The sequence below is a fragment of the Mustelus asterias genome, chromosome 23 (genome assembly GCF_964213995.1).
Source record: "Mustelus asterias chromosome 23, sMusAst1.hap1.1, whole genome shotgun sequence".
Classification (NCBI taxonomy): domain Eukaryota; kingdom Metazoa; phylum Chordata; class Chondrichthyes; order Carcharhiniformes; family Triakidae; genus Mustelus; species Mustelus asterias.
Window position 1 is genome coordinate 22,936,080 of NC_135823.1, and position 72,089 is coordinate 23,008,168.

The 72,089-nt window shown below is 46.4% G+C and overlaps 1 protein-coding gene across 2 annotated transcripts; it reads right to left on the reverse strand.

The window, feature by feature from the left end:
• Positions 1-233: 233 nt before the first annotated feature.
• On the reverse strand, positions 234-15,971 carry atp5mf (ATP synthase membrane subunit f). 2 transcript variants are annotated; one of them, XM_078239801.1, is made up of 5 exons: positions 15,934-15,971; positions 7,575-7,637; positions 5,404-5,511; positions 4,084-4,200; positions 254-592 (listed from the first exon to the last, which is right to left on the reverse strand). In XM_078239801.1, exons 1-5 carry the CDS (start codon positions 15,947-15,949, stop codon positions 564-566), a joined length of 333 nt encoding a protein of 110 aa, XP_078095927.1. In that variant the 5' UTR covers positions 15,950-15,971; the 3' UTR covers positions 254-563. The 2 variants fall into 2 exon arrangements, with proteins under 2 accessions (XP_078095928.1, XP_078095927.1); XM_078239802.1 differs by lacking the exon at positions 7,575-7,637 and having other exon boundaries at positions 234-592; positions 15,934-15,970.
• Between the last annotated feature and the right edge of the window lie 56,118 nt (positions 15,972-72,089).

The following is a 72,089-nucleotide window of genomic DNA, read 5'->3' on the forward strand; positions in this document are numbered from 1 at the left end:
TGGCCATGATGAATTGCCCCTTAGTGTCAGGGGGATTAGGAGGGTAAATATGTGGGGTCCCAGGATAGGACAGGACCTGGGTGGGATTGTTGTTGGTGCAGGCTTGATGGGCCAAATGGCCTCCTTCTGCACTGCAGATTCTATGATTCATTATTTTGAAACTCGATAGAAAGTCAGTAGGAGCAGAAAATGGAGAAAAAAATACAGAAAGAAGAAAATACAAATTAAGATTTGCATAAGAACATTGTGATTTGATTTTTATTCAAGACTGTGATGAGAATCCTCCCTAGAGTGTTTTATATTCCTTTAATAATTAAATCTCTACAGAAGCCAAATTCAGCAAAGCGTCACATTTAACTCTTAAAACAGAGAACTGGGGTGTGTCGGTTCATACTTCACTCCAGGACGAACGAAACGGTCATTAACAATGAGTTTTACTTGTCACTAACTCGTGCTTTTAAAAAACAATGTAAACATTCAATAACAATAGTTGTAATTAACTGGTCCAGGTGATTTTGTCACCATCTGCCGTTACTTTGAGCTGTGCTGTACTAGCAGACCATTTAATGGTACTTCCTCCAGCGGTCATGCTCTGCAATACAATGGAATAGAATCTACAGTTATATATCTGTCCTCAGAGTAAACTTAATCCCAACTGTGTGAACTGCATTGAAGCACCCTGAGTGCAACATGACCGATGTATATAGTTTGAAAAGAATTGTACTTTCATAAAAATCAAAGAAACTCTACAGTGCAGAAGGAGGCCATTCGGCCCATCAAGTCCAACGACAACAATCCCACCCAGGCCCTATCCCCGCAAACCCAAATATTTACCCTGCTAACCCCTCTAACCTACGCATCCCAGGACACTAAGGGGCGATTTAGCATAGCCAGTGGACCTAACCCACACATCTTTGTACTGTGGGAGGAAACCAGAGCACCCGGAGGAAACCTACACAGACACGGGAAGAACATGCAAACTCCACACAGACAGTGACCCAAGCCGGGAATTGAACCCAGGTCCCTGGTGCTGTGAGGCAGCAGTGCCAGCCACCGTGCCTCTCTGTAATGAAAATATTGAAATGTTTATAATGTTCTCATTACTGAACTGAAGCACCTCAGAGTGCATCTTAATCGCTGTACAGAATGTGAATATAATTGCACTTTACTGTTGTAACAATTTGAACTGTTTTGCGATGTGTCTTTCAGGTTTTATATGAATAAAATATATTACTGCAAAAAAAATTGTCCTCAATTTTCTATTGCAAGAATGGATTGATTTATTTTCACTGTCTCTCTGGCACACCGAAAGGTGCAAAACCATTAATGTGTTGGAGCAGTGTCGATTGTGTTTGGAATTTTCAGATGAGACTGGCCCTTCTGCTCTGCTGCACCATGGTGTGAGTATTTCAGGAGTGGTGAGGGAAGATTGCCATTTATAATCCGACCTTTGCAACAGAAATCAGTTTCAAAATGATCCACTGAGAGATCTTCGTACCAAATTGCATGTGATTCAACTAAATCAAAGATGCAATTGCAAGATTAAATCCTGCCACACCAAACGATCTCCACATTCTTTTACTCCTCTCCAATAGCAGCTGTGAATGTTCTTTTGTCTGACTAAAGTTATAAGGAGAAAAATCAATGCTCAACTGAATTAAAATTATAATTGAATTTCTTATGAAACAAAAAAAATTAGAATAAAATTTGAGATTAATAAAATGGTGCAACTGTATTACATATGAACAATGAGTCGGCTCTGCCATTTAGTAAGATCAAGATTGATCTGATGTTATCTCAAATCTCCATCCTGCCTACCCCTGATAACCTTTCACCCCCTTGTTTACCAAGAATCTATCCAGCTCTACCTTAAAAAAATTCAAAGACTTTGCTTCCACCACCTTTTCGATAAGAGAGTTCCAAAGACTCATGACCCTCTGAGGGAACACATTTTGCCCCATATCTGTTTTAAACAGGCAATACCTTATTTTTAAACAGCAACCTCTAGTTCTAGATTCTCCAAGAGGAAACATACTCTCCACATCCACAGATTATTCAAATTCCAGATTATAGATCTTCTGGCCGTTGAGATCCTCGTGGCCAAGAACCATAGAACCCCTACAGTGCAGAAAGAGGCCATTCGGCCCATCGAGTCTGCACCGACAACAATCCCACCCAGGCCCTATCCCCATATCCCTACATATTTACCTGCTAATCCCTCTAACCCCCATATTTACCCGCTAATCCCCGCATCCCGGGACACTAAGGGGCAATTTAGTTTAGCCAATCAACCTAACTCGCACATCTTTGGACTGTGGGAGGAAACCGGAGCACCCGGAGGAAACCCACGCAGACACGGGGAGAATGTGCAAACTCCGCACAGACAGTGACCCGAGCCGGGAATCGAACCCAGGTCCCTGGAGCTGTGAAGCAGCAATGCTAACCACTACGCTACCGTGCCGCCTTCTCAAGGTAAGAAGCCCAGCAGCACCTGCACCAGGACAGACCAGTGAGCCAGCTGGGGAGGTAGGCAAAATGAACGAGAAGTGGGAAGCATTTTTAACTGGGTCCCTGCATGTTCCCATTGCCAAACCCACACCACCCTGATGGCTATGAGCTGGAGAATGTTTTGCTGCACATCAGTGGTGTTATGAACTGCCAAGGCTATAGTATCATGCATCCTGTTCCAGGTGGATTGATGCGTGAGCAGGCCATTGGTGCTTGTGGTGTTGGATGCTGCATGCAGTTGGCACTCTATCCGTGAAGGAAGACATCATCACAAAGACCTGTGACATTATGCTACTTAATCCTGAGAGGGATTCGTCCAATCTCCCTGCAAGCATACATAGTGCAGCTGGAAGGCAGGGCTGTACATCGCACAATCTCTTTGTCAGATATCCTTCCCTAAAGAACATTTGTGAACCAGATGGGTTTTTCCAACAATCGATAATGGTTTCATGGTCATCAGTAGATTCTCAATTCCAGATATTTCTTATTGAATTCAAATTCCGCCATCTGCCGTGGCGGGATTCGAACCTGGGTCCCCATAACATCAGCTGAGTTTTTGGATTAATAGTCTAGTGATAATACCACTAGGCCATCGCCTAGTGAGAGTGTCGGAGTAAAAAGCACATCATGATGTAGGTGAAGGTATTACTGTACTCACCTTTCCTGCTCTGCTTAGGTCATTAAGTTGCTTTCACCACTATATTTACTAATGTGGCACCATGCTCCTGCTGCTGACCTCGTGGAAAACCTTCAGCTACTCCTTTCTTTTACTAGCATGTCTCTCATCAGCTGGGAAGAGATGCTCTCAGGGGGTCCTTGTAGCTCCCCAGCCTCACATCCAGGGACTTATCACTAAATTGAATGTGTGTACTCCAATCTACCAATTGCAAAATTGCTCAAATTGCATGTTTGGAGTGTCCTGTTAAATACTGGAGTTGAAATCAACTCATGGGTTGTCATCATGGCAGCTCACGCTAACTTGTCAGGAAATAATATGCTAATACAGTCCCTGGGTTACAAAACTACCGACAGCCGTGATGCACACACCTATGGGTTTCCCACGTGTTACTGGACCCTTCAGTTTCCAATGCATTGGCAACTTAAAATTCAGTCCTTAGTTTCCAGTTATGCCTTACTTCAGTATTTCTCAACAGGGACTTAACTCATCTTGCTTCAATTTCCAAAATTTGTTCCGAATGACTTTATGGGCGGGATTTTATGGCCTCGTTCGAGCGAAACCGGAAATTCCCACCCGAGGTCAACGGACATTTCCGTTGTCTGCCCCTCACCCGCTCCGATTCCGTGGTGGGAGCCCAGGTAGAGTTCCAGCGAATGAGTTTTGTGCAAAAAAAAGTAACACATTATTTAAAAAATCCCTAAAGTTCTGTGACTAATTTAAATTCACGACAATTGAAAATTGTCTCTGTTAACCAAAAGGCAACAAGGACTGAGGGTCACTTGATGAATGTGCATGTCCCTTATTTTATAGTATTGTGAATTATAACACAAATTTAGTGAAATATAAGTAAATTAAATACAATTCAAGCCTGGGGCAGTCTGTTCAGGTTTACTTACTAATGTGGCTGAAATCCCAAATGTAGCTGAGGATGACATAGCCCATCAGGAACATTGAAATGCCACCAATGCCGCCCTTCTTCACATCGATATACTTCTTGTAGTATGCATCATGGCCTGCATGACAGAATACAGAGAATCGGGTGGAACACCGGCTACACTGTAGGGAAACTTTACTCAAGTACTAATCCATCTAATCCATGCTATACCTCTAATAAATGTTCACAGTGACACAGGGTGGAATTTTCTCAGAACAACCGAAGTGTCATAACTGCGGGAATACTGGAGCGATCTGGACCACAATCGTCCCACACTTTCTGGGAGAGGGGGGAGTTGCACACCGGTTCTGGGAGGGATGGGGGCCAAACTCGCCGATGAGCCCAGCTGCAAAGTGCTTGGGTACTATTTTAACAGGGTGGCCCGATCTTGCAATGCACTTTGAGGCCTCCTCCCATCCCCCATGGACATTGGGACCCCCCCCCTCATTGGCGGCATATTTCCCCACCCCCTCTCTGACATGGATTGCTGGCATCGAGCATTGGGGCCCTCCCAATGGGTCCCCCTTCATAACCCCTGACATGCCCCGCCCCTGCATGACCCCCCCCATTGTTTCCCCCACCCCTTTGACACTGCCCTTAGAACAGTGGCAGTGCCCAACTGGCACTGCCAGGATACCAAGTGGGCACACGCAGATGGGCATGGCCATATGGCACTGCCCAGCCATTTCCCTGACCATCCAGGGGCTTCAATGGCCTCCGAGCCCGCTGGTGTGGCCATTGCTCCCGGTCTCCGTTAGTGGAGACCAGTAGTGATTCCCACTGCTCTCACACCTCGCCCGATGGTCGTAACGTCCCGGGAGCTGGGAGAATCCAGTGTCGAACAGGCTAAGCATATTTAATTGCTTTTTCTTGTAGGATGCATCATGGCCTGCGGAATGCAGCAGAATCGGGTGGAACACTGCTACACTGAAGAGAAGCTTTACTCAAGTACTAATCCATCCAATCCATGCTATACCTGACTAGTAAGTGTTCACAGTGATACAGGGTGGAATTTTCTCAAAACAACCTAAGTGTCATAAAGGCGAGAATGCTGGAGCGATCCGGACCACAATCGTCCCACACTTTCTGGGCGCAGTCCGGTTTGTGCCATTGGAAAGGGACCAGGACTACTGCAAACCATTTGGTGTTAGGTGCGGAACCGATTTTTAGGCCACACGCTATTTTATGGGATCAGCGTGATCTGCGCCAGGCATGGTAAGGTTGGAAAATCTCCCCCGCTGAGCACTAATGTGTAGAATTACATTACCTCGATCACACTTACTTCTGCATATAGCACGAATGATCGAAGTTGGAGATAGGAGTCGTCGTACAGTCCAGCTAGAAACCTCTGTTAACTTCAAATCCAGCAGGTTCCTATCGACAAATGGCACTACAAAACAATCACAAGTTGCTCAATAGGTATGCATGTCGCCAAACTACAAGATGGAAAAGGAAGATGGGTATACTAAAATACTTCACCTCTGATCCAACAAAGGATCATCTCTGAATACTAATCGTTCTTCACTGATCTCAAGTTTAATTCTGTCTGAAAGCTAAGAAAGATCTGCGCTGACAGGCTGGTGAGAAGAATGCTATCTGGTACAGGTACTGGGACTTACAAACCAGAGAGTTTACAGGTTTGATTCCTTGGTCCCTCTTACTCTCCTGTATTAGCCAAACTTTGGCTAAATATCCAGTGGTAACTGATGGAGAATGTATGCATAGTGGTTGAGATTAGGAGTAAGATTGGTTAATTAACCTCTGTTGATGACACCTCACTGTTAGGTTCACATAGGGAAAAATGCCATGTTATATTGGCAATGCCAGAATGTGAGGTTTGCCTATGGGACTACTCCAATTCCAATTCTCTTTCTGAACCTATGGGACTATACCCAACATGAATTAGTATCTGCAGGGGAGTGCTGAAACAGAAAGAAAAGCTTTAATTTCTCTCAGTGTATTACCACATCAAAAGAATTGAGTCAATAGTGTCTAAAGTCTAAGTTTGTACAAACTGAATACTGATTCACTGGTGAAATAGTACTAGGTTGTTCATGTTTATTACAAATAAATAAAGTTTACCCATGAAAGTGAAGGATGTCAATGCTGGGAGAGGAATAATGATCATTTTTTAAACTAAAATGTAAGAATTCCTGAGTCAGCCATAGCACGGAATGCAAAGGAGGAATGGCTACTGTATTGTGTGCTTGTCCCTGACCATAACACCACTACCACTTATTGGGTTATTGTGTAATCTAATGGCGTTGGATGAATAATGTGTCTGTCACGGTGGAGCAGTGTACAACAAAATGTCTGTCATGGGTCTATACCATCTTTCAGATGGGATGTTAAACTGAGGGCCTTCTCTGCCCTTCTCAGTCATAAAAGATCCCACGGCACTATTTCATAGAAGCGCAGGAGAGTTATTCCTGGTGTCACGGCTGGTTTTTATACCTCAATCAGCATCACTAATAAGTTGATTTCGCTGACACTCAGCTGGGAAAGGTTTAGGATGATCCAGGTCTCAGAATAAAACAAGCCAATTAGAAGTTATCTCTGGGTCAATGGAAGAGGCAGCAAGATGGAGTAGGGTTAAATCAGCACACAGATGAAAGCTGATTCAGCTGTTTGGAATCATGGGGAGTAGGATTTGGCCAAGCAAGAGCAGAGGGACAAAGATGGACCAGTGGACGATAACAGAGAGAGCCGCTTGGGCAGAGGGAAAGCTAGTCCTCAAGGAGAAATGATCCCATCATTCTAGATTACAAATGAGCGAATTACCATCATGCTACTATAAATAGAAATTAAAGGTATATCTAGATCAAAAACAGTTTTATCCTTCATAATTCAATGTTATAAATTAATACAATGTGTATATGTCAAGTATTAATATATTCATGGAACCAACTGCTCTTTAATCATTTCACCTTTTTTTAATGATAATGGAAATGGAGTGTAAGCAATGAGATTTCAAACAGATACAATGCAATGGATATCCTTTTGCAGCAACCAAACTGACTGAATTTCAAGTGGTTTGTAATCGTTGTGTTAACAATTAGGGAGAATGCAATTCTTCCGAAATCTTTCTAAGTGTTGTCTCCGGTGGGAAACACGGTGAAATTCCAGGTGGGTCGGTCAGTGCCATCCAGATCGCAATCCACCCATACTTAGTGTAATAAATGATCCTCCACTGAATCACGCTGAGCCAGAGCCCTCAGGCATCTGATTCGCCCAACTCAGGGCTCAGCTGTTCATTGCTAACAAGTGGGAGCTGTATTTAAATGGTCCCTCAGCACTCGCTCCCAGTCAAGACAGGAGGATGGCTGCCAGGGGACCTGCTCCATGATTCTCTGAGTGGGACCTTACCACACTTCTGGACGCAGCAGAGGAGAGGTGAGTCACACTTTACCCCCGAGTTGGCAGGAGACCACAGAGTAAAGTGGCCAATCCTACCTGGAGAGCGGTGGCAAATGCCACCAGTGCCAGAGGCAAGACCAGGAGGCCTGGCATCCAAAGCTGAAAGAAATGGAATGCCGTCATATGAGTTTCAAGGGTGAGTACCCACCTGTCTGCTCCTGGCATCAGCCCTGCTTGTCACCCCTGGCAAGTCATCCTTAATCCCTCACTGCCATCTCTCACCCTCCCGATATCCGACTTCCCAACATCTTCTTCAGAGCCCCTGGCACACCCCATCACGACCCCACTCTGCCTAGGCATGCTGCCCGCTCATGCCACCTGCTTTAAACCCCCTGACCTGCCAGGCGTCTGATTCACAATGTCCTCTGTGTCCCCGCAGGAAACGTAGTCCATAATAAAGCAGAGAGGGAGAAGATGGGTGGGGGATGCCCAAGTTGCGAGTCCTCATCCCTATGAGGAAAGGGTGTTGGAGATTGCGGGGGAAGGCCAGGAGCGAGCAGCGGCTGATAACGAGGTTGGTCTGCGCCAGAGAAGTGAGGATCCACTGCAACTTACCCCAGATGACCCGTCTCAGACCCTTGTCCTTCGCATTCACTCAACCCATGCCCCTTGACGTGCAGAATCTCCATCAGATTGGTTAGCACTGCTGCCTCACAGACCAGGGAGCCTGGACCGATTCCTGGCTTGGGTCACTGTCTGTGCGGAGTGTCCACATTCTCCCTACGTCTGCATGGGTTTCCTCCGGGTGTTCCAGTTTCCACCCAGTTTGAAAGACGTGCTGATTAGGTACATTGGCCATGCTAAATTCTCCCTCAGTGTACCCGAACAGGCGCCAGAGTGTGGAGACTAGGGGATTTTCACAGTAACTACATTGTAAGCCTACCTGTGACACTCATAAATAAACTTTAACTTTAGATGAGGCTGGGCCATCCAGAGTCGCTGGCCCCTGCAACCCAAGAGAACACCTTGGAGGAGAGCTCTGAGGAGGACGCTGAAGAGTATCACAGCTTTTACCTTTTTTTATCCATTTGTGGGACATGGGCATCGCTGGCTGGCCAGCATTGATTGTCCAGCCCTAGTTGCCCTTGAGAAGGTGGTGGTGAGCTGCCTTCTTGAATCGCTGCAGTCCACATTCTGTGGATTGACCCTCAATGCCGTTAGGGAGGGAAATCCAGGATTTTGACTCAGTGACTGTGAAGGAACGGCGATATATTTCCAAGTCAGGATGGTGAGTGGCTTGGAGGGGAACTTGCAGGTGGTGGTGTTCCCATATATCTGCTGCCCTTGTCCTACTAGATGGAAGTGGTCGTGGGTTTTGGAAGGTGCTGTCTAAGGATCTTTGGTGAATTGCTGCAGTGCATCTTGTAGATAGTACACACTGCTGCTACTGAACGTCAATGGTGGAGGGATTGAATGTTTGTAGAGGTGGTGCCAATCAAGCAGGCTGCTTTGTCCTGGATGGTGTTGAGCTTCTTAAGTGTTGTTGGAGCTGCACCCATTCAGGCAAGTGGGGAGTATTCCATCACACTCCTGACTTGTGCCTTGTAGGTGGTGGATAGGCTTTGGGGAGTCAAGAGGTGAGTTATTCGCTGCAGTATTCCTTGCCTCTGACCTGCTCTTGTAGCCACTGTGTTTATGTGGTGAGTCCAGTTGAGTTTCGGTTCAATGGTAACCCTAAGGATGCTGACAGTGGGGGATTCAGTGATGGTAACACCAGTGAATGTCAAGGGGCGGTGGTTAGAGTGTCTCTTGTTGGCAATGGTCATTGCCTGGCATTTGTGTGGCACGAATGTTACTTGCCACTTGTCAGCCCAAGCCTGGATATTGTCCGGATCTTGTTGCATTTGAACATGGACTGCTTCAGTATCTGAGGAGTTGCGAATGGTGCTGAACATTGTGCAATCATTGGCGAACATCCCCACTTCTGACCTTATGACAGAGAGAAGGTCATTAATGAAGCAGGTAAAGATTGTTGGGCCTAGGACACTACCCTGAGGGACTCCTGCAGAGATGTTCTGGAGCTGAGATGACCGACCCTCCACACCACAACCATCTTCCTAAGTGCCAGGTATGACTCCAACCAGCGGAGAGTTTGCCCCCTGATAACCATTGATTCCAGCTAGGGCTCCTTGATGCCATACCATTACCTCAGTGCACCATCCACTCAGCGTAGAGACACACACCTCGGCGGGAGATATTAGCAGACAGGCTTCTGGGTCACTATCTGGTGAGCACTCCGCAGCTGTTGATGCACATCAGGCAGAGGAAGGGAGGTTTGTTTTGGAGGGCTTTCAAAAATTCAAAAAATTTCAGGTTCTTCAAAGAAAATGAATTCCTACGGGTGAATTTTCCTAAAGAACTTTGGAAATCTTTTTTAAGCTACTGTGTGCCATTCAGATCCAGCGGAGACACAAAAGTGGCAGCTAATACCAAGACAAAGAAAGCTTCATAGGATAGGATTGACGTAGAAGAATGGAAATAAAAGCAAGTGGACTGGGAGCCTACATGCCGTGTACAATCATTGCACCGTGTTGCTGAAAGTTATAAACTATTTGTGCGGCGATAAACAATGTTACATAGTTATTGGATTTTTCCTTTGTGAATTGACAGCAACACTGCTAACATAAAATATGAGACATTGAAATAAAGCAGAGAGAGTAGGTTTGCCTCCCGTCTGTGGTAGAATATAACATCACATATAGTTCACACTTTCTTTAGTGTCCTTTGCCTTTTGTACATACACACGGAAAGTGATTAACTCATGTCATTAGACTAATCAATAATTGAGGATAAAAACACTAGGATGTGGGATTGTGAATTTATTACAACCTCGACACTAGCCTTTGTCTCGTTGTTAAAATGGAAGACTTACATTTACTAAGTGTTTCTCAGAAATGTTTCACACACAATTGAAGGCAATCATTCTTGTTACGTAGGGAAATATAGCTTTCATTTTGTGTGCAGCACGATCCCACAATAGCAGTGAGATGAATGACCAAGTCATCTGTTTTTGGCGCTGCTCCACTCAGCACTGCACTGGCTGTCAAACCCATTTATCATATGCTTGGCTATTCCGCTCCCATTGTATTGAAGAGTTTCATTCTATTTTTTCACTTGCTTGTCTACGAGTTGCTGATGATGTGCCGCTGATGATGTTACCGAGAGAGATAAACAACGAACAGCGTTTGAACGGGATGATCAAGGAAATCAAATGTCAGTGATTAATATCCTGCCTGTTGTAAACTCCAGAAAATGAGGAAATGTTTCAGTTAAGGTCTGCAATGTGATCAAGTATTTGTTTTAAGCCAGATTGGACAGCATCCACAATAAACTGGCAGATTTACGTCGTTTAGGCAAGATTTTAACACACAGAAATTGTTGGGAGTGTTTGTCAGGGTGATTTTCAAGTTCATTTACAGGGAGCGGCAGGAAGGCTGCACCTGGGGGATGCTCCATTCACTTTGAGAGCAGCTTGGGAGGCAATGGAGGGCACTCGACCTTGACAACCACATGACTGGTAGAGTCAATTGCTGCAGATATTGTCATGATTGGCTGCTTCCTGGCGCAAAGGGAACTTACGAGGCATCAAATTCACAGATACTTTATGACATAAATAACTTGCATTTTATCATCATCCATTGTGGCAATATGTTGAATAAGTTCCGTCTGTACATTACGTCCTCTTAAAGTTAAAATTTATTTATTGGTCATAAGTAAGGCTTCCATTAACACTGCAATGAAGTTACTGTGAAATTCCCCTAATCACCACACTTCAGCGCCTGTTCGGGTCAATGCACCTAACCAGCACATCTTTCAGACTGTGGGAGAAAACCGGAGCACCTGGAGGAAACCCACGCAGACACGAGGAGAACATGCAGACTCCACACAGACAGTGACCCAAGCTGGGAACTGAACCCGGGTCCCTGGCGCTGTGAGGCAGCAGTGCTGACCACTGTGCCACCATCCTCTTTGACAGCATGATTAGCCACCTACAAGAGTCATCGAAGATGAATCGATGGTCCAGCACATTTAAGCTGTGCTGAGTTCCTGATTGCAGCTGTACAGTCACAGAGCTTAGGAAGCTCCTGGGTATTTCCCCCTCAGGGGATTGCTTCTTGGCTTTTTGCCTAAGATCCAGCGTTGTTATATTTAGAGTGGGGAGGCTTGGTTTTCCTCATTAGTTAGGTGGCTTTGGTCTAACACAAATCACAGCAGAAGAGTCAAACATGTAAACACAGTGAGTACTGAGTCAGAGTGACACTGTCAAACTGAATGGTCACCTTGTGTTTGTGAACCATTCTGTGATTGTCAGAATTTCTGGAACACCAGGAACAGCGATATTCCAACATACATCTGCTGTGGGAAGCCAGGAGCGGGAAAATCACATTAGATTGGAGAAACTGTGATTGTTACCCTTGGAGCAAAGGAGATTGAGGGGAGGTTTGATAGAGGTGTGCAAAATTCTTGGTATGGATCATTACGCTGAATGAGTCCGAGAGCTGGACCCTCAATAAAACTGACGAGAAGAGGCTTACAGCTTTTAAAAAGTGGATCCAGCAAAAGGTCCTTCGAATCAGTTGGACAGAGCGAAGACCTCAATGGATTTATCCATTGGAACATTGAGAGTGGGGCGGCACGGTGGCACAGGGAGGCATGGTGGCACAGTGGTTAGCACTGCTGCCTCACAGTACCAGGGACCTGTGTTTACTTCTAGCCTCAGGTGACTGTTTGTGTGGAGTTTGCACATTCTCCCCGTGTCTGTGTGGGTTTCCTCCGGGTGCTCCGGTTTCCTCCCACAGTCCAGGTTAGGTTGATTGGTCATGCTAAATTGACCCTTAGTGTCAGGGGGATTAGCAGGTAAATGCGTGGGGTTACGGGGATAGGGCCTGGGTGGGATTGTTATTAGTGCAGACTTGATGGGTCGAATGGCCTCCTTCTGCATTGCAGGGATTCTATGACAGTCTGAGCATCTCAGGAGCTTTGGGCTGAAGTGAAGAAGTGGAAATGGAGAAAGTCCAACCACTGGAAAAGGTGGGATGAGTGTGCTGTTTGCAACAATAGAAGGTGAAACATCAGGAAAGAACAGGCCAGGTTGGAGAAGGACTGGGTGGGTGAACAACATCAGAAACCAGATGAATGGAGGAATGACAATGATGCACAGAATTGCACTGAACAGGGATGTCTATCATTCCACGTGAACTATGGCTAATTATGGCTGGTACAAGATTATGATAGGTTTAGATGGGGCAGACAAAGTTGTTCCCATTAGCTGATGGTACAAGGACTGTGGCACATAGATTTGGGGCAAGAGATCCAGGAAAGATGTGAGGGAGAACTCTTTTAGGTATTGAATGGTAATGGCCTGGAACTTGCCACCAATGAAGGAAGCAGAGACAATCAATGATTTCTAAAGGAAATTGGATGGACACTTGATGGAATTAACCTTGCAGGGTTACAGGAGAAACTGGGGGAGAGACACTGACTAGATTTCTGTACAGAGAGCTAGTAGGGACTTGCTGGGAAGAATGGCCTTCTCGTGCACTGTAATGACTAACACTCTTATGGAGGACAGAGGGAAAAGACAGCACTGATGGTGGACACTCAAGCTTTTCCCCTTACACAACACTGCTGCTGAGACCCTGGTGGAAGTACACCACTGTGTAAAAGCTGGAGTGGTCCTTCACCCTATTGTTAGTCTGGAGTTCACACAGTGAGATTTAGCAAGGCCAGTGAAAAGATAGCGGTGAGCCCCCTTCTGAAACAATTGCAGTCCAACTGGTTTAGGTAAACCCACAAGTCAAGATGGTGTGCAGCTCAGAGGAGAATTTGCAGGTGCGATATGCAAGAACAGAACAAAGGGCTGGGACCAGAATAAATGACCATTTTGACGGGACTTTGAACCATATATATGTGTATTTTAAAGGTGCTTTCTGCAAAAACCACTACATGATGTGCTTTGTCCTCAGGGCAATTTGCCAAGGTCAAGACCAAACAACTGCTCTTTTAGGTGGTCATGAGTGAATCCACAGGCCGCTGGTCTGGCTAAGGGACAATGGTTGCTGTTCGTTAGGCCTGGGTATTCTGCTGATGGAGGTGCTTTACCATCACTGAACTAAAGGAGGCAATGGGTGGTGGTCTCATTGCAGTGGTTCAACCGCATCATCAGTGAGGCTAGATGAGCCAGCAGATATGCCAACAAAATGGATGCCACTTCCAGTCTCCTAACGGAAACAGCAGAAGGTGCCAAGCTGTGCGAGGTCTTCGACAATCTGCAGATCTAGTGTTACCTGCTTGAGACCCAAAAAAAATCAGTAAACATCTGAGGAAGTCAAAAAGGGATTACAAAGGTTGGAGAATCCTGAAACTCCTCTTTGAGCAATGCTCCCTCTCAACTGTTTGTGAGAACCTGGTCATCAGGTGCAAAGTGTTTTCAGTGTCGTTGTACATGATGCAGGTCTGGCCCATACCCCAATCCAGCACGTGACAATCAAATACACCATCCTCCATTTTATCTGGAGATTGAAAATGGACTATATCTGCACAAATATTTAAACCTTCAGATAAAAGGGGGAAAACACCCTCACAATGGCTTCATCCTCATTGGCACATTGTGTGTGGCTGCATCAAGCTCTGCAGAGATGCTCAGTTAACCAACACGAGTGTCACTACATGCTGGGTTCTATCTGCCCCCGGTGTTCTGAAAGATGGATCTGGCCAGTTCCCCACAAAACTCTCCATTCAGTTGGACTGCACCATACCACCTGTCATTGGTAGAAATGTTTGTGCATAAAAACACCTCATTTCAATGAGGCAGTGGTCTCTATATTCGACATCTTGAAAACCCTAAGGAGAAAGGAGATGCTGGATCCTATCAGATGGTTTACTGAGCAGACTGTTAGAGTCATTTGGTAGAACGCTTCATCATGAGAACTTTCAACCAAGCACTTGAATGAGGACACTCCGCATCAGATCCTTCACGCACACCCAGAGTCTCAGCGCCATCACACCGTGTCCTTTAGATGGCTGAAATAGGGTAGAGTTCATTTGCAAAGGATGCTTGGAAAGTAGTTTTTTGTCACGATTCATCCTTAGCAGGATTCTGTCCTCGGTGTCATGTTCTCAAGGGTGTACACTGAGATAAACATCAACTGATGCTAAAACACCATCAACTTGGTGAACAATACTTTTTGGAATACTCAAAACCTCTTGGTCTTCGAATGCAAGGAGCTAACCACAACTGAGTCTTGCAGACCTACATATTCTAAGGTCCAGGACTATGTGCTGAGGGATGTATTGAAGCTTGTGGCAGCCGCCACAAAGGCTCCATGGAGATTGGCCATATTTTAAGGCCCTCTCAGTATAGTACACTGAAAGTCTGGAACTAGTGTAAAACCTGTATATATCAGGAGATGTTCAATGTAAGAGTTAGCAATTAGGGTGGCAGATGGCATGTTTGGCTTAATCGCAAGTGGGTTGGAGGTCTTGTTGAAACCACACCTGAAGTATCTGAACAATAGTGGTCTCCATACTTAAGGAAGGGTACACTTACTTTTGAGGCAGTGGAATGAAAGCTCAGTAGATCCATTTTTGACTTGAGAGGATTCTCCGATGAGCACAGATTGAGTAGAATGTGCTTATTTTTTCTGGTGTTTGGAAAAATGTTGAGAGATTGTTTCTCCTGGCTGGAGAGTTGAGAAGTAACAGACATAGTCCAGGGTAAGGCAATAGCCATTTCAGAGTGAGATGAGGAGAAATTTCTTCACTCGTGAGAGTCGAGAATCTTTTCAATTCTCCCCCAAACGGGTTCTGGATGCTCAGTTGTTGAATGCATTCACAGCTGAAATGGTTCAATTTTTGGGCTTTAAGGGGATCAGGGAGATGGATGGAGATTGGGTAGGAAAGTGGAAGTTGAGGTGGAGGATCAGCCATGATCTTATTTAAATGGTGGATCAGGCTTCAAGGGGGCAATTTCTTATCTTGTGGAATGTAAATGTGATCTGCAATGCGAGTGGCATGGGGCACTCCAAGGTGTCATTTACTGCAGTGAGGCAAATAGTGAACAGCCACATCTGAATTGCATTGTGCTTTGATATATTTATATATATTGTTGGGAAAAAGATCCATTCCTCTCAAATGGAAGGAAACATTTTCAAAGACGCCCCAGAGTGAGGAGTTGTGAGTAAGAGCACTGAGAATTGCTGCTGTTTCTGCTCTGGGTAAATGCATGGACAAGGCTGGTTACCATGGCGACCAACGGCTGGGCCCAAAGCACCGCCTCATTGACACGGACTATGATGATTTCCCCGCCCCATTTACCGCTTCCACAAACTCACTGCTGTCACTGATCCACAAACTAACCAGCAGTTCATCAATTCCCTTCATGATATACTCTCACCTTTCCCTTTAGCCATGGTGGTCCCGCAAGCCCGCGAAGCAGCATGGGACTGAGGTCATGAACTACAGGCAGCATGGGATTGAGGTCAACTGGCCACGGGGGAACAGAGCCTCATGGGATTGAGGTCAACTGGCCACGGGGGAGCCAAGCCTCATGGGATTGAGGTCAACTGGCCACGGGGGAGCCAAGCCTCATGGAATTGAGGTCAACTGGCCATCGGCGAGCAGTGCCTCATGAGGTTGAAGTCAATTGGCTGAAATAAAACTCAAGCAAATACTTAGAAAGTAGGATTTTTTAAAAATGAAGCAAGTTTAACGCTGCAATTCTTTTAAAATGTTCATCATCAGCCTATGACTTCCATTTTCAGCAACTATTCAGAAAGGTTGACAATTTAGGCCACTTGTGTGTTGTGGCCTCCACACACACACACACACACATGCAGGTGGTTTGAACCGACACAAACTCACCACTTACACCCTGCAGAATTCTCAGCCTTTTGGCTAAGATCAAGTGTAGTATGGATAGGCTGCACTTGGTTGAGGTCATTAGGTTACATTTAAGCTTCATTTGAAGCAATTTTTAAAAGCGGCATCTCGGCCTTTTGGCTAAGATGCAAATGAGATCAAGCCTTGGAGGAGGTGAGTCTGCACCTACTCCAATCAGCTTGGCTCATGTAGATCAGGCCCAAGACAGGAGTGGAGGCCCTGTCTTGTCAGCTTGGATCGGAAATGTCTCAACTTGTTGAGACTCTGAATTGGACTTGATTTGATTGAATTGGAAAAGTATTTTAAAAAGTCACACTCGGGATCGCAACTCTTCAGGACTGTCCAGGACTCTGCATAGGAATTAAAGACAGTAAGGGGTCTAACAACACCAGGTTTAAGTCCAACAGGTTTATTTGGTAGCAAACGCCACTAGCTTTCGGTCTGGTTGAAGTGTGTTGTCTGACAAGTTGACAATGGACTTCCCTGTAGTGGATGCCACGCTACCAAATAAACCTGTTGGACTTTAACCTGGTGTTGTTAGACTCCTTACTGTGTTTACCCCAGTCCAACGCCGGCATCTCCACATTGGGAATTAAAGATCAGTCTCCTCCTGTATACCCTTGTCAACAACCCATGATAAATCACAGGGCCAGTTAAAAAAAAAGTGTATTTTTGCATTTTCTTTGAACAATTTTGTTGTTGCAAATGAAAGAAGTAATGGAGACGGTGGAAAAGACTGTTCGGGTGGGCAATGTGGTCGGAGACAGGAGGTCATCTAATGAAATGTCCAGGACCCCAATAGCCAGAGTTGCCATTCCCAGGTCAAATAAAAGTTAATTTTATTCTATTGGTCAGACCTGGTTTTTGAGCCTTGGTCCATTCAGGCTCTTCCCTTTATTACTGATACCATGACTGAATTTTATATTTCCATAGGTCAATCTCTCTTGGTATTGCTTACAGACAAGTCAACAACAAAGCATGGTTTTCAGGTCATTTGAAGTTAGGGAAACAGGTTGCACACATAATGCTATGCATTCTGCTCTTACAGCGGAAGTTAATTGGTCCCTGAGAGGATCAGGTAGATTGGGCTGATAAGAAGCATTTAGATGGGCAAAATGGGATTAGAATAGGTGCTTGATGGCCAGCAAAAACACAATGGGCCGAAGGGTCTCTATTTGTGCTGTATGACTGAAACATACTAGATTCTGAAGCGGTGTAGGCACTCAGGTTGATTCTCCTGGCTGGGGAATCTAGAAATCAGGGCCACAATCTCAGGATAAGAGGCATCTGATGATTTTATACTGAGATGAGAAATTCTGTCATTCAAAGGGTTGTGAATCTTTGGAACTCTTTACTCCCGAGGGTTGTGGATGCTCTATTGTTGATTATATTTAAGGCTGAGATAGATGGATTTTTGGTCTTTCAGGGAGAGAAGGAATATGGGGAGCAGGGGTTTAACTCAGTTGGCTGGACGGCTGGTTCGTGATGCAGAGCGATGCCAACAGTGTGGGTTCAATTCCCATATTGGCTGAGGTTATTCATGAAGGCCTACCTTCTCAACCTTGCCCTCACCTGAGCTGTGGTGATTCTCGGGTTAAATCACCACCAGTCAGCTCTTCCCCCTCAAAGGGGAGAAACAGCCTATGGTCATCTGAGATTATGGCAACCTTATGGGGAGTGATTGGGAAGGTTCAGTTTCATTCATTCGTGGGACATTGGCATCGCTGGCTGGCCAGCATTTATTGCCCATCCCTAGTTGCTCTTGAGAAGGTGGTGATGGAGTTGAAACTGAAAATTAGCCATGATGGTATTGAATGATGGAAAAGTTTTGTCTGGCTGTTACTATTTCTGATCATAGAAATCACAGAAACCCTACAGTGCAGAAAGAGGCCATCTGGCCCATCGAGTCTGCACCGACCACAATCCCACCCAGGCCCTACCCCCATATCTCTACACATTTACCCACTAATCCCTCTAACCTACGCATCTCAGGACACTAAGGGGCAATTTTAGCATGGCCAAACAACCTAACCCACACATCTTTGGACTGTGGGAGGAAACCGGAGCACCCGGAGGAAACCCACACGGACATGAGGAGAATGTGCAAACTCCACACAGACAGTGACCCAAGCCGGGAATCGAACCCAGGTCCCTGGAGCTGTGAAGCAGCACTGCTAACCACTGTGCTACCATGCCGCCCTATGTTCTTATGTTCTTACTTAATATTCCCATTGTAAATTCATATGCCCTTATTTATTTAGCCCATTTAAGTTTAGGCTGTAATCACACGCTCAGGTCAGTGGGGATGGTGTGGCTTCTCCATCTGATTTCCAAATATTTGTGAGTTGGAAGGAGATGATGTTGATCAAAAACATTTTGCCAACAGCCAGAAATTGAACAAGCATCCCATGAAATGCTTTTCTCTTTGAACTTTGATGATCATCACAATGCATTGAGACTTCTAAAAGTCTACAGAAGAATCACTGGTTGAGAGAAGTCACGATGGCACTGCTGCCTCACAGCTCCAGGGATCTGGGTTCGATTCCCGGCTTGGATCACTGTGTGGAGTTTGTACGTTCTCCCCGTGTCTGTGTGGGTTTCCTCCAGGTGCTCCAGTTTCCTCCCACACTCCAAAGATGTGTGGGTTAGATGCATTGGCCATCCTAAATTTCCCCTGAGTGTCCAGGGATGCGTAGGTTAGAGGGATTAGCAGGGTAAATATGTGGGGTTACAGGGATAGGGCCTAGGTAGAATTGTTGTTGGTGCAGACTCAGTGGGCTGAATGGCCTCCTTCTGCACGGTAGGGTTTCTATGATTCTATTCTATGAAGGTTGTTGAGTTAGAAAAAAAAGGATGCCTTTGGATTTTACCTTTTATCAAAAAGGTCATTGGAAATATCAAGGACGCGTCTTACTGGAGGGCGACCTAATGATTTACATTTATAGAAACATAATGCCAGACCAACCTTTAGAAGGATTTCCTTTCATGTGTCAAGTTGCAGTTATTGATGATTAAGCCTGCTGTGCAGCATTGAACTTGGCCAAGTTGAATGGGATTATGTTCACACATTTGGACCAGTTTATGGGAAGGTGAAGATGTGGTTGAAAATCCAAATGATTTGTGCTTTCAGGATTTTAAAGGATAATTACGTCAATGTAATAATCTTACCTAGGCCAGCCTTCCGTCACCAATCACCCCTTAGTTACAGTGTCCGAAATGCCGCTCCACAGCTATAGAGTACAGGTCGGCTCCAAGTCTATCGACTGCTGTCTTTAGTGGAGCCAGCTGATTTTAAACCCCTCCTCCCCCACCGCTGATCCTTCCCTATTGGGAGAGCCTCCACTCACCTAATAGAGGAGCTTGTATTCTCCCAGTCCCACGCGGAGATGTTTTGACGATCCCCCAAGGCCATCATAACAGTCAATATCTGAAATTTAGAAATGCTTAAAAGTAACCAGAATGCATCATTTTCCAGGGCAGTACTCTAGGGAACCTTAGAAATGCCCAAATAGATCAGTAATTAGTGCACCCAGTGGAGTGGCTATTTTGGAAGGAGTTTGCACAGGTTTCTGTGGGGCTCCTGTTTGTCCTTTCCAGCCTTGGTTGGAATAAGGCTACGGTTTTTATTCTTTGAAGTGATGTGGGTTTCGCTGGCAAGGCCAACATTTGTTGCCCATCCCTGATTAGCTTAAACTGGGTGACTTTACAGCCATTTCAGAGGGTAATCAAGAGTCAACCACATTGCTGTGGGTCTGGAGCCACATGTAGGGCAGGCTGGGTAAGGAAGGCAGATTTCCTTCCCTAAAGGACATTAATGAATCAGTGACAGTTGTCATGGTCACCATCACTGAGACTAGCTTCCAGATTTACGAATTGTATTCAAATTCCCACCAGCTGCCATGATGGGATTTTAACCTATGTCCCCAGAGCATGATCCTGTGTCTCTAGCCCACCGACATTATCACTAAACTACCATCTCCCCATCATCAAGCCCACCAGCACAATGGTAGCATTTTGCCACCAGGTGAGAAGGCTGTGGGTTCAAGAATCTTGGGTCCTGATTGTATCTTCAAGGCACATGCAGAGGTTAGAGTTACGACTGCAAATCCAGAAATGTAGATTTCCTGAAAGTCCTGCAGTTCTTCACAGCAGTATTTCTTTTTTATTTTAAAGGTAGACTTCCTAACTGACAGCCAGCCTGATTAATTGCTAGGATGCAACTAAGCTCAGAGCAGGTAGATGTTGTGTGTGAGGTGAGGGCTGGAGGTGGAAAATTGCCCAGGTCCGTCCTATCCATAAAAAGCAGGACAAACCCAATCCTGCCATTTGCCACCTCGACAGTCTACTCTCAATCATCAGCGAAGTGATTGGAAGGAAGGTGCTGTTGACACGACTATTACTCAGAAATAACCCGCTCACTGATGTTCAGTTTAGGTTCCACTGGGATCACACACCTCCAGACCTCATTACAAACTTGGTCCAAATATGGAAGAAAGAGCTAAATTCCAGAGGTGAGGTGAGAATAACTGCCTTTGATTTCAAGTCTCCATTTGACCCATCAAGCTTCACTAGAAAAATTGAAATCCATGGGTATCAGGGGGAAAACTCTCCACTGGTTGGAGTCATACCCAGCAGAAAGGATGATGGCAGCTGATGTTCTGGGGACCCGGGTTCGAATCCCGCCATGGCAGATGGTGGAATTTGAATTCAATAAAAAATTAAGAACCTACTGATGACCATGAAACCACTGTTGATTGTCAGAAAAACCCATGTGGTTCTAATGTCCTTTAGGGAAGGAAATCTGCCATCCTTACCTGGTCTGGGTGACTCCAGATCCACAGCAATGCGGTTGACTCTCAATGGCCCTCTGAACAAGAGTAACTAGGAATGGGCAATAAATGCTGGCCAGCCAGCGACGCCCATGTCCCATGAATGCATTTAAACAAATGTGGTAGTTGCAAGCCAATCATTTCAGCCCCAGGACATCACTGCAGGAGTTCCTCTGGGTAGTATCCTAAATCCAATCATATTCAACTGTTTCATCAATGACTGTCCCTCCATCAGAAGATCAGAAATGAGGATGGTAACTGATGTTGCACAGTTATCAGTACCATTTACAATTCCACAGATACCGAAGCAGTCCATGCCTGCAGACTGTCAGAGCAGGCCAACACTCAGGCTTGGGCTGACAAGTTGCAGGTGATATTTGCGCCACACAGTTGACCATCTCCAGCAAGACAGAGTCAAGACACCATTCCTTCAATAGCATTACCATTGCCAAATCCCCTACCATGAACTGTATCAGCCATACGAATACTGTAGCTACAAGAGCAGGTCAGGGACTGGGAATTCTGAGGTGAGTAACTTACTTCCAGACTCACCAAAGCCCATTCATCTGCAAGTCACAAGTCAAGGGTGTGATGGAATACTCTCTTGAATAATCACTTGCCTGGATGAGTGCAGCTCCAACAATACTCAAGAAACTCAACACCATCCAGGATAAAGCAGCCTGCTTGATTGGTACCCCATTCATCATTTTAAATGTTCACTCCCTCCACCACCGACACACAGTGGCAGTAGATTGACTTGGAATCTCCAGGAATTTAAAGATGAACCTCAGTATGTCCCTGTTTGTCACCCTGGAGAAAAATCATGGGGACAATAAAAATACATTTCTTTCTTAATTTTCTTTGAACTTTTTACCAGCTATAAAAATATTGAAAATGGGAGGAAGGGGCTGTATTTGGTTGACAGTCAAGAAGCATCCAATTGGGTAATGAGTCTTTTTGCTTTCCAATTGGCGTAGGAAGGTAGGATGTCACAAAGATGGATGTGTTGGCTGAATAATGGGTGGATTATGAGGGTGAGTCAAGTGATGAATCCTGCAGGAGTAGATTTAACCACAGATGGCAAGACAAGATTCCTGGAGAGCAAATAAAAATAAGTTTATCAAAAGGAAAAGATAAAACTAACTTTAAGACAGACTTTTACAGCTTTACATGGTTGATCAGGCCAGAGAAATGTAATTCCCTCAAGTCCTTTGTTGACAGTTTCTTCTGGAACTGTTCCTCAGAAGCTTTCAGTACCCGTCTCTCGAACACTCCACTTTTAATCCCCAGATTATTACCATTACCTCATCTCCAATCGCATCTGTTGTAATTTAGCAATTGGTCAGTTTCATTGTTGAATTATTTTCATTCGATTTCAGGCACCCACCTACGTTGTCCCATTAGAGAAGGCAGTGGGACTGCTAACAGCATCTCTTCTGACTGCTTTCGTACAAGTCTCTATTCATTAACCAGCTGTTGGCTCAACTTTACCAAGGACAAGGTGGTTCCAAACCAGCACAGTTTCTGACTGAGTATTATTTTCTACATCCACTGATGAAATCCTACTCATTAGTACTTTTAAAACAAGCTTGAATATAACCCCGCAAGCACGCAATAATTAATTAATTCTTCATCCAAAGCTTAATTGAAGCACATTACTTAGGCAGTCAACTGTTGCTGGTTGGTTACTAATTATTCAGTGCTTCTTGATTAGTACATTTGAGTAATTATCAAGGGCAGAACATAAAATGGTTTATTTGGCCCAATATGTCAGTACAAAATGGCTGCTTGATCTTGTTAATTTACTACAGTGAATAAAATGTGAAAATAGCCTAAAAGTGGTCAAGTTAATCTAAAGATCTACTGCCCAGGCCTAATTATATCTGTCACTGGGTCAAAATCCTGGAACTTCCTCCCTAACAGCACTGTGGGTGCACTTACACCACATGGACTGCAGCGGCTCAAGAAGACAGCTCACCACTACCTTCTCGAGGGCAATTATGCTGCCCTAGCCAGCAAAGCCCACATGCCATGAATGGATTATTAAAAAAATTACTTGTACCAAAGCCACCTGTTGGGGATTGAAATAACTCCTTTGACTTTTTGTTTTCTAACTCAACTTTGATTGAGATTCCCTGTTCCTCCCCTGTAGCCACTAATAACTATTTAAAGTATCAGATTTATTATTTTATTGAATTATTAGCTAAGAATCTAAGGCATTGACCACGGTTAGTTGGTAGATTTAAGGGGGACAAAATTTGATTGCCTCCAAAGCCAGGACAGGGGGAGGGCAGTGGGTGTGAGTAAGGTGTCACCAGCCTGTGCCTGTTCTGAGTGACACAGGCAGCACACAGACGTCCTGCTGTCTGCTGATCTGAATCAATGTGACGTGCAGCCAGCACTGAACGTATCGTTGAGCAGCTGCCCACTCAGCAGGAGGCCCACATCCATGTGAGACTTGTGCCAATAACTCCAGACCACCCCTCCGAAAGGTGAGCTGCATTCTCTGTGTAAGTGGTGCTGAAACATCTACCACAAGGTTTGAAAGTGTGGACCTTCCCTCAGGCTGAGCCAGGACCTTATGAACAGTGAGAGCTTTTAAATAACTGACTTTAAGGTGTCTGGTACCGGAATAGGGCCACATGTGCTGAAATCTGGTACAAAGCCAGATGTTTGGCCATCCTAGCATTGATCCTCCCTATCTTCCTATTTCTACTCTTGCCGGTGTGTGACACTATGCCATGGTCTGGACTGCACTGTCACTCCCAGCAGTTTCCAGTGATGAGTACCAGTCCAAGACTTGATTTGATTTGGTTTATTATTGTCACATGTATTGGGATACAGTGAAAAGTATTGTTTCTTGCGTGCTGTACAGACAAAGCATACTGTTCATAGAGGACATAGGAGAGAAGGAAAGGATCGGGTGCAGAATGTAGCGTTGCAGTCATAGCTAGGGTGTAGAGAAAGATCAGCTTAATATATGGTAGGTCCATTCAAAAGTCTAATGGCAGCAGGGAAGAAGATGTAATGAGTCGGTTGGTACGTGACCTCAGACTTTTGTATCTTTTTCCTGATGGAAGAAGGTGGAAGAGAGAATGTCCGGGATGCGTGGGGTTCTTGATTATGCTGTCTGCTTTTCTGAGGCAGCGGAAGTGTAGATGGAGTCAATGGATGGGAGGATGGTTTGTGTGGTAGATTGGGCTACATTCACAACCTTTTGTAGTTCCTTGCGGTCTTGGTCAGAGCAGGAGCCATATCAAGCTGTGATACTTTCTATGGTGCATCTGTAAAAGCTGGTGAGAGTGGTAGCGAACATGCCGAAGAGTGACACAACCCGAGGATGCCTGCACTTCCTGCCTCTTCCTACTCATCCAGATAGCCACCCAGCTACTATCATTTAACTTCAAAGAACAGGCTGACAGATGACCAAACAATGGCAAGTGGGTAATGTGTAACAGGCTGGAAGGTGCTCAGAGCCGGTGAGTGTTCAACCCAGCTCGGCTTTCTGGACAGATGCAGACACCAGGTATCATCAGTGTGTGAATCAAAATTCCACTTTTATTTCAAGAATTATTAATTTAACTTTCACCTTATCTTGTAGTTCCTTTCACAGTGTTAGTCAGTTGAACAGTTAGTTAATTAGCCGGCTAGTTAGAACTGCCAATTAATGTCAAAGGAGCTGACTCAGGTCTTTGGAATTGTTGCCAGTATATAAGGTTCTAACCAGATAGAGTTAGTGCGATTCCTGCAGGGTGACAGAACACACACCATCTTCCATTGTTCAGCTCATTAATGTGGATACTTCCACAAGGAGCTCATCGAATCACATGGGACAGACACTCAGTGCAGATCAGCAGCTCCATGTCACTCCTCCAGAGTCCTTGTGGCCGCAGCTTGTACTAGAGAAGCTGGCAGATGTGAGAACCCACAACGTGGGACATGCGAGGTCACCTCCAGCATTGCCTTTCACTCATCTCCAGATAAGAGCACTGCCGGCGGCGATACACCAACAGTCAGGCCAATGCTCGCCATTGCAGGGGACCCTGCTCGTCAACATCTTGGCCTTCCTGAGACCCCGCTGCTTCTTGCTCCGTTTGGCCCTGTGCCTACCTGCGATGGGCCCTCCTTCTCCCCATCTGTATGAGCACCATTTCCAAGGCAGCGTTTCCTGCAGCCGACAACATCAATGCCTCAGTGGACGTGTGAACAAATTGAAGTGATACATTTAGTGAGTGTGACCTGTACAGGTTTCCCTCCATCTCCAAGCCAGCAGACCTGGACTCTGGGTGAGATTTTCCGGCCACGCTCGCCCCAAAACCGGAAAATCCTGCCCAAGGTCAGTGGACTTTTGCATGGTCTGCCCTTCCTGCCCGTCTCCGCTACGATTCTTGTGGTGGGGGACAGGAAAATTCTCTCCCCTTTCTAGACAAGGCATTCCCATCCAACTCCTTCCAAGTGAAGGACATCCTGGAAGATCAAAAATAGATGTTCCTCTTGTTCATAAGGATTGTACTTCATCATAGAAATCATAGAAACCCTACAGTGCAGAAGGAGGCCATTCGGCCCATCGAGTCTGCACTGACCACAATCCCACCCAGGCCCTACCCCCACATATTTACCTGCTAATCCCTCTAACCTACGCATCTCAGGACTCTAAGGGGCAATTTTTAACCTGGCCAATCAACCTAACCCACACATCTTTGGACTGTGGGAGGAAACCGGAGCACCCGGAGGAAACCCACGCAGACACGAGGAGAATGTGCAAACTCCACACAGACAGTGACCCGAGCTGGGAATCGAACCCGGGACCCTGGAGCTGTGAAGCAGCAGTGCTAATCACTGTACTAATGTACTTGGAGACATTACTCTGACCAGGATGATGACAGCCATGTGCAAGAAGCCTTCCTCTGACGAGTGGAGCTTGCCTCCACTACCCTTGAGACTCTATAGTGTAGTGGTGGACAACCTTCATTCCAGGAGCCACATGCAGCCAATCTGGGTTCTGAGTGCGGCCTATGAGACATTTTGTTGGCCATTGCCCATGCACAGGGTTGTCACATTCACTGATTCTATTTGCATAGTTCTTTTCCTACTGGTATAACTGAAGTGATTCGCACATAAAGCAAGGGCAAGTGAAGTGAGGTGTGTGCTGATTGCTCACAACATCGACAGTGAGAACTGTGCACTCCCTTTGTGTCTAAAGTGTAAATATTTATTTTGTTTTTAACATTTAAAGTTGATTGTTCTATTAATATATAAATGATTACGCATTTTTATAACTCATTTGCCATATATTAAATATATTTAATCTTATTCATGGGGTCATGGTTAGTGAACAAGCCTGATTTCAATCTTGCGGTCCACTGAGATGATGGAGGGTCACTCATGTGGAATATAGCTCACCTTTAGGAGGGGCAGCCTGGTGTTATTGGCACTAGTCTCACATGAACTTGCCCCCTCCCTGCTGACCTTAAATCTGTCAATTAACCATGGGCAATGCCACAGACCTTTTGCTAATAAATTGTCAGAAAATAAGTCTGATAAATGTAAATGCTAAATGCAAAACCTCACTAAATTTTGGAAGCGCAAAATCCTTAAAACCATTAAAATTCACTCACTCAGCAAATTTAGGGAGTTCTCTTTGTGGTAATCTCACTGAATTGGTAAACCAAAGGCAAATGTTAATGATCTGTGGACATGGGTTCAAGTGCCACCACAACACCTCGAGGAATTTAAATTTAATATATCTGAAATTGAAATTAAGGGCGCGATCTTACCGGCCGTTCATGCCACGCTCCCACTGCAGCAAAGGTGGAGAATTTGGTGGCCAGCTAGATCTCTGTTCATTGCAGCGGGATGGGAAAATCCCGCCGGCATGAACAGCCATAGCATTCCGGCCTAAATCTCAGTAATACTGATCATGACACTATTATTGATTGTCATAAAAATCACTTGGCCTTTTGGCTAGGATCAAGCCCAAGATGGGGTGTAATGCCTTATCTTGTCAGCTTGGATCTTGTATATCTCTCTTGTGGGGACCGTGAGTGGGATTCAGTTGGATTTTGAATTTGGTTTTTGGAGCAAGCAAGGAATGGATTTGGGTTTGCCCGGTCCACTCTGAGCATTGGCTTTGTAACTTTAAGGATGGAGGAAATTTTTTTTTTTTAAAACCCAACTGGTTCACTAATGCTCTTTGGGGAAGGGAATCCTGGTCTTTACCTTACATGTGACTCCAGACCCACAGCAATGTGTTTGACTCTCAACTGCCCTCTGAAGTGGCCCAGCCAGCCACTCAGTTCAAGGACAATTAGGGATGGGCAACAAATGCCGGCCTTGCCTGTGACACCCACATCCCATCAAAGAAGAAAGACTCCCTGAGTTTAGGATTCTGTAGAAGAAGTGTTATATAGAACTGGACTCCTGTTGGGAATGATCATTTTCTGGCACTTGTGTGGCACGAAGGTTACATCTCACATATCAAACCAAGCCTGAATGTTGTCCAGATCTTGCTGCATGCAGGCACGGACTGCTTCAACATCTTGAACTGTGAATGACCCTGAACATTGTGCAAACGTCAGTGAACACCACCACTTCTGACCTTATCATGAAGGGAAGGCCACTCTTGAGCAGTTGAAAATAATTGGGTCTCGTGCACTTACCCTGAGGACCTCCTGCAGCGATGTCCTGGGGCTGAGATGATTGGCATCCAAAATCCACAACCATCTTCCTTTCTGCTAGGTATGACTCCAGCCAATGGAAAGCTTTCCCCTGATTCCCACGGACTTCAGTGTCACTGTGGATGAACCAGCTGTGATCTTCAAGCATCTTTCATTTTTTAATTTCAAATTTCCAACACTCACATGCTTGTTTTATTTTGCATGAATTTTCATGCTCATCAGGGTAAGTTTAATGTTAGGGAATTGGATACTAATGACAGCAATAGGCACTCCTGTGGTCAGCTATATCTCTATCTGGAGGTGAGAGGGCAAACTCTGCATGGCAGTGGGTACTACAAAGATCGGTGCTAGGTCCACAGCCATTCACAACCTTTATAAATGATTTAGATATGGGGACCAATTGTAATATTTCCAAATTTGCTGTAACTGGGTGGGAATGAAAGTTGGGAGGAGAATGCAAGGAGATTTGGACAGGCTAAGTGAATGGGCTAGAACATGGCAGATAGAATATAATGTGAATAAGTGTGATGTTATTCACTTTGGTGGCAAAAACAGAAAGACAGAATTTTTCTTAAAAGGTGAGAGGTTGTGAAGTGCGGGTATCCAAGGGGCCCTGGGGTGTCCTTGTTAATGAGTCACGAAAAGCTAGCATGCAGGTGCAGCGGGCAGTTAGGAAGGCAAATTGTTTGTTAGTCTTCATTACGAGGGGATTTGAATACAGTCATAGAGTCATAGAGGTTTACAGCATGGAAACAGGCCCTTCGGCCCAACTTGTCCATGCCGCCCTTTTTTTTTACCGCTAAGCTAGTCCCAATCGCCTGCGTTTGGCCCATATCCCGCTCTACTCATCTTACCCTTGTAACTGTCTAAATGATTTTTAAAAGACAAAATTGTACCCGCCTCTACTACTACCTCTGGCAGCTTGTTCCAGACACTCTTCACCCTCTGTGTGAAAAAAATTGCCCCTCTGGACTCTTTTGGATCTCTCCCATCTTAAACTTATGCCCTCTAGTTTTAGACTCCTCTATCTTTGGGAAAAGATATTGACTATCCAGCTGATCTATGCCCCTCATTATTTTATAGACCTCTATAAGATCACCCCTCAGCCTCCTATGCTCCAGGGAGTAAAGCCTCAGTCTACAGGAATAAGGATATCTTGCTGCAGTTATATAGAGACCTCACCTGGAGTACTTTGTGCAGTTTTGGTCCCCTTATCTAAGGAAGGCTATACTTGCCATTGAAGAAGTGCAATGGAGGCTCCCAAGATTAATCCGTGCAATGGCAGGATTGTCTTATGAGGAAGTTGAGGAGACTGGGTCTGTATTTCCAAGAGTTTGGAAAAATGAGGGGTGACCTCATTCAAACTTACTAAATTCTTATAGTGTGTGGCAGGCTGGAAGTGGATGAGATGTTTCCGCTGGCTGGTGAATCTAACACCAGGGGATCATAATCTCAGGATAAGGGATAGGCCATTTAAGACTGAGATGAGGAGGAGTTTCTTCACTCAGAGATTGATGGATCTTTGGAATTCTCTAGCACAGAGGGCTGTGGAAACTCAATCTCCTGTTCCTATGTTTGACTGCATCCACCACCCAATCCCATGTTCCTCTGATCACTGCTGGAATGATTTTTCCAATGGGTTTATTCTTCAGCTTTGCACTCTCCGGCTGGTATCTTCTGCCCCTGCAGGAGGTGAGGTGGGAGGGCTTGATGATGATGGGTGGGTGGGTTGGGATCGGGACTGACCTGATGTCTCCCACCTCCATTAGTAGTAAGTTCTGGGTGCGAAGGCCCCGGTCGACCTTCCTGTCCCACCTTCATTTGAGGTCCTTAAGTGCTAAATTAACGACCACTCAGGGGTCTCTTCCTGCCTCTACTGCGATCCTCCCAGCTCCAGGCCGGCCTCCTGATATGCAGCCTGCAGGACTGGTAAAGCTGTGTGGGCTGGATGGGGGAGTGGGTACTCGATCTCCACTAAGCTGTGCATGATGGAGCTCATAGATGTAGGACAGAGGGTTGGCTGCTGACCCTGCTGCTGAACCCCATGAACCCCTCGCCCCTCAACCCCCACTATCAAAATGCCACTCCCCCTCCCCCCCAGCACTAACCTTACCCCAGGGTCTCACTGTGATCCTGAGGCTCCGAAGGGTTTGTTCCGGCAATAGCCACGGCCTCCTCCAAGGTGCTGTCGAGTGCGAAAGCCTCTGGCTTCTGGTTGGCCAGCAGTCTTTGGCTGGTGGGAAGTCGTCTCCTGGGATCCCCAATGCCTTCCTCCTCAGAGCCAGCACGGGGGCTTGGCTACTCTCTCAGGTAGCGTGCACGATGCCTGCCAAAAATGGAACATTCCAACCTTCATGATTCTTTTCATTTTGCTTAGAAAAGCAATTGTGCCTTTTTAATCTCTTCTATCACAAATATTCTTGCTGGTAAACTAAAATATTGTGATAGTGTGATTTTGGAACTAGTCAGCTTGATGAAGATTATTTTCCCAGTACCTTGTGGGGCGAGAGACACAGTAAGAAGTTTAACAACACCAGGTTAAAGTCCAACAGGTTTATTTGGTAGCAAAAGCCACACAAGCTTTCGGAGCTCTAAGCCCCTTCTTCAGGTGAGTGGGAATTCTGTTCACAACCTGGTGTTGTTAAACTTCTTACTGTGTTTACCCCAGTCCAACGCCGGCATCTCCACATCATGGCGAGAGACAGGCAGTCATGCTGTTGCACTTGTCACCACCAGGGGGAATCACACAGCTGTAGAAGTCCTATCCATACTCATGCACGTGCCTCAGTGTAAACCAAAGGTTTCAGCTGCATCCTTATCCAAGTTTGATTCAAACATTGGTTGCTTTTATCCATAGTTTCAAAGGCCCACCAGGAAATTCCTCAGCGCTCCCCCCAAATAACTTTGCCATAAGTGTGTCGGAGATGCTAGCTTTCATTTGAAATGATTAACCAAGACTGCGTCTACCCTCTCGAGTTGATGTAAAAGATGGGGCGGGATTTTAAGACCTCGCTCGTCCTGACATCGTAAAATCTTGCCCAAGGTCAACGGACCTTCCCAATTCCTGTGGCGAGCGGGAGGCTATTTTGGGAGGTCCCCTGACCAATACTTACCCCTCACTCAACATCACAAAAGCAGGTGTTTTAGTCATATTGCATTGGCAGCACAGTGGCACAGCGCCAGGGACCCGGGTTCGATTCCTGACTTGGGTCACTGTCTGCGCGGAGTCTGCACGTTCTCCCCGTGTCTGCGCGGGTTTCCTCCGGGTGCTCCAGTTTCCTCCCACAGTCTGAAAGACGTACTGGTTAGGTGCATTGGCCATGCTAAATTCTCCCTCAGTGTACCCGAACAGGCGCCGGAGTGTGGCGACTACGGGATTTTCACAGTAACTTCATTGCAGTGTTAATGTAAGCCTACTTGTGACACTAATAACCTTTAATCTGGCTGTTTGTGGGAGCTTCCTGTGTACAAACTGCCACATTTTCTACATTACAATAATGACTACACTTCAAAAGTATTTCATTGACTGTAAAGCACTTTGGGACGTCCTGAGAAGGTATTATAGAAATGCAAGTCCTTTTTTTAACTTTATTCCCATTAAACACACTTCCCTTCCAAAAGTCTTCATACTAGCTGCCATTTTAAGTAAACTCCTTCCTCGGATACTTTCCCTTCCCTTTCAAAACTGTCATCATCACTTCTGAAACATCTTTGGCTCCTCCCGTTTGCAACATGTTGCTCCATCTCCAAACTCCATATCCTCTGCACCAAATTGAACATCGCATCACCTACCAAATTCAAACCTATCCTCTCTCAACTCCCTATTTAAATTGCTCCGTTCAGGCTTAAAGCCATGCCACCGACTCTAACTAATCTCACAACTGACAACATTTGTGACTGTGCTGATTACTGCTTCCTTGTCCTCCTTAACCTCTCTGTAACCTTTGACACTGTTGGTCACACCGATGGCCCTCCCCCCATTGCCCAGCTCCATGAGACTGCCCTTGATCAGTTTTGATCTTATTAACTCCAATCATAACCAGAACATCTACAGCAATGGCTCCTCTTCTTGCATCATTACTTCTGGAGTCCTCCAAGGGTCTAGCCTTGGCCTCTGTCTCCATGGCAACAGACTTCGGTCAATGGCGAGTCCGCAGCCTCCGTAAGAAGTTATACCCATCTGATTTCCCTCTCCCCTCTTTAAAATCACCAAGCCAACTCTGACTAACACAACATCTATACCAACAACAACATCAACCTTGGATTTTTGTATAAAAACAGGAAATGTTCAGCAGGCCAGGCAGCATCATAAGGCCATCGACCTGAAACAGTAACCTGGGGGACGATTCTCCGACCTCGCCGTGCCTGGTGTAAATGGCGCCAATCCCAGGTAATAGCATGCAAACCTAAACAGTGGTTTCGTGCCCAGCGTGAAATGGTTTGTGAGTCTCCCAGCTCATTTCTAATGGCATGAACCAGATCATGCCCAGGAAGGGTGTGGGGTTGATTAGTATATTTACAATAGCATTTAAATATGTCCAGCCCATTCAAATCCCAGCGCACGGAATTCTCCAAGCTTCAGCTGTGGCCCGAGAACAGCAAGAATCACTGCTGGTCTCCACTAGCGGAGACCTGGTGCAATGCTCACTCCAGGGACAGGGGGAGGGGGTGGGAGCTCGGGGGCCGTTGAAGCCTCTGGGTGGTTGGGTGCGTGACCGGGCAGTGCCCATCAGGCAGTGCCCACCTGGTGGTGCCCAACTGACACTCTGGCAGCGCTCACTTGGTGGGATCTACCTGGCACACTGGCAGTGGTCACTGGACAGCCCGGTGGTGCTTGTTGGGCACTGCCAGTGTGCTAGAACAGTGCTGAGGGGGTGGGGCCTGAGTGGGGGTCGAACGTGGGGGCTGTGTGGCGGGGTCTGAGGGGGGCATGTCGGGATCTTGATGGCGGGGCATGTTGGGGGTCTTTGGGGGGGCATGTCTGGGGTCTTTTGGTGGGGCATGTTGAGGGTCTTTTGGGGGGGCATGTTGGGGGTCTTTTGGGGGAGTATCTTGGGGGTCAGGTAGTGGGACCCATCGGGAGGGACCCAATGCTGGCAATCCGTTTCGGGGAGGGGTTGGGGGAACATGCCGCCGGTGAGGAGGGGTCCCGGTGTCTGGGGTGAGGGAGGGAGTCTCCCAGTGCACTGTGAGAACGGCACCTGAGTGCTCAGAAGGCGGGTTCACCAGCGTGGTCAGACCCGTCCCCTCAGCACTGGCACGAAACTCAACTCTCCAATAAAGTGACTGAGTGTGAGAGGATTGCGGTGCGGACCACGCCTGAGACAGGCACCAACCAGTCCATTATTCTCACACTTCGAAATGTTTTGGGAGAATTCCATTCCCTGTTTCTCTCTCAGGTGCTGCCCGACCTGCTGAGTATTTCCAGCGTTGTCTGTTTGTGTTTCAGATGCCCAGCACCTGCAATGTTTTGCTTGCCTGAAAGGCTGGCGGAAGCAGATTCAAAAATCACTTGAAAAATTAAACTGAGCGTCCACTTGTAAAATGGGGAATGAACGGGGGGATGCCAGACTAATGGGATAGCATTTTCAAAGAGTGAGCACAGTAAGGATGGGCTGAATGGTCTCATTCAGCGTTATATCAATCTGTGATTCAAGAAAATGTGTCTCTGTTTAGATTGCTGCAAATACTTCTGACCTTTTAAGTAGATTTTGAAATTTTATAGGTAAGTGGTTTTATATTTAATTTCAAGGACCTGTATTTAAATATAGCTCCCAGCCTCAATTTCTTAATTTCCGCATGGAAGGCACTTCATTGATTTTGTTTTTTTTTTATGTATCTTTGCTCCTACAGACTCTGTGATGCCTGGTAGCTTCTAGATGTTGGATCTGACTGTTTAATCACATTCTAGGGAAATACTTCTCTTCTAGGCTAAATGCCAAATGTCACTTGCTGTCGAAAGCGGTGCAGTAATATACCTCAGAGATTCATACTTTGATATCCGAATTGTTTGACTGTACATATGCTAAGCTGAAAAATGATACGCATATTTTCAATAATTCTGTGATGTTGCCATCACAGTGCGAGGACAAGCGCCACGAAAGAACTGAGAAAATTAACCCCTGACCCACAGCGATTCTTTTCTTTTCCACCGACACCAATCTGTTGAGCATTTACCTTGGATGTGGTCCTCCCATCCAAACATGTCTTGCTCTTCCAGTTTCAGGCAGAACCCACTGTTGCTTGAAAGCTCGCGACCATTTTTTGGCCAGAGGTCAATTTAATTTTCCAGGTTATTTAACAACCACGCCAAAGATCGATTTTAGTTACCCCTTTGAAATGGGGCTTGCATCCCAAGTTGCTAAAGGAAGTGGAGTTGGAGATAGCGGGATCTTGCTTTCATCCAAAGCTGTGTGGGTCAGGTTGATTGGCCATGGTAAATTGACCCATAGTGTCAGGGGGATTGGCAGGGTAAATACATGGGGTTACGGGGTTAGGTCCTCTGTGGGATTGGTGGCCCTCTGCACGTTCTCCCCATGTCTGTGTGGGTTTCCTCCCATAGTCTGAAAGATGTGCTGGTTAGGTACCTTGGTCATACTAAATTCTCCCTCGGTGTACCCGAACAGGTGCCGGAGTGTGGCGACTAGGGGATTTCCACAGTAACTTCATTGCAGTGTTAATGTAAGCCTACATATGACACTAATAAATAAACTTAAACTTACTGTGTGCATATTGGCTGCTGTGTTTACTACATCTTGATAGTGACAGTACTTCAAAAGTATTTAAATGGCGGTAAAGTGCTTTGGGACATCCGGAGGTCAAGAAAGGCACTATGGAAATATTAGTTATCCCTCCTTTTTTGTCCCAAGCAGGAAACATCTGTTTTATAAGATTGATGGCAGTAGTATCCGTGAGGGCGGCTGTAAAGAGTTAAACTCAGACTCTTTGGTGCTGGAGATAGTGCAAGAAAACCAGAAGAGTCAGTCATTGTCAAGGCAACCTAACGTAGCCCTTCACAGCTGACCCTAAATTGATATGGATGAATGTCAAGATGTGGAGATGCCAGCGTTGGACTGGGGTAAACACAGTAAGAAATCTCACAACACCAGGTTAAAGTCCAACAGGTTTATTTGGTAGCAAAAGCCACTAGCTTTCGGAGCGCTCGCTGCTCCTTCGTCAGGTGAGTGGGAGTTCACAAATAGGGCATATAAAGACACAAACTCAATTTACAAAATAATGATTGGAATGTGAGTCTTTACAGGTAATCAAGTCTTAAAGGTACAGACAATGTGAGTGGAGAGAGCGTTAAGCACAGGTTAAAGAGATGTGTATTGTCTCCAGACAGGACAGTTAGTGAGATTTTGCAAGTCCAGGCAAGTCGTGGGGGTTACAGATAGTGTGACATGGACCCAAGATCCCGGTTGAGGCCGTCCTCATGTGTGCGGAACTTGGCTATCAGTCTCTGCTCAGCAACTCTGCACTGTTGTGTGTCATGAAGGCTGCCTTGGAGAACGCTTACCCGAAGATCAGAGGCCGAATGCCTCTGATCGCTGAAGTGTCCCCAACAGGAAGAGAACACTCTTGCCTGGTGATTGTCGAGCGGTGTTCATTCATCCGTTGTTGTAGCGTCTGCATGATCTCCCCAATGTACCATGCCTCGGGACATCCTTTCCTGCAGCGTATCAGGTAAACAATGCTGGCCGAGTTGCAAGAGTATGCAAGAGCAAGAGACTGATAGCCAAGTTCCGCACACATGAGGACAGCCTCAACCGGGATCTTGGGTTCATGTCACACTATCTGTAACCCCCACGACTTGCCTGGACTTGCAAAATCTCACTAACTGTCCTGGCTGGAGACAATACACATCTCTTTAACCTGTGCTTAACGCTCTCTCCACTCAGATTGTCTGTACCTTTAAGATTTGATTACCTGTAAAGACTTGCATTCCAATCATTATTTTGTAAAATGTCTTTATATGCCCTGCTTGTGAACAGAACTCCCACTCACCTGACGAAGGAGCAGCGCTCCGAAAGCTAGTGGCTTTTGCTACCAAATAAACCTGTTGGACTTTAACCTGGTGTTGTGAGACTTCTTACTGTGAATGTCAAGAACCAGGTCCTGGTGGCATTGAAGCAAAATACTGCGGACGTTGGAAATCTGAAATAAAAGTACAAAGTACTGGAAATATACAGCATACCTGGCAGCACCTTGTGTCGCGTCAAATGTGACTCTGTCTCCACAGATGCTGCCCGGCCTGCTGAGTATTTCCAGCACGTTCTGTTCCTATGACAGATCGGGTGGCTATTGCCTCTCCCACAGGAGATGTTTAGCCGAGGTAGACCATTATGGAGAGCAGGAGAGAAACAAATGGATTTGATGCCTGCAGCAATGAAAAGTGTACCAAACAATAATGCAACCTTCATAACTGCAATGATGAATTGACTATAGTAAAGTTTATGGTGTAATTGGATAAAGTGAAGCAACATTTCTAATGAAAATCTTCCAGTGTCCTAATTCACTTAGCCTGTAAAAGAATGACATGACACTCTGATCTAATGAAGTTACTGTTTGCTTAGAATGAAAATCTAACACCCCATTTATATTACCACCTTGTAGAGGCAGCAATGTAACACAAATAAATGGGCCAGGAAAAATTACCTGCTGAAGGAGTTATTCTTTCCCTTTGGCACAGAACACACAGCCCATCGCAGCAAAGCTAAGGAAATCATACTGTTTGATTCAAGGCAGCCATGTTGGGTGTGTGCATACATAAATTGTCTGGATTTAGTGGAGTCTGGGTGTGGATGGAAGGGGAAGAGGGGAAGGGCAATGTCTCAGAGAGCTAGTGACAGCTCTGCGTTTCATTTTTTCGCAGCGCCAGGGACCTTGGTTCAATTCCCAGCTTGGGTCACTGTCTGTGTGGAGTCTGCACATTCTCCCCCTGTCTGCTTGGGTTTCCTTCAGATGCTCCGGTTTCCTCCCACAGTCTCAAAGATGTGTTGCTCAGGTGCATTGGCCATGCTAAATTCTCAGTGTACCCCGAAGAGACGCTGGACTGTAAACACTAGGGGATTTTCACAGTAACTTCACTGCAGTGCTTGTGACACGAATAAAGTAAACTTTAAACACATCAAGTGCCACTCAGGCACATGACAGGATAGCGATGAGCTTTCTCTGGGATTAAGGACCCCATGGTCAGAAGTCCCGCCCTCCTTGAACTGACAGCCAATCAGTGTCTGGCAGCTATATTGAACAGCCATTGCCACCAGTGAGCCACTCATTGCTGGACCTGGGACAAAGGTGAGTGATGATGGGAGAGAGGTTCACAGGCAGAGAAACGAGGAAGAGGGTGAGGAGAAAGGGCATGCGGGATGGCTCTCAGTGAGCATCCCCCTAGCTGATGTCGGGTTCCTCAATCAGTCACTGAGTGCCTTTGAGCTTAGGACTCTCTCCACCCCCCACCCCCGACCGGGGAGCTGGCAAGCAGCCCCATGGGCTTGATCGTCATGCTCCCCTGCATGGTGATTGGCAGCAGGGCAGATAGGCTGTCCAAGGGCCTTCCCACTATGGACTTGATTGGAGTGGAAGCGGGAAGGTAGCTTGGACCACCCCCCACCCGCCCCTTCCCCTTCACCATCCTCTTGCCTGATTAAATGCCCTCACTGCCACCAAACCTGCCATGGGAGAGGGCATTAAACTCCAACCAATGAGTAAGTTCCAAATGCATCATTGTTACACGGTGTTGTCAATAGTCTCTGAATTATCTGTCAAATTCAGAATAGGAACCGGGTCATACAGGAAGCAGTACAAGTGGGGAGTCAGTATGTGTCAACGGTGCCCCCTCCCAAGGAACCAATGAAAAACATCTGTTCACGCAGTAAAAACTGGTCCTTCCAGTCACATAGTGTCCATTCAGACATTCAAAGTCATCCAGAGACCCAGGGTAATGTTCTGTGGACCTGGATTCAAATCCCACCACGGCAGATGGTTAAATTTGAATTCAATAAAAATAATCTGGAATTAAAATTGTCATAAAAACCCATTTGGTTCACTAATGTCCTTTAGGGAAGGAAATCTGCCATTCTTACCTGCATGTGACTCCAGATTCTTGCCTACATGTGACTCCAGATCCACAGCAATGTTGTTGACTCTTAAAGTCCCTCTGGGATGAGCAATAAATGCTGGCCCAGCCAGCGATGCCAACATCCCATGAACGAATAAAAAAAGAATTCTTATTGCTATTGATTTCAATGTAGAAGATATGTAGAAGCATACTAATTTTATTTTACAAAACTTGCAAAAGGATGCCTTGCTGAGCCAACCCAGACAACCACCGTTCAATATTTCAGTCAACATATATGTAAGAGGTGAATATTTTAATGGAAGGTGAAATATAAAGTGTGTTGAGAGAGGGACAGTTACATTGCAAATCAATTCATACTTCCTCTTTTATCTCCATTTCCCCTTTCATTTTATTGTCGCTGCCTCTTTAGGAAAACTATCCTCTAATGTAAATCCCAGTTTCTGTGTTCTATATCCTCCTCAAATGAATTTTTTTACATTATGTCTGTTCTGACCTGATTCTGGCCAGGTCCGGTGACATCATATCATCTAAAGATCTTGTCATCCGTTTCCCATAGTTTCAAACGAGTGTATGTTTCTAATTTTGCTCTTGGATTTAGACCCAAAGGGTGGAATTTTCCTGTCCTGCTCACATGGGAATCATAGCAGGCGGGACAGGACCATGCAAAGGTCCATTGACCTCGGGAGGGATTTTCTGGTCTTGGGGCGAGCTAGAAAATCCCACCCAAAGCCTCCATGAATACCAGAGTCAACTGTTGAACCTTAAATTCACAAAGGCTCCCCCTCAGAGATTTGTGTCCCTTCAACTTGCATTTTAGTCTAAGATTGAATCTTCTATTTGAGTATAAAATAAAAATAATCCAAAGCAGAAAATTGGAAACAAAAATAGAAGTTCAGGTGAATTACTTCTTTGGCGTGCTAGCACAGACATGTACAATGGGGCTTAGAATCACAGAATCATCAACAGTGGAGAAGGAGGCCCTTCAGCCCATCGAGTGCACAGCAACTCTTTGACAGAATATCTTACCCAGACCCACCACTCCTCCCTATCTCCATAACACCACACATTTACCATGCTTAATCCATCTGACCTACACATCTTGGGACACTAAAGGACAATTTTACGTGGCCAGTCCACCTAACCTGCACCTCTTTGTGTCAGTTGATCTCTGAAAGAGTTAGCTGTTCCAGGTGGGACCTTTCCCTTCAAGTTCTTCTGATGATAGGTACCATCTGAAACCTTTTTGAATTTATTCCACTGAACTCGCCCAAATCCATTTGTACTGCAGTCCCTCTTTATGATTTTATAATGCTTGTTGACTGATGTGAAACCCTGCTAGCTCTACATTTGCTGCAATCCATCTTGTATTCCTTTGTACATAATATATAGCAAATACATTCCATCTTTAGTCTGCACAAATAATGAGATAGAGAATCTGGTGAACTGGTGTGACGACAATAATCTCTCCCTCAATGTCAACAAAACAAAGTAGATTATCATCAACTTCAGGAAGTGTAGTGAAGAACATGCCCCTGTCTATATCAATGGGGACGAAGTAGAAATGATCGACAGCTTCAGGTTTTTAGGCGTCCAGATCACCAACAACCTGTCCTGGTCCCCCCATGCTGACACTATAGTTAAGAAAGCCCACTAGTGCCTCTACTTTCTTAGAAGACGAAGGAAATTTGGCATGTCAGCTACGACTCTCACCAACTTTACAGATGAACCATAGAAAGCATTCTTTCTGGTTGTATCACAACTTGGTATGGTTCCTGCTCTGCCCAACACCGCAAGAAACTACAAAAGGTTGTGAATGTAGCCCAATTCATCACGCAAACCAGCCTCCCATCCATTGACTCTGTCTACACTTCCCGCTGCCTTGGTAAAACAACCAACATAATTAAGGAGCCCGCGCAACCCGGACATACTCTCTTCCACCTTCTTCTGTCGGGAAAAAGATATAGAAGTCTGAGGTCATGTACCAACCAACTCAAGAACAGCTTCTTCCCTGCTGCCATCAGACTTTTGAATGGACTTATTGTGTATTAAGTTGATCTTTCTCTACACCCTAGCTATAACACTACATTCTGCACTCTCTCCTTTCCTTCTCTCCAAACGGTATGCTTTGTCTGTATAGCGCGCAAGAAACAATACTTTTCACTGTATGCTAATGCATGTGACAATAATAAATCAGATCAAATCTTATATTTCCCGAGTTTCATTGAAACCACTGGACAGACACCACTGGGTCTTTCTCACTCTCTAAATTCCCTAAGATTCCAAAGATTAGTGTATTATCATTAGAGTGAGTGGTAAACTGGGAGCACTGCATCCATTTGGCTTTTAGGATTACCCGGAGTTGAGTAGGAAGAATGCCAACCCCAATGACTGATTTGCCAACAACCCCCCCCCCCCCCCCCACCTCCTCCCCCCCGCCGGCATCAACAGTGCGGCAGACTAGCTGGTTAATTTTCCACAGTGCCCTGGGGTGCTGTGCCTGTCCCTGGTTCGACTTTCAGAGATGCAGCCAGTCAAACACAGAGGATTGATTTAGTTCCAAATGTACCATTGAAAGGCATGTTACCCTGAAGCTAACTCAGCCCCAAAGGATCCTGATTACCATTCGGTGACAAATCTCACTCATTCCTACGCTTCGTGCCTGTAATGCAACATTAGTTTGGGCACTGCAGTTCTTTATGAAAAGCCGCAAAAGACAGTGAAAATCCCAGGTTCTAAATGGATAGGATCAATAATTATTTGGAATCTTATGGGATTATATGCTTTCTAAGTGAGCTGGAATGTGTCAACCTCTATTGACTAGGCTAATTGTGAGGAGGCCTAGTGGTATTACCGCTAGACTATTAATTCAGAAACTCAGCTAATGTTCTGGGGACCCGAATTCGAATCCTGCCATGGCAGGTGGTGGAATTTGAATTCAATAAAAAAAATCTGGAATTAAGAATCTACAGATGACCATGAAACCATTGTTGGAAAAACCCATCTGGTTCACTCATATCCTTTAGGGAAGGAAATCCGCCATCCTTACCCGGTCTGGCCTACATGTGACTCCAGAGCCACAGCAATGTGGTTGACTCTCAACTGACCTCAGGCAACTAGGATGGTCAATAAATGCTGGCCAGCCAGCGGTATCCATGTCCCACGAATGAGGGATGTCTGGATTGGAATATTCCAGCTCCCTTGTTTCAAGTAGATTGTGCTCCATTAGGAAATTCATAACCAGGAAATCTATTGGTCAATTTTCTTTGGAACTCTGAAGAAAACTTCCACTGTAAGCAACATGGTTAGCATCTTTGTGTAGGACATCAGAATGCAAAATATTAGAATGATACCTCATATCAGGGTGGCACGGTGGTTAGCACTGCTGCCTCACAGCTCCAGGGACCTGGGTTTGATTCCTGGCTTGGGTCACTGCCTGTGTGGAGTTTGCACATTCTCCCTGTGTCTGCGTGAGTTTCCTCCGGGTGCTCCAGTTTCCTCTCACAGTCCAAAGATTTGCAGGTTGGATAGATTGGCCATGCTAAATCGATCCTTAGTGCCCCAGGATGTGTAGGTTAGATGGATTAGCCATGGAAAATGGGGTTACGAGGATAGGGCGGGGAAGAAGGCTTTCTGTTAGAGAGTTGGTGCAGACTCGATAAGCTGAATGGCCTATTCAGCACTGTAGGGATTCTATGATATAAGAACTTAAGTCAACCCAAAGTGTTTCTTCCCCTTTGAAACTATTTTCTTTTGTAGTCACTGTTTAATGTTGGGAACACAGCAGGTAATTTGTGCACAGCAAGATCCCATAAACAACAATGTCAAAAATGATCAGATAATCTGTTTTAGTGATGTTGGTTGAGGGATAAATACTGAATAAATACCGACTGAAGATTATGAGGTTTTCAGTATGGGTAAAATTAATTGATTCCTCCACACTCAGCATATGCAATCACGGATTCGTTGGTCCTGTCCGTACGTCCAACTTACAGCATAATGCGATTGAAAGCACACCAGCTTTGAATCCAGGATGATAGCTCTGGTGCTGTTATTCTTGCTAGCCCCGTGGGTTCAAATTCCAAGACTTGAGAACACAAATCTAGGATTTAGAACAGTAATTCCCAGCACATTCCCATGTGTGACTGACTACATTCTGCATTCCCAAGTCAGCCCAACCTATTGAGATAGAGGTTGGTGAAGGAGTGGGAAACTTGCTGCACTGCTCTAAATCCTAGATAATTTATATGCCAATAAGCAGACATCGCTACAGGCAGCTCTGACTACATTGAATTAATTAAGACTGCAGTTCATCCAGTTTAAAAAACAAGAAAATTCTATTAGTAACTCATTCGCTTGAGTATTTTTTCTTTTTCTTTCCTTTCAAGATTTTGGCATCAATAACACTTAAAATTGCTGGTAGATGTAGCAAATGCAGTCTCATTCATCATTTTATTACTTTATCCGAACCTCTTCAAGTTGGTATCTTGGTTCTATTTAGTGCTTAAGCAGGCAATCCCTGCACATCTCATTAAATTCTGCACATCATAAATTAGTTGAACTAATTGATCCAATTCCCAAAGTATCTCTGCATGCTGCTGTGACAGATTTGGTCATTTGCAGGCACATCAGCAGATAAAGAGGCACAAATGAAGACATCTAATGCTGGAACCTCCAGAATTGCAACCGCGACCGTTACTCTTAGGAGAATTCTGCACGCCAAATTCGTGAATTTCCGACATATCCCTGCACACGCTCGTGGGGTGTGCTTTTGTTCCCATCCACAATTATCTCCCCTTCTGTTCCTGGAGGCGCCCAATCCCATTATCCCACTGATTCACCCCCCCCTTGCCTATCTGGTGTCCAAGCATCTGCAGGCTCCCCTCACCCACTGAAATCGACCTGTAATTGATATGAAGATGTTTTGCATCAGTGAGATTTTTGTGGTCTCAAGGGGTCAGACTGTCTTAAACACATCTCCATTTTAGCAGCAGAGTCACATATTATGTGGTATAACATTAATAATACAAACAACATCAAAGATCTACTAATAGAATATATAAAAGAGAGAATCCTGAAAACTTGAATAATTGGGTCCAAGTGTTCTTTGGTGAGTAAACTTGCAGGAAACACCACTACCCAAGATCAATAATGGCTATTTTCCAGTTTCACTGTCGTTTTGTGGGGAGTTGAAGACGATTGCCCTTTCCTGGAGCTGCTGTAGATAATAGGTTTGCCCTGGTTCTCCTGGAAACAGCTTTGACTTGTTGAGAAAATAGGCAGGTAATGATTCTAGGCGATTACAGAGCTCACTTTCACATAGCAAATTGAAGGCTTGCTGCCCCCAAACGCCCTGAGCTTCCTCAGCAAATTCACTTTCCTTGAAGCCTGTCAGTTCAGCCGTTTGAGAATCTCTCATATTGCTTCATGATGTGGACCTTTGGGCTTCATCCTGTCTCCATGTGTGCAGAGTGGGCTTTGACTTACACGGGTCTTTAGTCATGCAATGGATGGCGGCCAATTCCCTTGTAGTTTTGGCAGCTGCTACTCATTACTCAGGGCTGACAGCATTGACATAATCTGTGATTAATTGGCAGAGAATGGGGCTTGAGTCTCAGTTAGCCAGCTCGCTCTCCTTCCTACCAAGCTGAGCCATCTGTCCAAGCAATTCTTTCACTGAGAGTAAAATGGGGTTGTGGCATTGTCCGACATAATTCTGAAGGCTTGGTTTGATACAGGAGGTTGACGTGAAAACAGGCCCAACCAATGGAGAAAATAAAGACCCATCCTCGTGCTTTACTGTGAGCAATTACATTATTAGCCCCAAATCAAAAGAACGTTTTCTTTACGAGGACTGGGACCAGGAGGCTACCCATACCTCACCTTTTTGCTCTTTGAACCTGAAAAGTTCCTGCAATGGAGCAGAAAGTCTGCAGAAGGGAGAGGAACGAGGGAATATGATTATAAAATTGGTACAAGGAACAACATACTCACATTTAACTGATCATTTTTGCCTGGGTTGTAGGGTTACCAGTTTTTTTACCTGAATTTTTGGATCCGTAAATAGTTCTGCTTTGAATTAAGACGGTGAGCATAGAATTTACATCATAGGGACAGGCCATTTGTCCCGTCTGATCTATGATGGGATTGGTGGATTGGCCATGCTAAATTGTCCCTTAGTGTCAGGGGGACTAGCTAGGGTAAATGCATGGGGTTGTGGGGATAGGGCCTGGGTGGGATTGTGGTCGGTGCAGACTCGATGGGCCGAATGGCCTCATTCTGCAGTGTAGGATTCTATGATTCTAATGCTCCACATACATATCCGCCTCATCTAAAAGAGTAAAAACAAGATATATTAAATACCTATAAGCCTATCCTTCTAGAGCAGTGACAGTTAAGGTGAGACTTAATATAGAGGTGTTCAAAATGATGACATTCTGTTTTTCAAGAGGAGGTCCTGTGACGCAGTGGGTAGTATCCCACTCTTGAATTGATGGCCAACAGAAGGTGCATTCATAACGTGGCCAAACAGGTTGATTATTCATAGAATCATAGAATTTACCCTGCTAACCCTCTGGCACTAAGGGGCAATTTAGCATGGCCAATCCACCTAACCCGCACATCTTTTGGGCTGTGGGAGGAAATCAGAGCACCCAGAGGAAACCCACGCAGACATGGGGTGAATGTGCAAACTCCATACAGACAGTAACTCAAGGCTGGAATTGAACCTGGGTCCCTGGCGCTGTGAGGCAGCAGTGCTAACCACTGTGCCACAATGAGATGAAGGGATAATAGATGGGAAAGCTAAGTTGATTTGAAATTACTCTCTCCATTATCAAGAGAAAGACTTACTTTTATATGCAGTTAGTCCTCACTTTAACCTCGTTTCATGTTAATTTTGTTCATTCTTTATGGTCTGTTTTTCTGATTTGTGTCACCCTTTTTGCTTTCACATTGTCCTCAGTCTGGCCCTGCCTCCCCTCACACGCTGCACTCTGGGGGGGAGAAGGGAGCAGAGCCCCTATATCAATCCCCCCCTTAGACCCCAAGCAGCTCAATCAACAGCCCTGGATAGAGACTTGGCTCCTGCAGACTGTCAGGAAGAGGCCCAAGCTCTGGAGAGAGACAGAGAGAGAGAGAGAGAGACTGAGAAAGAAGAGAGAATGAATGGGAAAGAAGACAAAGGGGGGACAGAAGAGAGGTAGAGTGGGAAAAGAAATCAAGCAAAAATCTGAGCTGAGTTTCAGGAGTGCTGTGGGTGATATACAGAATCTGTGTTGCACAGGCCTTGTTTGGGTGATTTAATGTAATCTCATTTGAATTTATATAGTAGTTCTGTTATATTCAATGATTTATTTTGCAAGTTATTCTAGCTAGGAATTTTTTTATTCATTCGTGGGACATGGGCATCGCTGGCTGGCCAGCATTTATTGCCCATCCCTAGTTGCCCTTGAGAAGGTGGTGCTGAGCTGCCTTCTTGAACCGCTGCAGTCCATGTGCTGTGGGTTGACCCACAATGCCGTTAGGGAGGGAATTCCAGGATTTTGACCTAGTGATTGCAAAGGAACGGCGATATATTTCCAAGTCAGTACAGTGAGTGGCTTGGAGGGGAACTTGCAGGTGGTGCTGTTCCCATGTATCTGCTGCCCTTGTCCTTCTAGATGGAAGTGGTCATGGGTTTGGAAGATGCTGTCTAAGGACCTTTGGTGAATTGCACAGCGCTGCACATGTATGGTACAGCATTTCAACTTACACATTGTTTTATCCCCAGGCAAGAAATATTTGAAGGAACCTAACTCATGATTCACTCAAAGTTGTTTCACTCAAAGTCAGGATTTTCAGCAACACAGCAACAACTTTAAGTGAGGAATCAGTGTAGCACTTTTCATAACCACCTGACATCTCAAAACACTGTACAATCAATGAAGTACTTGTTGAAGTGTAGTCATGGCTGCTAACTTATGCACAGCAAGCTCCTGCAGACAACAATGTGATAATGAGCAGATAATTTGTATTTTGTGATGTTGATTGAGAGATCAAATTGACCAGGACAGAGGGATTTTCCTCAAAATAGTGCGTCCACCTAAGAAAGAAGATGGGACCTTGGGCGGCACTGTGGCACAATGGTTAGCACTGCTGCTTCACAGTGCCAGGGACCTGGGTTCGATTCCCGGCTTGGTTCATTGTCTGTGCGGAGTCTGCGCGTTCTCCCCGTGTCTGCGTGGGCTTCCTCCGGTTTCCTCCCACAGTCCGAAAGACGTGCTGGTTATTGGCAATGCTAAGTTGCCCCTCAGTGTACCCGAACAGGCACCAGAGTGTGGCGACTAGGGAATTTTCACAGTAACTTCATTGCAGTGTTAATGTAAGCCTACTTGTGACACTAATAAATAAACTTTAAACTCCTCAGGCCAAAAATGGGCTGTTTTACTGATTCAAAAGTTGACAGGGTTAAAAGTAAATAACTCCGGATGCTGGAATCTAAAACAAAATCAGAAAATGCTGCAAAGTCTCAGCAGGTCTGACAGCATCTGTGAAGAGAGAATAGAGCCAACGTTTCGAGCCTGAATGACTCTTTCTCAGAGTTGACTGGATCACGGTCCAAGATTAATCTCCTGGTCACTGCTGTGTGTCGCTTGGTGTGAAAAAACCGTGGCATACAAAGAGAAGGCCTGCATTTATATAGCGCCTTTCATGAACTCAGGGCACCCCCCCAAGTGCTTCACAGCCAGTGAAGAACTTCTGAAATGGTAGTCACTATTGGAAAGTAGGAATCCAAATATTGTGCAGTTTTTCATTCCTATTTGAATAACATTAACAGTTGCAGGTTAAAGAGGGAGAAAAGCTGTTGTAGTAAGTGGGTCATTTGTGATAAAATCTCAGGGAATCTTTCCATTTCCCCTCAGTTGGGAACCCCAATGAGTGCCGAAGCTTGCTTTCTTAGCTTCGTGTTAAAAAATAGGAATTTTTCAGTTTAAATTGTTGATTTCAAGCTTCCCTGAAGCTGATATGTCAAAGTGTGTTTGCAATCTGAGAATCCTGCCCTTTACGAGTTCCTACAGGAGGGTTGCAGCATTTAACGTGACTCTTTTACCTGAAACTCCTTTGTGCAATTGTGACTGTCACCCATGTAATAAACCAACTCCCACTGCGACTAAATTCCTGTCAGCCGCAACAATGGGACTGAGCAGGTTAACACCTCCGCTAAATTAGCAAAGAAGAATCTCCAGCAGATTAAGGATTTGTATTCCGACGGAATCATTTAATGTCTTCTGACTGGAATGTGTAAACTCTTGTGATCTGAATGGGTCATTGTTAGGAGCTCTGGTTCGGCAGTGCCAGAGAGGAATGGCAGACTTTCCCCCTTACTGCCTCTCTGCATATTGGATTGTCTGGTTGCATCTTATAGAAGCATTCTGAGTGCAGAGGATTGTTTTCCCACAAGGGACACCACTGCCTGGCTTCTCAGCCATTTATTTAAATTCTCAGTAATGCTTTCTCAATAAGATCTTCTTCTTAATAAGATGGTATTTCAAGTCCAATACTGCAGGCAGGGCAGATGACACAGTCTATCAGCTCACATTAAACTGGAGCGTGCAGTATCAGACTCCGGAGGGCCAATCTGAGTCTTCAGCTTTGTTTGTTTGTGGTTGATTATTGGTGACTTCAGCTTTTGGAAGGTGCTAACCAGGGATTTGAACAATCTCTTTTCGGATTGTAGCGAGGGCGACTGTGCAGCGGCTGAACATTTTCTGATTTTGCTCGCCGGTTGACATTTGAAAACAAGTTTGTTGCATCGTTATGCTTCCTGCCACAGCTAGCCGAACTGTGCGAAGAAGGAGATAAATTGCAGTTCTCCAGCACCTCATTACAGCCTCTCAAAAGGAAAGCATCCCAATGTGCATGCCATGCAATGAATCACCTTTTGAAGTGTAGCCGTGTGAAGTATCTGTTCATAATAGCACATTCTTCAAATGGCTCTCCACTCTCACCAAGACTATAGTACCATTTACCTTGCTGCTGCCTGACTTGCCACAGTACCTGGGTACTGTAACTGGTTGTAAATTGTGGGAGAGTGACCTGAGGTCAATAAAATCTGGTAATTTGTGGACTAGTAGCAGAGAAAAGAACCAAGAAGGTTGCCGGAATCATAGAATCCCTACAGAGCAGCAGGAAGCCATTCGGCCCATTAAATCTGCACCACAACAATCCCACCTAGGCCTTATCCCCTCAATCCCACATATTTACCCTGTTAATCCCTCTAACCTATGCATCCCAGGACACTAAGAGGCAATTTAGCACGGACAAAGCACCTAACCACACATCTTTGGTCATAATGACCCGATGGATCATTAATGTCCTTGGGGTAAAAGAGTCTTTGCTTGTTCTGACCCACAGGTCCCTGAATCCACTTTCCATGGCTGATTCTTAATACCCTTTGAATTGGCCGAGCAAATTATTCAATCGTAACAGTTGCTACATAGTTCAGTACAAGGAGCAGAGCAGCTCGATCTAGAAGCGATGACTTGGACATTTTAACAGGACAAGACTCAAGCAATCTTAAACCAGTCTGGCCTGCAAAGACCTCCATGCCAACCTCTGGGAAATGGTGCCCAATTTGGGATAGCTGTCTGATAGACTATCCAAGAAACAACCTTAAATTGTCATCCTCAATTGTAGTCCATACTTTAATACTCTGTGCAATTTTATAATTTAGACCCTTAAGAGGAAGATTCCACTCTTTACTGCTGGTGCAAGGTAGATCATGTGTCTGTAGTGGATGGGAGGGTATGTATAGTCACAATATACATAATGCATGTCTGAACTTGTACATCAACTCCCTTAGCCCCATATCCCCTTACTGTCCCAGAATCTATCGTTCTCAGTCTTGAACATATTCAAGATTTTCAACCCACTGAATGAATAAATTTCTCCTTATCTCAGTTCTAAATGGATGGCTCCTTATCCTGAAACTATAACCCCATTTCTAGACTCTCCAACCAGGGGAGACCTGCAGCCTCAGAACATCTTCCCTATCAAGTCCTCTAAGAAATATTTGCATTCCAATCATAGAATCCCCACAATGCAAAAGAGCTTCTACAAATACATAAAGGGCAAAAGAGTAACAAGGGAGAGAGTAGGGCCTCTTAAGGATCAACAAGGTCATCTATGTTGATGGGTGAGATTCTAAATGAATATTTCTCATCAGTATTTACTGTTGAGAAAAGCATGGATGTTAGGGAACTTGGGGAAATAAATAGTGATGTCTTGAGGAGTGTACATATTACAGAGAAGGAGGTGCTGGAAGTCTTAAAGCGCATCAAGGTAGAGAAATTCCCGGGACCTGATGACGTGTACCCCAGGACATTGTGGGAGGCTAGGGAGGAAATTGCGGGTCCCCTAGCCAAGATATTTGAATCATCGATAGTCATGGGTAAGGTGCCTGAAGATTGGAGAGTGGCAAATGTTGTGCCTTTGTTTAAAAAGGGCTGCAGGGAAAAGCCTGGGAACTACAGGCCGGTGAGCCTCACATCTGTGATGGGTAAGTTGTTGGAAGGTATTTTGAGAGACAGGATCTACAGGCATTTAGAGATGCAAGTACTGATTAGGGACAGTCAGCATGGCTTTGTGAGTGGAAAATGATGTCTCACAAATTTGATTGAGTTTTTTGAAGTGGTAACCAAGAAGGTAGATGAGGGCAGTGCAGTTGATGTTGTCTACATGGACTTTAGCAAGGCCTTTGACAAGGTACCGCATGGTAGGTTGTTGCATAAGGTTAAATCTCACAGGATCCAGAGTGTGGTATCTAAATTGGCTTCTTGACAGAAGCCAGAGGGTGGTTGTAGAGAGTTGTTTTTAAAACTGGAGGCCTGTGACCAGTGGTGTGCCTCAGGGATCAGTGCTGGGCCCACTGTTATTTGTCATTTATATTAATGATTTGGATGTGAATACAGGAGGCATGGTTAGTAAATTTGCAGATGACGCCAAGATTGGTAGCATAGTGGACAGTGAAGAAAGTTATCTCCAATTGCAACGGGATCTTGATCAATTGGGCCAGTGGGCTGATGAATGGCAGATGCGAAGTGATGCATTTTGGTAGATTGAACCAGGGCAGGACTTACTCAGTTAATGGTAGAGCGTTGGGGAGAGCTACAGAACAAAGAGATCTAGGGGTACATGTTCATAGCTCCTTGAAAGTGGAGTCACAGGTGGACAGAGTGGTGAAGAAGGCATTCGGCATGCTTGGTTTCATCGGTAAGAACATTGAATACAGGAGTTAGGACGTCTTGTTGAAGTTGTACAAGACATTGGTAAGGCCACACTTGGAATACTGTGTGCAATTCTGGTCACCCGATTATAGAAAGGATATTATTAAACTAGAAAGAGTGCAGAAAAGATTTCCTAGGATGCTACCGGGACTTGATGGATTGAGTTATAAGGAGAGGCTGGATAGACTGGGATTGTTTTCTCTGGACCATAGAAGGCTGAGGGGTGATCTTATAGAGGTCTATAAAATAATGAGGGGCACAGAACAGCTAGATAATCAATATCTTTTCCCAAAGGTAGGGGAGTCTAAATCTAGGGGACATAGGTTTAAGGTGAGAGGGGAGAGATACAAAAGTGTCCAGAGGGGCAGTTTTTTCACACAGAGGGTGGTGAGTGTCTGGAACAAGCTGCCAGAGGTAGTAGTAGAAGCGGGTACAATTTTGTTTTTAAAAAAGCATTTAGATAGTTACATGGGTACGATGGGTATAGAGGGATATGGGCCAAATGTGGGCAATTGGGATTAGCTTAGGGGTTTTTAAAAAAAGGCAACACGGACAAGTTGGGCTGAAGGGCCTGTTTCCGTGCTGTAAGCCTCTATGACTGTATGCAGAAGGAGGCCATTCAGCCTATTGAGTCTGCACCAACAACAATCCCACCCAGGCCCTATACCCGTAATCCCACATATTTACCCTGCTAATCTCCCTGACACTTAGGGCCCAATTTTACCATCGAGTTGCACCCATTTTTGGGCGTGAAAGTTTGGTAAAGTTGGGCGTGAAGTGAGTAGCACGATCTGCGCCCGCCTCTGCGCCGGTTCCCCCTTTACCAAGGCCCGAAAATGGGACCGTGCCCGAAATGGGCTTGATGGCCATTTAAATACATTTGAATGCATTTAAATTGAATTAATGGGCTGCACGCCCAATTTTACTGGCACTTCCCCCTTTACCACCACGTTCGCCCATCCAGAATCGGCACGAAACAGACACGCTCCATAAAAGTCTGATTCGGGTGCTCCATCAGTGAGGGTTAGTGACGAGATAAGTGCATAGTGCCCGATGGCTCTCTGCTGCTTACGGGTGTCCTTTCATTGCGGACATTTTATTTCTCGGGTCGATGGCGGCTCTGCGAGTGTGTGGGGGTTTTGAAGAGCTGTTGCTCTGCAGAGTCTCCGATGTCCGACTTGCAGCACGGACCTGGGTCTCAGCACTGACCTTGGGTCTTGCGGTGCTGCTGGGTCCTAGTGCACTCAGCTCACTTCCAGCTGAAAGATGTGCACAAAGTCCTTGCAGATTGCACTGCTGCAGCCTCTCAACTTTTCAAGGAGCTGTGATTGTGGGGAGCATGTGACTGGGGAATTGGGGGGAGGAGGCTGTGATTGTGAGGAGATGTGGCTGGGGGAATTGGCGGGGCTGTGATTGTGGGGAGCATGAGGCTGGGGGAATTGGGGGGGCTGTGATTGTGGGGAGCATGAGGCTGGGGGAATTGGCGGTGCTGTGATTGTGGGGAGCATGAGGCTGGGGGAATTGGGGAGCTGTGATTGTGGGGAGCATGTGACTGGGGAATTGGGGGGAGGAGGCTGTGATTGTGAGGAGATGTGGCTGGGGGAATTGGCGGGGCTGTGATTGTGGGGAGCATGAGGCTGGGGGAATTGGCGGGGCTGTGATTGTGGGGAGCATGAGGCTGGGGGAATTGGGGGGCTGTGATTGTGGGGAGCATGAGGCTGGGGGAATTGGCGGGGCTGTGATTGTGGGGAGCATGTGGCTGGGGGAATTGGGGGGCTGTGATTGTGGGGAGCATGTGACTGGGGAATTGCGGGGGCTGTGATTGTGGTGAGCATGTGGCTGGGGGAATTGGGGGGGCTGTGATTGTGGGGAGCATGTGGCTGGGGGAATTGGAGGGGCTGTGATTGTGGGGAGCATGCTGCTTGTGGAATTGGGGGGGCTGTGATTGTGGTGAGCATGTGGCTGGGGGAATTGGAGGGGCTGTGATTGTGAGGAGCATGTGGCTGGGGGAATCGGGGTGGGGCAGTAACTGTTGATGTGCTCGGGGCATGCAGCGTTCCTTGACCTTTGCATGTGCTCCTCTCCATCTCCCTTCCCCCCACTTCAGAGTGACAAGATCGCTTTTGCAATGCAACCAATTGATCTTGCTGTTCTTTTGGTTGCTGCTGGAGCTGAATTGCGGGCGCAGGAGGCCCGGGCCTTACACTTGCAGGAGTAGAGGGAGATGACCACCAGAGGCAAGAGGTGGCCGCCATTCACCCAGTGGTGGGGGGGGGGGGGGGCGTACGCAGGAGAAGGAGGGAGCAGAGACCCCAGCAGTTCCGTGCACGAGTGTCATTTGAACAGATGTTGGACACCGTGTGCCGCCGACATCTCCACCTCTGAAAGGAGACAGTGCAACACCTGTGCCACCTGCTGCAGGACCTGGCACCTAGGGGCGGGGAGGGGGGGCACCCACTCTCAGTGGCTGTCAGATTGACGGCCGCTCTGAACTTTTATGTGACTGGCTCCTTCCAGACCCCTAGCGGAGATGTCTGTGGCATCTCCCAATCAGCTGTGCACACGTGTGTCAAGCAGGTCATGGAAGCCCTGTATGCCCGGGCTGGGCAGTACATCGAATTTAACCTGGAGCAGGCCCATCAGGAAGCCTGGGCTGCAGGGTTCGCAGCCATCACGGGGATGCCTAACGTACAGGGGGCCATCGACTGCACCCACATCGCTCTCAAGGCCCCCCTACAGAATCCACGAAGATTCACCAACAGAAAGGGGTTCCACTCCCTGAATGTTAACTCGTGTGTGACCACAATATGAACATTATGCATGTCTGTGCTATACACTCAGGGAGTGTGTACAAAAGCTTCATTGTCAGGAGCTCGGACACCCCAGAAGCATTTGAGGAGGAGTCCAGGCTGCGGGGGTGGCTCCTGGGTGATATGGGTTACCCGCTTCGGACATGGCTGATGACGCCTGTGCGGAGGCCTGTGACTGAGGCGGAGACCTGCTATAATGAGGCCCATGTAGCCACCCGCGCGATAGCGGAGAGGTGCATTGGGCTCCTCAACATGCGATTTCGGAGCCTGGACCGATCTGGCGGGGCCCTCTGATCTCCTCCTGCATAGTGGTGGTGTGCTGTGCCTTCCACAATCTGGCTTCACAGAGAGGTGACCCTCTTGGAGAAGGAGGAGGACGTGGAGCTGACCAGCCGCCCCTCGCTGAGGAGGATGACCAGCAGGAGGAGGAGGAAGAGCACGCTGAGGAACACCACGCTGGCGCTCGAGGGCTGGCAGCCCAAATGAAGCATGGGACGGCGGCAAGGGAGGCCTTGATCACTAGACGGTTCAGTCACTAGGGGCTTGTGTCTGTGGGTTCCATCCCTCCCCCCAAAATTCCTTCTATATGCTGCACATTGTCACACCAGAGTGGTGGGCCTGGGTACTCTGTGTTAGTGAGTTTTTTGGCAGGCAGGAGGGTGATGACGACTCGCTAAGCACCATCATTATGATGATGCCCTGGTGCAAACTAGTCTGACTCCTACCTGAGCTCCTCATGCACGCTGGCACCTGGGCCCATGCCTGTGTAGTGGGTAAGGTATCTGAAACCCCCCATACAGGGCCCTGGGGTAGGGGAGGGGAGGGAATCACTTGTGGGTTCTGGGGAACCAATGGCTTCCTTTTCTCAGTGACACAGCATTGAGGGGCCTCCCCAACTGACACCAACATGAAGCGTCGCTCCGGCGATCATCAATGGAAGAGGATTCATTATCGAGCCAAATCTGAGACAAATTAGTCACAGGTGGGTGGAGAAAAAAACATTTAATTGCAATAAAGATGTTTAAATAAGATATTCTAACATAAAACTTGTGAACAGAAAATGTTACGGTGCTGAAATATCTTTCTAACTAGTGCAGCCCTTCACCCGTGCCATCTCAGTGCAACTACAACTTCCTAATCTTACATGGCCTACCACTACGTCTCAGTGAGTCCCCAGAATGTACATCAGAGGGGGCCAGCTGCCTACCTTGCCTTGTGGCCTGTGATGTGTGTGGTGGGCGTCCTCTGGAGGCCCTGGACCTTAAGGGACCTGGCCTGCTTCCAGGTGTCTGGGATGTTTCCATGACACCCTCTTCATCCCGCTGCCCCTGAGATGCCCCGGTGTCAGGAAGGGGGGAGTCAGAAGGTGTAGCCACAGCCACAGTCTCCTGGCTGGAAGGCCCTGGCATGTGCATGAGCCCTTCCTCCATCCTTGGGGTTCCTGTGGACCTCTGGGTCACTCCATGGGATGGCAGTGCTCCTGTAGTGAGCTCCAGAAGCTCTGGTGTCACCTGGCACTGCCACCTGCGTCCTACCCATGGTGGTCGAGCCTTCTGTGATGGCCACTTGAGTGGGGGCCACCTCTCGATGGCCGCAACAAGTGCCCTCTGAGACTGGGCCACGCTCTGCAAGCCCTCAGCCATGACACTCTGCGACTGGGCCACATTCTCAAGGGTTGCTGCGGTATTCCGCTGTGTCTCAGCATTGTCCCACTGGGTCTCCTGCAAGCTCTCGAGCCTCTCAGCCATGGGCCGCAGAATCTCAAGAATCCTGTTCAGTCCCTCAGCTGTGGCCCGCTGTGACTCGGCCATGGTTCTCTGGGACTTTGCTGTGGCCTGCTGTGATTCGGCCATCGCTTGGAGCCTGTCACTCATGGTGAGGATCCCCTGCCCCAGGCTTTCCACTGCAGACGCCTCCCTTGCAGCGTTGGCCTGGGAACCACGCAAGACAGACAATAGCTGATCCACCTGAAAGCTTTGGGACTCCTCCCAATAGCCTCACAGTCGGTCCAGCGTGGCCGTCAGCCCCTCCTGCATTCCCTAGCTCTGTTGCTGCATCTCCAGCAGCTGAGGGAGAAGTGATCTTAGAGGACCAGCATGTAGCCTGGGGCCAGCTGAGTCCTTGCCTCCGGCCAGAGGCCTCGGACGTTCCCTCGTCCACCCGATGTACATCAGCAGATGTGTCGTGCTCACCAGAGAGTGACCAGAAGCCTCAACACTAACTGGACCCACCGACGTGTCAGTATCTGGGATGGTGAGTTGCGAAGTGGCAGCTGACGCCAAAACGGTGCCACTCTCAGAGGTCCCTTCACCCATATCCTCTGAGGACTTGTCCGAGCTGTCCTGAACAGGATGGACGGGAGCTGCAGTACGGGCCTGGAGTCCAGGAGGTCCCAGAGCGTCCGGGTATGTCCCTGCAACACAGGACACAAGGTTAAGTGCAAGGGAGGGAGAGGAATCCGGGATGCCAAACACATGATTCATATGCCTCCATTGAACATAGAACAAAGCGCCAACAAAATTACTTCACAGGAACAGGTCCTTTGGCCCTCCAAGCCTGTAGCGACCAGGCTGCCCATCTGATTTGTAACCCCCTACCCTTCCGGGGACCATACGCCTCTATTCCCATCCCATTCACATAGCTGTAAAGACGCCCCTTAAAGGTCACTATAGTATCTGCGTCCGTGACTTCCCCCGGCAGCGAGTTCCAGGACCCACTACCCTTTCTGTGCAAAGAAACATGCCTCATACATCTCCTTTAAACCTTGCCCCTCATACCTGAAACCCGTGCCCCTGAGAAGTTGCCTCAAAGTGATTGAAGGAATGACAGGTGCTCACATCTTGACGGCAGCCCAACCATGCTGTCGCTGACAGCTCGCATCTCCCCTTCTCTGGAGAGCTCCAGTGCCCGCTCCTCAAAGGGGGTGAGGACCCGGAGGTCTGGCCCACCTCCTCTGTCTTCACCCTCTCACGGGTGCTATGGTCAGTCTTCTCCTGTGGAGACAGAAGGAGCCATGAACGAAATGGTGGCATGACTCCTGCAGGGTATCAGGTGGTGGCCTCTTGGGGAGGATAGGAAGGAGGTGCTTGGGTGTCAGGAGCTGGAAGTGTGCAGGGTGCTGGGGATGGGAGGATCTGGGGGGAGATATGGGGGAAGATGCAAAATGGGGTTCGGTACTCACCCTTGCTGCACGGATGAGGTCATTGACTTTTTTTCCGGCACTGCTTCCTGGTTTGGGGGGCCAGTGCCCTGGCACTGACTGAGGCAGCGACTTTCTCCCAGGCTGCATTTCCATCAGCCCCCCTTGGTTTGCGTCCTCCTGGGGGAAAGCGGGTATCCTGCCTCGCCTCTGCTGCATCCAGCAGCCTTCCCAGGTCACCCTCAGAGAATCAGGGGGCTGGTCGTGCGCACATTTTGTGCAGGAATGCCTGCCTGTCCATTCCTGAGTTTGTAATGGAGCTGCCCCTCGTTAGGGCAGATCAGCTGCAGGCAGTTTGGCAGAACATTCCAGCAAGTTCCATGCAATTTGCTTGTTAGTATTGAGGGGAAGGCAAGTGAGCGCTTGTAGGTGTGCTGATGGGGAGGGGGGGGGGGGTGTGGTGGATGAGTGCCTCAATGACTGGGGACAGGGGAGAGAGAGGGAGGTGTCACACAGCCATCGGAGTCCGGAGGAGTTGGGGGCCTTGTGCGGGAGGGTCTGGGGTAGGGGTTAGGGGGATCACCCTGCCTGATATTTGTAGGGTGGAGGGGGGAGGGTGGATCACTCTGCCTGAGATGAGTGAGGGGGAAGGGGGGGGGTCCGCTGCCACTCTGCCTGAGATGAGTGAGGGGGAAGGGGGGTCCACTGCCACTCTGCCTGAGATCATTGGGAGGGAAGGGGGGTCCGCTGCCACTCTGCCTGAGATCAGTGGGAGGGAAGGGGGGGTCCGCTGTCACTCTGCCTGAGATCAGTGGGGGGAAGAGGGAGGGGCTGGTGATTGGTCTGGGTGGCGGGGGGATCAGGGGGTCAGTCATGTTGTGGGGGGTGGGGCAATGTCAGTGGAGGCCAGGGGGAAGCATTATCCGGCCCGGGAGGGATGTGACAGGGGAACGTTAGTCTGTCTTGTTTTTGCGCATGCACAGTTGGAGATGCCGATCGGAGCTGCAGAATTTCGGGCGCGTTAAGCTCCGCCCTCAGGCTTGTGCAGCGCGATTCGGAATCACTGATATTTTTGCAGGCAGAGTGTGTATGGGGGCGCCTGAGAACGGGCCTAAAAGTCGGATCTGAAACACTCCCAGTTTCAACTCCATCCAGCACTTAGAATCAAAATGGTAAAATAGGGCCCTAAGGGTCAATTTAGCATGGCCAATCCACTTAACCTGCACATCTTTGGACTGTGGGAGGAAACTGGAGCACCCGGAGAAAACCCATGCAGACACGGGGAGAAAGTGCAAACTCCATACAGACAGTCACCCAAGGCCAGAATCGAACCCAGGTCCCTGGAGCTGTGAGACAGCAGTGCTAACCACCGTGCCGCCCAAATGAGGTCATCTTTAATTCTTCCAAAGTCCAGTGAATATGGGCTCAACCTTTTCAACCTCTCCACATAGGACAGCCCTTGCATCCTAGAAAGCAATCTAGTGAACCTTATGTCACCCTCTTTAAGATAAGTATATCCTTCCTTAAGGTAAGGAGACCAAAACTGTACATGGTATTCCAGGTGTGGTCTTACCAAAGCCATGTATAACTACACTTACACTTACACCCCAATATACTTGTAATGCAGTCCAAGATGCCATTTCTTGTACCTGCATGTTAACTTTCTGTGAACCATGTGGAAGGATACACAAATCCCACTGAATGCGAATATTTACTTGTCTCTCACCTTTAAAAATATTCTGCTTTGTCATTCTTCCTACGAAGTGTGGATAATCTGACATTTCCCAAATTATACTCCATCCGCCAGCCATATGCAGCAAGATCTGGAGAACATTCAGGCTTGGGTTGATGAGTGGTAAGTAATATTCCCACCACACAAGTGCCAGGCAATGACCATCTCCAACGAGAGAATCTAACCATCTCCCCATGACACTCAATGGCATTACAATCACTGAATTCTCCAATATCAACATTCTGGAGATTACCATTGACCAGAAACTGAACTGATTGTTTCAGCCATGTAAATACTCTAGGTACAAGAGTAGGTCAGGAGCTGGGAATTCTGCGGCGAGTAACTCACCTCCTGACTCCTCCAAAGCCTGTCCACCATCTACAAGACACATGTTAAGAGTGTGATGGAATACTCTCCACTTGCCTGGATAGGTGCAGCTCCAACAACACTCAAGAAGCTTGACACCATCCAGGACAAAGCAGTCTGTTTGCTCGGCACTCACTCCCTCACACTGTCCACCACTAGTGCAAAACAACAGCAGTGTGTACCAAAAACAAACTGCACTACAGCAACTTACCAAGACTCCTTCGACTACACCTTCCAAACATGCCACCTCTACCACTTAGAAGTACAAGGACAGCAGATTAATGGGAACACCAGCACTCGCAATTTCCTTTCCAAGCCACACACCATCAGGCTTGGAACTATATCGCTGTCCCTTCACTGTCATTGGGTCAACATTCTGGAACGCCTTTTTTAACAGCGCTGGCTGTACGTACACCAATTCAACTGCAGTTAGGAATGGGGGGCACATTCTAGCCTTGCCAGCAATATCCGCATCCTATGAAAGAAAAGGTCTTAGCTTCTGGGTAGCGGTCGGGGCTGTCCTGGGGGCTGGCGATCAGGGCCGGCCATGGGGGGGGTGTGCGGGGATGGGGGAGGGGTTAGGGAAGACATCGGGATGCCCGCGATCGGGAGGTGGTCTGGGAAGACATTGTGAGGCTGGTGATCGGGAGGCCAGTGATTGGGGGGGGGGGGGGGGGTACAATGCGCATGCGCTCCCTGGGAGATCGACGCATGTGCAGTGGTCCACTCAGCATGCTGGCGACAGCCTCTCGAGTGGGATTCAGCACCCCACCCCCACACCGACAAAATGACCCATTCTCCCACGTTCCAACATGAGGTCCTCTCATATAGCCACCAGTCTCCATGTGGCCCTTTTTACCACACTGACAACTCTCCTCAGGCTTTGATTGATTTCCTGGGGCACCTGCCATCTTGTATACTGTTGCTCTCATGCCTAAGTGTGAGGCTTCCGCGGCAGCCCATTCCATGGATACTGTGATCTCGAAAGCCTTTTTGAAATCTAACTGCTTCTCCGTTAACAACCTTCACCCAATTTCTTCCTGTAGTTACCCACATACAAGACGGTCCTGCAGCACTTCCTGGAGAAAATCTCCAAAATCACAAAATTCTGCCAAGCTTTTGAGAGCCTTGACAACTTTAACAATGTTTTTGCCCTCCAATTGGTCCCACTTGTAAAACGTGTACCATTCTGCAATTTCCAATGGTTGTGGCACCAAGTGTCCTTTCAATAACTTGCACAACTCCGTGAATGGTTTATCAGCTAGTTTCTCTGGCTGCAAGAAGTTCAGTAAGAAGTCTAACAACACCAGGTTAAAGTCCAACAGGTTTATTTGGTAGCAAAAGCCACGAGCTTTCGGAGCGCTGCTCCTTTGTCAGGTAAGTGGGAGTTCTGTTCACAAACAGGGCATATAAAGACACAAACTCAATTTACAAAATAATGGTTGGAATGCAAGTCTTTACAGGTAATCAAGTCTTAAAGGTACAGACAATGTGAGTGGAGAGAGCGTTAAGCACAGATTAAAGAGATGTGTATTGTCTCCAGACAGGACAGTTAGTGAGATTTTGCAAGCCCAGGCAAGTCGTGGGGGGTTACAGATAGTGTGACATGAACCCAAGATCCCGGTTGAGGCCGTCCTCATGTGTGCAGAACTTGGCTATCAGTCTCTGCTCAGCGACTCTGCGTTATCATGTGTGGTGAAGGCCGCCTTGGAGAACGCTTATCCGAAGATCAGAGGCCGAATGCCTATGACCGCTGAAGTGTTCCCCAACAGGAAGAGAACACTCTTGCCTGGTGATTGTCGAGCAGTAAGTTCCCCAGGACTCTGAATATTTTACTGCCCACTGTGCTCAAAAATACCGGAACCAAGATGTCGTCTTCAATCTTGTTCGCTGTAACAAAGTTACTGAATCTCTCCATGTAAGCCAACCATGCTTCGGCCTCCTCATGGAACTCTCCGATGGTCCCGAACTTCCTGTTCATTTCTCCTTGGCAGTGGCAAGATTTGCTGCCTTTGTGCGAGTAGGCCCGAAGCCTGTTTCTCCCGCGCTGACTCCTGGCTGCTGACCGCGGTCCCTCGACAACTACAGGGATCCTTCACTCACCCCAGCAATTCACCAGCGATCAGCCGTGGCTGTAGCGAGCAGTCTTGGATCTGCACTCGACTCCGAGTGCCTGTTTCCTGTCTGCCTGACACCTCACCTTGACAGCCTCATGGTCCTGAACAACCCCCTCCCCCAAAGCAATGTATCTGCTGGTGGGTCCTTCAATGGTCCACCGTGAAGAAAGAAGAATCCTCGCTCCTCTCTCGCACTTGTAGAACAAAGGCACCAACTGTCATCACCAGTGTTAATATGGAGAATACCGGGTAAGGGGGTGGGAGGGGTAGGGGCTTAGTGTTGGAGAGGGGGGAGAGGGGGGTGCGGGGGGGGGGGGGTTTGGATTGGGTGGGGGGGGGTTGGGTAGTTCCCAAGAACTCACAAGGAGGCAAGTCACAGGAACAAAGAAGGTTTTATTGAACAAACTGCTCTTCTTGCCCTCCAGCTCTCAATTGCCTTTAAGAGTGGAATCCCGGGCAGGCCCCCCCCACCCTCCCAACTATCCTAGGATCACCTGACCCATCCTCTTAAAGAGGCTAATGCCCTGCATACGTAACAATCTTCTATTAGACTACCATGAGGTAACTGAACTTTTGAATTTCATTGAACCTATTGAAAGACAATGGCAATTAGAAGACTGTTTTCATAGAATCCCTACTGCGCAGAATGAGGCCATTTGGCCTATCGAGTCTGCACCAACAACAATCCCAACCAGGCCCTATCCCCGTAATCCCACATTTTTACTCTAGTCCCTCTGACACTAAGGGGCAATTCAGCATGGCCAATCAACCTAACCTGCACATCTTTGGACTGTGGGAGGAAACCGGATCACCCAGAGGAAACCCACACAGACACGAGGAGAACGTGAGCGCCCGGAGGCAACTCCACACAGACAGTGACCCAAGCCGGGAATCGAACCTGTGAGGCGGCAGTGCCGACCACTGTGCCACCATGCCGTCCTTTTCAACATAATGCTAAATATTTGCTGAATGGTAAAACATTCTGTGCTTTAACGCTATTTTCACATATTTTGAGTATTTGTCTGAAAGTGCTAGAGTTGTATAATAGCTTGACTTAAGCTTCTGACATCTCCTATTAATACAGTGCTCAGAAGTGCTCTTTTGAGAGATAGTTTGAACAGGTCATAGCACAAGATGGTAAAAAACCTTGACAAGCTGCAATTTCAGAATAATGCTTCAGTGCACCTCGACACCTGGAGGATGCTGCTGATTGGAAAGGCCGCTTTATATTCAGAATGACAGACTCTCCTACACCTTTCCTCCCCTTGCCTGGAATCCAAACGCAACACAGCTCATCTCAGTAGAAGATACAGTTCAAACAAAGACCTTGATTTTTCTTTACTGTTTCTGGCCCAAACATAATGCTCATTGCAGACAATTTAAAAATGGATGAAAATTGAAGCAAGGAATGATATTCAGATTTGTTTGAGGTGCAGATAAGGAAGTGTTGCTTCAATCTTTTTTTGTTATTTTGCCTTTATTCCAAAAAATGTGCCCTTCAGGTGTGCCTTCTGAAATGCCTTTGGAAAAATTTGGGATAATAAAACTCTGGCACTGCTTTCATCATTTTGCCACAGGACTTTCTCCCCTCTGATGCTGGGCGATGGGATGAAGGTTGGCCAGGATTCCTCTTCTTCCAATGTTGCCGTGGAACCGTTTCTGTCCACTGGAGAGATTATTCAGCGTCTTAGTGTAACATCTCATTCAGAAGGTAGAACCTTTATCGGTGCAGTGCTCCCTCAGTACAGCACTGAAGTATCAGCCTAGATAATGTGCTCAGCTCCCTGGAGTGAGTCAAACACTTGACCTTCTGACTCAGGTGGAATCATTACCTCCCAGTCAAGGTTGAGATTCCTTGTTGTCGCTCGTCTCTGGAAAACAGGCGAGTTCATGGATAAAGTTATAGAAATTATTTGATTTGATTTTGATTTGATTTATTATTGCCACATGTATTGATATACAGTGAAAAGCGTTGTTTCTTGCACGCTATACAGACAAAAGCTACCATTCATAGAGTACATAGGGGAGAAGGAAAGGAGAGGGTGCAGAATGTAATGTTACAGTTACAGCTAAGGTGAAGAGAAAGATAAGCTTAATATAAGGTAGGTCCATTCAAAGTCTGATGGCTAGTTGACATTGGTTAATGATCCTTTTTGGTTTTGTAAATGTAAGTGCCTTTTGAGGTACAGGAGAGATGTACTGTATATAATCAGCAAGGCTTGATAGTATAGAGCAAACATTCAGATTTATTTAGTTTGGTTATGGATGGGGAAGAAGTCATGAATTTAAGCAGATCTCGAAGGGCGGTCAGGAGGAGACAGAATAAAATAAGACAGAATATAAGTCCAGGCAAAGTCCACAAAAAAAGAGTTAAAAAAAAAGGAAACATGTGATTAAGTACCTTTATACGACTGCTGGAAGCACTTGGAATAAGACGCTTAATTTGAAGATATATGTTGCAGGAAATTATGATGTAAAGTGATAAATGAATGTGACACACCACAGAAAATGGGATTAAGTTCAACATCCAGTGTACAGGATGTTCAGATAAGGCAGCAGGAGAGGAGGGAAAGTAGCTTTCCATCTTTAAATCTGAGTAAAGCGAGAGAGCCTATGTTCTGGAGGCCGAGTTGACTGTGAGCTTGTACTTTGTGCCACACTTGTGTGGGGAATGATAGGAATATTTCTGATCTTGTGAGATGGCCATTGTTGTATCTGCTATTCCATGTGTAATTTATAGGTCATTCTGACCGTGACTTGCCTGTTAATTCATGTTTAATTAATGTTTTGCCTTAAGGTTAAAGCTACAAGAAGTGGAACCTTATTGGCAATTCCTTCATTTGGGGGTCACTCAGTAAATTTGGCCATTTTGGCTTGCAGTTCCCTGTTTCATCTTTAATAGCACGAGGTTTGATTTTATCAATGGATCTCCTCTGTGGTATTTTGTCAAATGTCTTGAAAATCCTATGCAAATGTCAGTATTGCTGAAAAGAGACACACTGTCAAAGCTTTTAGTTTTGCATGCATCAGGACAGATGTAAGAATGCCAAATTTCAAAGGAAGCAACAATTTATACTGCATGAGAAAAGTGTGCTGATTGGCTGGCAAGTTGATTCTGATTGGTCGAGGCGTTGCCATGGAGAATGCACCAGGGAACTATTGTCCCTGCTTCAAAAAAGGTGCAAGACCTGGACATGTTCCTTTTACCAGGTCCTGTGTATGAATATATGTAGCTTCTAGCATTTTCTTTTTTCAATCCATTCCATTATTGCCTTCAAGATCTATCACATTTATTCGACACAACTTGCCTTATCCAAGATGGTGTAGTTTCCCCTTAATTAACACGTTCCTTTCTAGCTGAATATTAATTTTATTCCCTATTATGACTTGGAGAAATATGCACCGATGCAAATATATAAACAGCAAATGTGTTGTGGGGAAAGGCGTGTAGAATTGGGCAGAGAAGTTTTAATATTGTTGTTCTACACGAGCCTACGCAATGTATTCCACTGGAGAATGTTAGATTGAAGGTTTAGTATGGTCTCCGTACTAATAATCATATGCTTCACATTTTTAAAGTATATTTTCTTGACCCCAATTACATTTAATCAACACAACATGCGTGTGTGTCTGTGTGAAGCATCTACTTGAAACTCGAAAATTGCACTTTGCTTGCTGTTTTTTAATTGCCTTGTTACCTTGGAGGATACTTTCCCAGTGTTTGGGCTCTTCATTTTTCCTGAATTTAAGATCCTTATCAGTTCCTGGCACTGACCCTAAATTTGCCGATTTTGTTTGGAATGACAATTTATTTGGCCATTATGTCGACATTTTACTGCCAAAGCACCCAAGGGTGCAGGGGTGCGGTGGGCTGAAGATATTTTAATTTGCTGGAAAGAAAAGGGAGGCCAGGTGTATAACAGGCGGCCCATCCTCACCCGCCAGCCCTCAAGCCATGTCAACAGGACTAGCTCCAGAGTCAAGGAGGCAATGGTGACTGAATGAGTGTTTAGGAGATAAATGAAAAAAATCAGCTGGGAAGCTACACCAAAGGACAGCATCTTGTTTTATTGTCTTCAATAATTGTTCAAACTGTGATCTTTAGCAACACTGCTAGATTGTTATATACTTTTTATTTGCCTGAATATCTGTGCCAGAGGATAATTTCTGCTGAAAAATGTTCAATTTTGACCTAAAACATTCTGGCTACTTTACAGCACTTTTATATTTGCTAGTTTTTTGTTAATCATTTGTGGGATGTGGGTGTTACTGGCTAGCCCATCACTAATTGGGGTGATGACGACCTATAACTTGATGTAACTCCAGAATTTAAAGGACCATTCCAGATCTCCCCCACTGAGACAGCTGGAGAAGGGAAAGAGAGAACAGAGTGTTGTCATGGGAAGTAGATAGTCAAAGATTGCACGATCCCTCATCACATCTCCCTGGCTGTGTTACTGGGACCTGTGAGGACCCAGACGGTGATACTGTTCCCAATCAATGGGAGGAAGAAGTGGCTGGTGAAATCAATGATAAAAAGCAAATTACTGTGGATGCTGGAATCTGAAACAAAAACAGAAAATGCTGGAGGTTCTCAGCAGGTCTGACAGCATCTGTGGAGCGAGAACAGGGTTAATGTTTCGAATTTGGATGACTGAAGAGTCACCCAGACTCTCAACATGGGTGAGATCAATGTGCGTGGACCTAATTTAAATATATTTTAATATAGAATCATAGAAATCATAGAAACCCTACAGTGCAGAAAGAGGCCATTTGGCCCATTGAGTCTGCACTGACCACAATCCCACCCAGGCCCTACCCCCATATCCCTACATATTTCACCCGCTAATCCCTCTAATCTACGCATCTCAGGACACCAAGGGGCAATTTTAGCATGGCCAATCAACCTAACCCGCACATCTTTGGACATCTTTGGTAATCATATTCTTGAATATGATTACTCCCCTGCTGTATATTGACCCCACACTGTATATTACGTCGACGCAGTTTACAACAGGTTCACCTAGACATGAACCAGGCTCCGACTGTGGGGCAGGAGAGGGTTTGGGGATGGGGGAGGAAGGGGGGGGGAGGAGGTGGGGAAGGGGCCGAATGTCGGGCAGGGGGAGGAGAAAGTGGAAGGGGCCACTGATCATGAGGGTGAGGAGGGGGCCGATGATGGGTGGGGGGAGGGGGTACAGAGAAGTGCTGATGCGATCGGGGGTGGGGCGGAGAGCCCCTGACACCTCAGTGGTGGTCTGTGAGGTGGGGCGGGGGAGAGGTTTATACACATTCTGATCTGGGCACCCTGGAAAGATATTGCCCTGATCTCAGTGAATCGGTTTTGCTGGGGTGTTGAGGCACGCAGGAAGCGTGAAACATGCTCTCTTGATTTCTTCTGACAGAGAGCAGTAGAAACTGGAGGGAAAACTAGTGGAGAGAAACACGCTGGCTTTCTAGCAGGAAACAACACTCTGCCATTTATTGGTATGATTCCCCCCTTTCACTCTGTTCTCTCTGCACAGATGCTGTCAGACCCACTGAGATTTTCGGGGAAAGCAATGAGTTGTGTTTGGAGGTGGCACAAGTGGTAATTAGCAGGAGTGTGGTGCCAATCTGATGCAGCAAGCATTTCAATGACCAAGGCTGAGAGCAATGATACATTCACTCACATCCTGATGTGTGTATCTGCCCAACCTCCTCACCAAGCTTACTCCAACACATCACTCCTCACACCAACCTATCTTGCAGCTGTACCAATCCTTCTCCATACAAGCGTCTATCCTGACACTCACCCTCATCCATATGCAACGTCATACATCTTCCTCATTGAAAACAAATGCTCTCCATCCATTGGATGGAGTCATGCCATTACCATCACTCATAAGTCTCTTTTTTCCTGTCTTGCAGGAGAAGAGTGAAGAGAGCATCAGGGAACTGTGCGTGCTACTTCAGCCATCTTACAATACCTACAGAGAAGGAAGCGCTGGAGGACTGAAGGAATTTGCTTGGCCATCTTTGGGGAAATTGAGAGGTGTGGTTAGTGGTGTCTCCCAGCTACCCGATGCCAGAATTAAATATGAGACAGTCACATAGGCGGGCAGTGGCGTAATGGTACTGCCTCTGGACCGGTAATCCTGAGACCCGGGGTAATGCTCTGGGCATCAGGATTTGAATCCCACAAAGGCAGATGGTGAAATTTGAATTAAATAAAAATAAAATCGGGAATTAAAATGATGACCATGAAACCGTTGTCGATTGTTGTAAAAACCCATCTGGTTCACTGGTGTCCTTTAAGGAAGGAAATCTGTCACCCTTACTTGGTCTGGCCTACATGTGACTCCAGAGCCACAGCAATGAAGTTGATTCTTAAATGCCCTCAGGGATGGGCAATAAATGCTGGCCCAGCCAGCGACACCCACATCCCATGAACAAATAAAAAGAAATACAATTTTCACTCATGTTGGCTTTATGTCAACAGCAAGTGATATATATGATCATTTGCAGAATGGTAACATCAAATGTTCTTACCTTGCCACCACTCTTTTCATGTTTTTGATCTTCCATAGGGCCTTCACACATCCAGTAAGAGTCAATCGTGGTCACCATTACCAATACTGTCTCCTCAGGTGTTCAGTCCCTCTGAAGATGCACTGAGACATCACTCATGCAGACTATGTAACTTTAGGAGAGATGTATCATAGACTAATTAAGCAGCAGCCTGACATGGTCACACCCACAGATTCATATCTATTCGCCAACACCCCAGACTCCTCCATCACCATTCCTGAGTATATCCCGTTCCACTGGCAGATCAGATCCACCAGAGGTGACAGCACACTGGCAAATAGTTAGGAAGGAGTGGCCCTGGGAGACTACAACATTGACTCCGGACCCAATGAAGTCTCATAGTATCTGATCAAACGGAACTCTCCTGCTGCTTATCATCCACGACCCTCCTTCAGCTGATGAACCAGTACTCCTCAATGTTGAACATCATTTGGAAGAAGCACTGAGGTTAGCAAGAGTTCGGAATGCATTGTAGGTGGGGCCTTTGAATGGCTTGGTAGCACCATTGCTGCCATGTCCTGAAGGATTTGTATGCCAGATTTCAGGTTGGCAAACTGTAGCAAGTGGAGTGCCACAGTGATCTCTGCTGGGGCCTCAATCTACATTAATGCCTTGGATGAAGAGACTAAATGCTTGGGAACTAAATTCACCAATTACACCAAAATAGGCAGGAAAGTAAGTTGTTAAGATAGGTAAAAAGTGTACAAAGGGATATATATATAAGTTAAGTGAGTAGGCAAAAACTTGGCAGATGGTGTATAATGTGGGAAAATGTAAACTTGCTCACTTTGCCAGGAAGAATGGGAAAGAGAGATTGCAGAACCCAGTGATACAGAGGGATCTGGGTGTCCTGGTGCATGAATCTCAATTACATGTGTAGATACAGCAAGTGATTCGGAAGGCAGATGGAAATTTTAAAAATTCATTTATGGGATGTGGGCACTGCTGGCCTGGGCCAGCATTTATTGCCCATCCCTAACTGCCCTCCATTTCAGAGTGTATTCGAGAGTCAACCGCATTGCTGTGGATTATCAGTCACATGTAGGTCAGACCAGGTGAGGACGGCAGATTTTCTTCCCGAAAGAACGATAATGAACCAGATAGGTTTTTATGACAACCGGCAATTATTTCATGATCATCATTAGACTTTTAATTCCAGATTATTTTAATTGAATTTTTATTGAAATGATAATACCACTATGCCACCGCTTCCCCTTATGATGCCCTTTGTTGCAAGGGGAATGGAATATAAAAGTTGGGAAGTTTTACTGCGGTTGTTGGGGCCTTTGATAGACCACATCTGGAGTGTGCAGTTTTGGTTTCCTTACTTGAAATGGATATAATTGTTTTAGCAGCAGTTCAGAGAGGGTTCCCACGACTCATTCTTGAGATGAGGAAAGGTTGAATAGGTTGAGGCTTCACCCATTGGAGTGTAGAAGAATGAGACTGTATTACCAAGCAGGGAGAGATCAGAGATCAGAATGCTGTACTGAAACAGATTGCAAAAGCTGTTTGTTCTCTCTCTCTCTCTCTGAAGTATTGTGCCTGGATTTGCAAAGTAACCATCCTGAGTAAGTGAAATTTACTGAAAGCTGAGATCTTTTGGGGATAAAAGGTGGAAATCTGCTCTCTACAACTACATCCAGGGAGACAACTGAGCAATATGTCTGCAACATGTAATCGCAAAGAGAGAAGTCAAAGAATAGATAACTATGTACTCCTTTTGATTTCATCTTCCTCACAAACTGTAAAAGGATCTTAAGTCTATGTTCTTTTTCTGTCACCTGTAGTGATATATGTGTGGGCCCAGATGAATGTGTGTGATGTATTAATGGTGTTTGCGATTGTTTTAATTTGGGAAAGTTTCAATAAACTTACCTTTTCTTTGTTTAACTTAAGAAACCTGTCGGGCTAATTATTTATGATCTAAAAGTGTGAACAGTGGGGCTCCTGCAGTATTGGCAAAGCACATCTCTAAATTCCCCAAAGAAACTCTGTTATAGCCATCCCTCCTCGGGTAGTTGGAGGGTGGCACAGTGGCACAGCGGTTAGCACTGCTGCCTCACAGCATCAGGGACCCGGATTCAATTCCTGCCTTGGGTCACCGTCTGTGCGGAGTCTGCACGTTCTCCCTGTGTCTGCGTGGGTTTCCTCCAGGTGCTCTGGTTTCCTCCCATTGTCTGAAAGACGTGCTGGTTAGGCGCATTGGCTGTGCTAAATTCTCCCTCAGTGTACCCGAACAGGCGCCGGAGTGTGGCGACTAGGGGGTTTTCACAGTAACCTCATTGCAGTGTAAGCCTACTAGTGACACTAATAAATACACTTTAAAAACTTCAATATTTATGTCCCTTTCACTGTCACTAGGTCAAAATTGTGGAACTTCATTACTAACAGCACCATAGGTGCACCACACAGACTATAGCAGTTCAAAAAGGCACACCACTGTCGTCTCAAGGGCCATTAGGGATGGGCAATAAATGCTGGCATTGCTGGCAATACCCAGATTCTATTAGTGAATAAAAAGTAAGCACTGGACAGTGACAGCAGTTAAAACCTTATGGGTCAGATGTCAGATGGAAAGGGCAGAGTAGAAAGTCTTCCTGTTAACTCTGAGGCCCCTATATTCAGCTCACCAGGGATACTGCTTTATATCTTCTGCTCACTGGCAGAATGGAAATCTGGCTTCGCTCCCACATTTCCATTTTTCTCATCTGTAAAAAAGAGAGTAATAAAACAAAATAGCCTGGATGCAGCAATATTTGTTGTGCTTGAGTTATACTTTTCAGTTCAAATGTGATTAGGCCCCTCGGTGCTGAGAATTCACCTTCAATTCCATTACTGGATGAGAGAAATTACTTTTACATTAATGGTATTACGCTAACTATATTCACTAATTAATTTTATGCATTTCTATCATGTTCCACTTTCCAGCAGTATTATAAATAGAGTCTGGCTGTTTAGTTTGCTTTCCTCATGGCTCAATGGGTAGATTCGCTGTTCAGGATTGAATGAAACACACAGATTGCAATAGTCTTTAACTCCTTATGTCTGTACTAGCGGATATGGTAAAGAATGGCGCTAGTCGAGCTACAATTGATCTCAGCATCCCTGGGGCAGGGTGGGGAGGAGGGAAATAACCAGGGTTCCCATGGGTTCTTCTATCTTGGACTTAGGTGTAGAATCTGGTTCTTACGGGCACTCTTAAAAAAATTCTAAATGCCAAACAAGTGGGAGAGAATCACACCCATTTTTTGGGCAAGCTCCCAGACACTATCATATGGTACTTAGAAAAAAAAATCCCAAATGTGATTCTCGCCAATAGGGGGAGTGGACATAAGAACATAAGAACATAAGAACAATTGGACGGAGCATATTCACACCAGGAAACTGGCTGCTGAGCTGTAAGGCCCTCCCCCGATTGCCACCACGGACATCAACTGTTGATTGCCCCCCTATCGATTGCCCCCCACCTCACCAGTTGCCACCCCAAATAACCACTCCCAACCAATCACCCATGTCCCGGCTGCTCACTGATGCAGAGTACACCCCCCCCCCGCCCCCCAGCCGATCACCACCCTGGCTGATTCCCGAAACAGAGTACACCCTCCCTGCTCCTCCATCATGGCCTGGGCCCCCATCATGGGCCTGCCCCTTTCAGACCCCACCCTTCTCCTTAGGCCCTGCAACCTTGGCACTGACTGGTGGGCAGTGCCAGGATGCCCGGTGGTCACTGCCAGGTTGCCAGACTGGCAATGCCAGGATGCCAGGCCGGCAGTACCAGGGTGCCAGGTTAGCACTGCCCAAGAGGCACTGCCCCCAACTACCTGGGGGGCCTCAATGGCTCTGTTCCCACTGGCGAGGCCATCAGATCAGGTCCCCATTGGTGGGGACATAGGTGATCCTTGCCGGTAAGGACCTCTACCGGCAAGGTTGTTAAGGTAAGTAAGCCCGGACGGTTACATCCAGGACTCACTAATTATATTAAAATCAGCTAATAAATATTTAAATCACCATTACGCCGGTACAATGAGGCCTGTAACATTGTGAGAGGCGGGAAACCGGGTGTGAACCCTATTTTCCGCCTCTCGTCAGATCTTACCAGCACTCTACGTCGATCGACTGATGTGATGAGCCGGTAAGATCGCCCCCTTAGACAGACTGTGGGCATAGTTTGGTAAGTGTTGAACACTTGTTTATTAATGCTACATCTAAACAAGCTAAGGTTAGGCAAGGGTGGCACGGTGGCATAGTGGTCAGCACTGCTGCCTCACAGCGCCAGGGATCCGGGTTCAATTCCCAGCTCGGGTCACTGCCTGTGTAGAGTTTGCACGTTCTCCCTGTGTCTGTGTGGGTTTCCTCCGGATGCTCTGGTTTCCTCCCACAGTCCGAAAGACGTGCTGGTTCGGTGCATTGACCCAAACAGGTGCCTGAGTGTGGTGACTAGGGGAATTTCACAGTAACTTCATTGCAGTGTTAACGTAAGCCTAACTTGTGACTAATAAATAAACTTTTACTTTACTGCAAGGCATAGCTCCAATCTTCCTCTCTTTCTCTAATCAAACACATGACTAAATTATGTCAGTAAAGCATCATTATCTGCATCATACATTAACCTTTAACCTTTTATACTAAGCCTCCCCCCAAGTATACTATCCTACTTCATAACAACAACATGAAACAATGGGCAGAATTTCCTCTTTTTTTGACATTGTCTCTATCAAGTCAGGCAGGTAAAGTAGACTGAAGCCTACTGTCTGCACTGCTGGCTCTTCCTGCCATCTTTTTTGACACATTGTCAAAATAAACCGTGGAGATGAGTCCCAAGCCCCCCCCCCCACCCCCCAACCCCCTACGCCCCCCCCCCACACTCCCCCCCCCCCTCCCCCCCCACTCCCACCGCCAGCAACCTCAGCCCCTGACTGATCATCTGAAGACAATAAAAAGAAAAAGAAACACATTCCCCAAAGATACCACCCCTCACCCCCCCCCCCCCAACTCTTGGACTAGGGAGCCACCCCACCCCTCTTTGGAAAGATATTTTGAAGACATGAGTCTTTCTTCTGCATCTGGTCGGACATACCTGC

What these genes read in the sequence shown, in the direction of transcription:
- atp5mf (XM_078239801.1), bottom strand. An exon ending in CATTTGCCACCGCTCTCCAG is followed by an intron (nt 5,512 to 7,574) that starts GTAGGATTGGCC and finishes ATTGTTTTGTAG; the next exon opens with TGCCATTTGTCGATAGGAAC. An exon ending in TTGGGATTTCAGCCACATTA is followed by an intron (nt 593 to 4,083) that starts GTAAGTAAACCT and finishes ATTGTATTGCAG; the next exon opens with AGCATGACCGCTGGAGGAAG.